This window comes from Magnolia sinica, chromosome 4 (genome assembly GCF_029962835.1).
Source record: "Magnolia sinica isolate HGM2019 chromosome 4, MsV1, whole genome shotgun sequence".
NCBI classification, from domain to species: domain Eukaryota; kingdom Viridiplantae; phylum Streptophyta; class Magnoliopsida; order Magnoliales; family Magnoliaceae; genus Magnolia; species Magnolia sinica.
Window position 1 is genome coordinate 115,679,052 of NC_080576.1, and position 71,764 is coordinate 115,750,815.

General features: G+C 39.6%; 5 protein-coding genes across 6 annotated transcripts in view; 2 read left to right on the forward strand and 3 right to left on the reverse strand.

The window, feature by feature from the left end:
- The first annotated feature begins 3,464 nt into the window (after positions 1 to 3,464).
- Positions 3,465 to 8,867, forward strand: LOC131244000 (non-specific phospholipase C1). Its single transcript, XM_058243664.1, has 3 exons — positions 3,465 to 4,667; positions 6,932 to 7,108; positions 8,171 to 8,867. The coding sequence occupies exons 1-3, from the start codon at positions 3,566 to 3,568 to the stop codon at positions 8,488 to 8,490; spliced, it is 1,599 nt and encodes a 532-aa protein (XP_058099647.1). The 5' UTR covers positions 3,465 to 3,565; the 3' UTR covers positions 8,491 to 8,867.
- A 2,494-nt stretch (positions 8,868 to 11,361) lies between these two features.
- On the forward strand, positions 11,362 to 21,924 carry LOC131244001 (arginyl-tRNA--protein transferase 2-like). Of its 2 annotated transcripts, XM_058243665.1 has the most exons (6): positions 11,362 to 11,875; positions 17,127 to 17,165; positions 17,511 to 17,661; positions 18,846 to 20,024; positions 20,923 to 21,253; positions 21,642 to 21,924. In XM_058243665.1, exons 1-6 carry the CDS (start codon positions 11,740 to 11,742, stop codon positions 21,765 to 21,767), a joined length of 1,962 nt encoding a protein of 653 aa, XP_058099648.1. In that variant the 5' UTR covers positions 11,362 to 11,739; the 3' UTR covers positions 21,768 to 21,924. The 2 variants fall into 2 exon arrangements, with proteins under 2 accessions (XP_058099648.1, XP_058099649.1); XM_058243666.1 differs by lacking the exon at positions 17,511 to 17,661 and having other exon boundaries at positions 11,778 to 11,875.
- A 2,051-nt stretch (positions 21,925 to 23,975) lies between these two features.
- LOC131244002 (protein yippee-like) lies at positions 23,976 to 33,721 on the reverse strand. The gene is made up of 5 exons (XM_058243667.1): positions 33,289 to 33,721; positions 26,005 to 26,048; positions 24,887 to 24,995; positions 24,747 to 24,802; positions 23,976 to 24,218 (listed from the first exon to the last, which is right to left on the reverse strand). Exons 1-5 carry the CDS (start codon positions 33,382 to 33,384, stop codon positions 24,134 to 24,136), a joined length of 390 nt encoding a protein of 129 aa, XP_058099650.1. The 5' UTR covers positions 33,385 to 33,721; the 3' UTR covers positions 23,976 to 24,133.
- A 2,689-nt stretch (positions 33,722 to 36,410) lies between these two features.
- LOC131244003 (uncharacterized) lies at positions 36,411 to 44,128 on the reverse strand. Its single transcript, XM_058243668.1, has 5 exons — positions 43,987 to 44,128; positions 39,488 to 39,704; positions 39,254 to 39,326; positions 38,868 to 39,033; positions 36,411 to 36,710 (listed from the first exon to the last, which is right to left on the reverse strand). The coding sequence occupies exons 2-5, from the start codon at positions 39,651 to 39,653 to the stop codon at positions 36,603 to 36,605; spliced, it is 513 nt and encodes a 170-aa protein (XP_058099651.1). The 5' UTR covers positions 39,654 to 39,704; positions 43,987 to 44,128; the 3' UTR covers positions 36,411 to 36,602.
- A 23,338-nt stretch (positions 44,129 to 67,466) lies between these two features.
- Positions 67,467 to 71,764, reverse strand: part of LOC131244004 (3beta,22alpha-dihydroxysteroid 3-dehydrogenase) — an 8,625-nt gene continuing 4,327 nt past the window's right edge. The window contains exons 4-8 of the mRNA XM_058243669.1: positions 70,136 to 70,222; positions 69,963 to 70,041; positions 69,774 to 69,880; positions 67,820 to 67,950; positions 67,467 to 67,708 (exon numbers count right to left, since the gene is read on the reverse strand). Coding sequence (XP_058099652.1) covers positions 67,612 to 67,708; positions 67,820 to 67,950; positions 69,774 to 69,880; positions 69,963 to 70,041; positions 70,136 to 70,222 — 501 coding nt within the window. The 3' untranslated portion in view covers positions 67,467 to 67,611. The remainder of the gene's footprint in view (positions 67,709 to 67,819; positions 67,951 to 69,773; positions 69,881 to 69,962; positions 70,042 to 70,135; positions 70,223 to 71,764) is intronic.

Genomic DNA, 71,764 nt, shown 5'->3' on the forward strand with positions numbered 1-71,764 from the left:
TTTAACTGTCAATAAATATCCACTTATCTATTAGTCAGATAATTAAATAAGCTTAATTTTTTGTTCACGATATTTCTACACTAGGCCCCATAATTTGGACAGCTTAATTTAACTACTTATTTGAAATTTCAAAGTAATTTCTAAGTGTAAATTTATCATTGATCACACCCTGCCAGAATACAAAAGTAGTTCATGAAAAAGAAAAAAACAGAAAAAGGAGAGGAGCGCAAAAGGTACACGTTGCCTGAAGGCTGGTTGTCCATATCAAATAACAATGGTTCATGCTGAAGTCATTTCATATAAAAAATATTCCATCTTCTGACACTTCGAACTTTTAGCCCAAATGATTATGACTTGATATCAAAGCCGAAATTCCGATTCTGATTGGATCATGTTGTGAGTATACCTCTATCCTTAATTAATATATTTCTATGCAGAGATTCACCCTGCATGTGCAAAGACTGTTAGGACCTGTTTGGCCGGCTGGATTAGATGGGCTTAGGTGGGATGGAATTGCATCTGTTCCTATGCCAATTCCACTCCATGTTTGGGAAGAGTGGAAAAGCTTGGAAGTTGGCTAGATGGAATCGTATCACGTGCTAATACCACTCAATGTTAGCAAGTTGTGTAGGTCCCACCATGATGTGTGGGCTATATCCACACCGTCCACCCATTTTTTGAGATCATTTTAGAGCATGGGCTAAAAAAGCAAGTAGATCTAAATCTCAAGTGGACCCTATCATAGAAAGCAATGGGGATTGAATACTTACCGTTGAAAATTTCTTTGGGGCCACATAAGTTTTAGATCTGTTTTATTTTTAGGCCTATGCCATAAAATGAGGTTACAAAACAAATGAACGGTTTAGATATAATACATGTATATTATTATCAATAGTTTTAAATGATAGTGAGTATCTCCATTCAATGTACCACCATATTACAAACCAAAAAGGGTATTAAGCTTATCCCATAGTATCAGGAAACATTCCCTGCCATGGGTAATAATGATGTTTTTTGAATCCCATCCCACCTAATACCTTGGGATCGGTCCGGCCAAACAGGCCCTTAAAGTTCCTCCGTATGCATTGATATGCAAACGGCTAGAACAGCTAAAAAAAATTGGGTCGGGCTTGAGATTTGTTGTGGCTAAGTGACCGAGACGCAAAAGCCACGCGATGGATAAACCATTCCTTTTACACCCTGATCCATAGCTCAGCTGGTAGGCTTAGTGGAGATGTCTCGTTTCAACACTTGAGGTCTTGGCATTGATCCCTAGTGGGGTGGCTAACAGTGCAGTGTGTATTGACAATGGGTGTGTACTAACAAGCTAACGCAAGAAAAAGGAGAAAAAAAAAAAAAGACTGAGGAGATGCCTATCAAGACCAACTCATCAGGCAGCATTGTCTGGCTTAGTAACTGGGTTGGACCTGGGTTCGTATCGTTTGTCAGTAAGCTGATCTGGACTGGGACTGGACGTGGGTATTCAGCTCAGGGAATGGGCCTCAACAACAGTAGGCGACCCATATATAATCAGTCCCAATTTGCTCAGCCACCACTCTAGCTAAACCCATCGATTCACGGGTAAGTTCATAATTTTTTTCCACTTTGAAAAGCAAATGATTCTAAAATAGCTAAAAAACTCTGCTACTCTGGCGGACCATGATGGTTAGCACACCATCACTAAGAAATTGTAGAAAAACCTTCATCTCTAAGCATTGAAATAGTTGGATTATAAACTAAAACTTTATTAATTTTTATTACTTAATTAGCCAATCTAGGTACACATTTTGGACAGTTTAAAATAGCTAAAAAACTCTGATACTCTTGCGGACCATGATTATTAGCACACCATCACTAAGAAATTGTAGAAAACCCTTCATCTCTAAGCATTGAAATAATTGGATTATAAACTAAAACTTTATTAATTTTTATTACTTAATTAGCCAATCTAGGTACACATTTTGGACAGTTTAAAATGAAAATTTCTTAACTCAGAAAACAACTGTTAAAGAATCAAAGGTTAGAATTGTTCAATCACTCTAATATTTTCTAGGCCCCATGACCTGGTCACTTTAACTTAAAGTTACCTCAGGAATTGTATACTGAATTTAGCATAGGGACTAAACTTAGTGGGGCCTGTCATAATTTCCATCCATGCTATTTATTTGTTTTGTCAGCTCATTTAAGGGCATGAGCCCGTAGTTAAAAGCATATCCGAAGCTCAAATAGATTGCATCCTAGCAAACTGTGTGAATTAAATACTTAGAAGTTGAAAAATATATACGAGTCATGAGAGTTTTGGATTTGGTTGGTATTTGCTCTTTTTTATTCATCTGTATTTATATGAGCTTATGAACAGTTCTAATGACAAATAAACATATTTGACGTCATTTTTCATGCAATTTTGTTCGATATGGTTGACTTGATCTATGGATACGCTTTAAATTTGGGCTCATGCCGTAAAATGATCTGAAAAAAGATGGACGGCTTAGATAAGATATATATACATCGATGCTAATGGTAGGCTACGTGGAGTTTATGTTTACGCAATCCGCTTCTGAGCGTTGGCGCATCGGCCATCGCACCCTTTCCTGAGTTCCTAATTACTCCACGTCAAAAGAAAGCATTCCACATTGGACGTGGATTGCGCCTTACGCCTTTTTCAAGCCACAGGCAGTTCTGCGGGTGGTCTAATAGTGATGTATCTATCTATCCAAGCCGTCCATCACGTTTCTTATATCATTTTGATATATGAGCACAAAAATGAGTCAGATCCAATGCTCAAGTACACCACATATGATTATTGCATTTAATGCTTTGTACATTTAATGCAACCAAGCTTATTATTTGGTGTGTTCTATTTGAGTATTAGATCTGCCTTATTTTTGTACAAATAACTTAAAATTATCTTATAGGAAGGATAGACGGCGTGGATAAAAAGATACATCACGGTGGGCCGTCCACATAACTGCACGTTCGTGGCTAGAGACGGGCAGGGGTAGGATGCAATCCGCGTCCTTCGACATCAGCTTCCACATCAGTTCACCAGCCCCCACTGCACTGTCAAGGTTCTTCTCTAAATTCCAGTTCTCGAGCCTACTCGCTGGCTTGACTTTGTGAAAGTAAAAGATCCACTCCGTTCATCAGATTTTTCACCATCGTAATACCCTGTCCAGAAATTCACACAACTGATCCATCGACGAAATTTTTAAGAGAAAAAAAGGACAGATAGAAAATGACCAACGGTCCGTATTAAACTGATATTATTGGACTCAATAATAAGTATAATTTTTTTTTAAAAATTTATAATACTAGATAATATACGATGAATGATTCAGATCTTGAAAAATATCTTCAAGTTGGCAAACGTGCCGCGAAGTTAGTCTCTAAGTCTCACGCGAGCGACTATACTTTGTAGTCCTTAAAAAAAGGAAAAAGAAAAGAATCTGGTATATGCCGCCACCAAGCGAACCTGTTGTCTACTTCGTAATTCGCGTCATAAAACTCGAAAATACCGCCAATCCCTTCCCCTCACACCGGTTTCTGGTTTCCCGATCACCAGAAGATGGCGGTTTTCCGTCGTCTCCTCCTCCTCCTCCTTCTCTCCCACCTCCTCGTCTCCTCCCAAACCCTGGATTTCCCCTTCCACAAGAAAAAGCACGAGATCAAAGGCCCCATCAAAACCCTAGTCATCCTCGTCATGGAGAACCGCTCTTTCGATCACATACTTGGATGGCTGAAATCCACCCGCCCCGACATGGACGGCCTGAATGGGTCCGAATCCAATCACATCAACGCCTCCGATCCCACCTCCCCCAGAATCCCCGTCTCCAACGACGCCATCTTCATCGACTCCGACCCCGGCCACTCCTTCCAAGCAATCCGTGAGCAGATCTTCGGATCGAGCGATACGTCTGCAGAATCCGCTCCGATGAACGGCTTCGCTCAGCAAGCAGAGTCCATGTCCCCAGACATGCCCAGGACAGTAATGAGCGGATTCGAGCCTTCGCTCCTCCCGGCCTATACGGCTCTCGCCAATGAGTTCGCCGTCTTCGATAGGTGGTTCGCCTCCGTGCCGTCCTCGACGCAGCCGAATCGGTTCTACGTGCACTCGGCCACGTCCCATGGTGCATCGAGCAATGTCCGGAAGGATCTCATCCGTGGATTTCCGCAGAAGACGATCTTTGACTCGCTGGACGAAAATAACCTTAGCTTCGGGATATACTACCAGAACATCCCGGCGGTGCTCTTCTTCAAGAGCTTGAGGAAGCTCAAGCACGTGTTTAAGTTCCATGATTATAAGCTGATGTTTAAATTGCACGCGAAATTGGGGAAGCTGCCGAATTATGCGGTGATTGAGCAACGTTACTTTGATGTGGCGCTGACCCCGGCTAATGATGACCATCCATCGCACGACGTCGCACGGGGGCAGAAGCTGGTGAAGGAGGTCTATGAGGCTTTGCGAGCCAGCCCGCAGTGGAACGAGACGGCGCTGCTGATTACATATGATGAGCATGGTGGATTTTACGATCATGTGCCGACGCCGGTGTCTGGTGTTCCAAACCCAGATGGGATTGTGGGGCCCGACCCATTCTACTTTAGGTTTGATAGGTTGGGTGTTCGGGTTCCGACGATCTTGGTCTCACCATGGATTGAGAAGGGAACAGGTGAAATGTTAACTCTTTTTTCCCCCTTCCTTGCATGCATCTTTGGACTGAATAATGTGAAATTGGGTTAGCTTGGTTTTGAATTCTGATTCTCTCTGTTCTTGGTTGGGATTTATGTGCATTTGTATGCCTAATTGAACTGGATTGTGACAATTCAATTCAATTCAATGTAGAAGAAATAACCAAAGTGAAGGTGGTGCCATTTTAATTCATAATGATGACAGACAAACAATTTACTAAACAGCAATTCCGTGTGTTTTGAGTTGGAGCTGAACTGATAATAATTTCAATTTGTGTCAAATCCCTCATTATGGATTGAGTGGGGCTAACCTACCTTTTCTCCTTCCCAGTTGATTAAATTGAATTTCGATCCCATTGAGCATTAAAAACAACACTACAATTCTTGAATTATAGATGCTAAGTTTACTTGGCATCATCGCAAATTGCATTTGGTAGATAAGTACATGGTGCAGTTGCTTTTGTTCTTCTTCTGTCATTGAATGCTCAGTTTCATCATTTCATGATTGTCAAATGAAGACATGCTGTTTTATTCTGTATGTTTTGTTTGCCTATGATTCATTGGAAGAAGCAGCAGTTTGCTTGTAGTTCTACCATGAACTAATATGGCGAGCTGTTGGTTTACTGTTCTTCTCTTAATTTCACTGAAAAATTTTAATCTCAGTGCAAAACTAAGTACATAGACTGGCTGTGGACAAGGTAATGATATCAGTTTTCTCCATACTGACCTAGAACTTCAACCAGAACTTTTGGGTTATCTGTAGGTTGAGCATTCTGGAGCAATTTTTTGTTTTTGCATTTGTTTGCTTTAGATGTTTAAGATAATTACGGTGGCAGGAAACTTTGGTTGCCTGCAGCTTTGAGACCTGAACATGTTCCTTGTATGAGCTAGCTGGAAGTAGCATATGGTACCCCCTCTGAACAAGTAAATGGCATACGAATTTAGTTCTACAATCATGTGATTCTTCTTCAAGTCTGGGGGGATTTAAGTTCCATCCCCTGCTGCGACTGATGGTGAGCTTAACACATCAGTTTGTGAGGTTTCCAATACCAAAAGCTGACTTCAGAAGAATAGTTCATTAGTTGTACTGTGCTTGTTGAGCTTTAGTGGGAGAAAGCTACTCTTGAATCATGCGCCATTTGTCTTGACAAATTTGTATTTCCACTCTTCCAGATTGGTCCAGATGATTGTGTTAGTGGAAGTCTAGACTTGGTGTCTTTGGTTAGTCATTCTCCTTGGAAATTTTCTTTGAAGCTATAGATTTACCTGATTAATGGTCCACAGGAGGAATGCAGATTCAGGGAGGAGTGACCGTGGGGCCCACTTTGATGTATATGTTGTACGTCCACGCTGTCCATCTGTTTTGCTAGCTCATTTTAGAGCATGAGCCCAAAAATGAAGTGGATCCAAATTGCAGGTGGACCACACCACATGGAAGAGTGGTGATTGAGTGCCCGCCATTAAAAACTTCCTAGGGCACACTGTAATGTTTATTTTCCATCCAACCTGTTGATAAGGTCACACAGACCTCGATGAAGGGAAACACAAATATCAGCTCGATCCGAAACTTTTGTAGTCCACTAGCATTCAATCTCCACTGTTTCCTGTGGTGTGGTCCACCTGAGATTTGGATCTAGTTCTTTTTTGGGCCCACACCTGAAAATGAGTTAGCAAAATGGATGGACGGCATGGATATACAACAATACATCAAGGTGGGTCCCACGGTCACGGCCTTACCGAATCGTTGTTCCCACAGGAGTTGATAGCAGAAATAGACAGGAGGTCTGCAGGAGATAATGGCAAGAAAGTGTTATAACTGATTAATGGCTTGGAAAATGAGTTTGATGTCTATCCCTGTTTAAATTTGTAATCTGAAGGGTTATGACATGGGAGAGTTGCCCAGAATATCTATTTGCTTAGACAGAAATGCTAAACTAGTATTTGGATCTGTGTTGCCCGGGTGAAAGGTAGGCATACTAAATGCATCAACAGCAGTGGAAACCAAAACTCAAATTTGGTGACTTGAACCCACAAGTGCCACAATGTATGAAATTAGATTCCAACTCCACTACCCATTGTCTTATATTTTTTTCAAAGCATGATTCATGAATCATGTTTATAGTTTCTATTGTAACGGTGCATATTGCAATTTCTGTGGATATGATAGTTCTTCTTGGGCTATATTACAAGTTTGCAACCTGAGTCCTGTTGAAGTGGTGTGCTGACTTCTAATTGTTTTGTACAGTGATCCATGAACCTGATGGACCGACTCCACATTCCCAGTACGAACATTCGTCTATTCCTGCGACGGTAAAGAAGCTTTTCAACCTCAACTCAAATTTTCTAACAAAGAGGGATGCATGGGCTGGGAGCTTTGAGAACTATTTCTTCCTCCGTGACAGTCCCCGTGGTGATTGTCCAGGTACGCATTAAAAAAACACAATCATGATGTTACTGATATCCTATCCGTTCCTCCACATATTAGGTTGCCAGTTATGATTGTTTCATCTTTTCATAGAAATGTCAAAAGGTAAGCTATATTCTATTCTCTGTATTATTAGAAATGATTGTAGCAAAGGTATCCACTATTTACCCCCAACATGTTGATGCAGACATCCTTCCTGTGTACAATTGGCAGCCACTAAAATACTAAGTCACGCAACCATACTAACAAAGGTAGAAATTAGAATGTTTCTACCGAACAGGTAGGTTATGATCATCTTCCCTAAAAGATGACTCGTTACTATGTTACTGGATCATATAATTGGTGGGATGGATCAAATTGAATCATTGAACTGGTTCGTAAATCAAAACTTTTTGTTTTTATGTTTTTAGAGACATAATAGATAGAGGATCCAGTGCTGTCAACAGTATCCAAGTTATCAAGCATATGGTATCCATTTATCACATTGATGTACTGGTTTCTCTCTTGCCGGAATTGACAATGTAAAGAAAAGAAGAAAGAACGAAAGAACTGGTCAAAAAGAAAAGCAGGGGAAATGGAAGAAGTTAGGGAAGCATACAACCAACTGGGCAAAAATCTCCCAATCCATGGTATTGATAATTCAATTTGTGTAATTTGCCTATCTGCTTGATCTTGTACATTGTACCTCATGCACGGGATTTAGTACTTGATAACTAACATAGACATTTGTGTTTAGCCTTTGATACTTACCTCAATTAATGAATGAAAATGCATTGGAAAAGTTAAGATGCGGTGAGGTCCACAATATTCTAACATCCCACGTCAAATTTTTTGCCAAATTTAAAACATTCCATGGCATTTTAATGTAATTTTAGAACATTTTTATCTCCCTACAATCCACAAGATGAACTCGTTTGAAGACAGCTAGATCTTACGTGTACATTTCTTTCGGGTAGTATTAAAAGTTGCATTGAGAACTATGAAATTCAACTCAAATTTTGGGATCTGAACTGTAAATTGAATGATCTTAGCAATGTTGAATTTTGATCTTTGTTGCAGAAAAACTCCCAGAAATCCTAAGATCACTGAGACCTCATGGACCAAAGGAAGATTTGGCCCTTTCAGAGTTTCAAGAGGAGCTTATTCAGCTAGCTTCCCAGCTCAATGGGGACCATGTCCTCAACACATACCCAGATATCGGTAAAAGCATGACTGTGGGTCAAGCTAACAAGTATGCGGAGGATGCGGTTGCAAGGTTCCTGGAAGCCGGAAGAGCCGCTCTTAGGGCAGGAGCAAATGAAACCGCAATTGTCACCATGCGACCTTCCCTCACAAGCAGGACATCAGGAACTTCGAACTCTTACTTGCAAAGCAGTTGATTCCGCTCCAGGTCTGCATTCACTTGTACACGTCACATCACCGAATACACTTATATTAAATTCTGTATTATATTGAACTCCTTTGAAGGTGACCATACTGTGGGCTCTGTTATATAAGCGGGCAATCACATCATCTCATCCTCCGTGTAGAGGATAGCAAGGGTCTTGCGCTCAACATCTCAACGATTTTTGGATGCTTTTGAGTCCTGAAATGGCCTATACGTTCAACCTCTTATGGCAGTTCAGATTTAATGTACAATTGTTATTTCGTTCTGCTTCTAGCAAGTCCTTGTACATCACATAAGCGTCCAGACCCTGTGTTTCTATTATACATTTCTCATACTAAAAATTTTTAAGTAAATCCTGTGTTTCTATTATTCATTTCTCATACTAAAAAATGTTTAGTAATAATAATAGCTGGTTGTATGCAGTTCATGAATCCTATGGGGACCTGTTCATCAAGTAGATGTAGCTTCGTTTTGCTGCTAATCAGGCCAGCCTGGAAACTGGATGGGCCACCGCATGTTTCCACCCCTGTACATTTACGGAGGATCTGGGACCTCTTTCTCTGGTGCGGCCCATCTGATGACTGGTCTGACCTTATCCTTCTGCGATGGTACTTGGGAGTGGTGCACTTGTCTCGGGGTCTCTTACATGCCGCACATTGGCAGTTGGAGCAAGTAGCCAATAGTATCTCTTCGTTACAAGTTCATTACTGACCTCTCGTATTTTCTCAAGCTGTTTTTTCTCCCTTCCTAGTAAGAGAATTTTGGTATAGCCTATCGTTGATAGGCAGGCAGTGAGAATTTGTACACCCCAAATCAAACCGTCCAATCGTGGGCCCTATTAACCAGTTATTGAACTAATTTGTTATTTCCAACCGGCCAGCTGGTGGACAGCTGGACATTCCATGGACCGTTGATGCAAAAAATAGTCAACGACGCAAATGCATGCGACCAACAAGTGTTGAACCAATATGATTTTAGGATGGTGATGATTCTTATCCTGCCACGTCACTAATCGGATCCTTATTGGCAGGTGGGGCCCACTAATCCAAGGGTGCCATTTGGGTGGCCTGGGATCTTTTCCTTTTTGATTGATCTTGGTCCATTGTTTTTGCCTTTATTCGGGTAAGGACTCCAATTTTAAGAGTCTGATTGGATGATGAAAGATTATTCTTTCCTAACAGAGCAGACGCCAATGTTTTTCACAGCTTACAAAATGGTGGTGGCTCATCTTTTATCACTTGTGGCACTGATTGACAGCTATCCAGATCACCCAAATTGTGGGTCACGTCATGAACAGAGCACATCTTTAAGATTATACTGATCAAGAAATCCTAAGCATCCAAGTAATGGGTATCAAATGAATGGTTAAAAGTAAATAGATAGTGGTCCAAATTCAAAGGAAAAGAGATCAGATGGTTGATATTATCTTTCAATGAGATTTTTGGGTTATATTCCATCTAAAGTTGGTTCAGCAATTTGGACGGTCTGAATTTCTGGACTACTATGCCTTATGTCCAGTTGAAGCATCTCCATCATTTTCTGAAATTGTGCCCAACTTACCAATGAGTCTGGCCCTTTGCCGAATACGCCCGCGAGGAATGGACAAGGAATATCCACGGAGGTTCTCTGAATGCGCTGAATGGTAAGGGTATGACAACCAGTATTTGACGGTTTCAAAGATGAGAAATGCTCCCATATGCTAACTTTCACATACAGCCCCTCTGTGACGTGCGACAAAGTCAAGGATTATCACGTGGACGGCTAGGATCTGAGTATATACACACACATATACACACAAAATTCAATTCAAGAGTCTAGCATTGACTATAACTTGTGAGTCACAGTCCTAAGCTTAAGCAATCTATGAACACACTTGGCTGCCAATACCAAAGTCAAGTGACCCAAATAGCTTTCTAAAGGTAGGACATTTAGGTGTTAATTTAAAATTTTAAGTGAAAAGTTACTATTTATACGAAATTACACTTTTTTTATAAAAAGGTACTTTAGAAGAGAAGTGAAATGAATTAAATTTAAGTCAGGAGACATCAGTTATTATTTAGGAAAAGTTATCAATTTAGGTGATGTAGAGCAGGTTGCAGATACTTTCATGTCGAATATGTATCGAGAGTATCATATAACCAGTGGTATATCCTTTGAACTAGTGGTAAATCCTTTGAACCTAACAAAGAATAACTGCAATTTGGAAGTAATTCAAGATGTGTCCACCAACCCTGTTCCTTGACCTATAAAAGTCGTTAGTCTTCCGTAGTTGCATGAGATCGGTGAGCAAGCTGTCACCCACGTGCCACGTGTGGTGTATCTGATCGGTTCATGAGGTGGGTTCCACCATAAAGGCTACCTGGCACAAAAAACAGGCTGGCGGGTTCATCAGGGCTGTGAGGGGGCTTCGGCGGGCGGGCCATTGAGAGCACTAGAATTCGCATGGATTTGTTACATCAGAGCATGGAAAGGTCTGAGCTTATTCCAACCGTCAAATCTCTTTTGTAGAATGTGGGATGCCAGATGAATGGACCTGCCTGCCTAACTAGTGCATGGTGTTCTTCATGGTAGGGCCCACCTTATGCATGCCTAGGACGTCTTATAGTATGTGATAATGTGAACATTAGATAGACCCCTGAGGAATCTGAGCTGTATAGATAGCAGAAAGGCACCCCCTCTCTTTTAATCCTTGGGAGCATTTCTGCAACCCCGGATGGCTTCAACCCACGCACCATCCGTTTTAACTTCCGCAATGGCCCAGATTCGGACCGGGCTTAGACCTATCGGCTTGGTAAAGTATGTCTGGACTGATCAATTTGGGCTTAAACCCATTAGCTTGGCATAGTCCGTATGGACTGATTCAATTTTGAGATGGGCTTGGGCTCAAGTCATTTTAGCAACCCATACGTGTTGAACGTAGGCTGTTTATTTCATTTCTTTAGGTGTCTATTTCTTTGTGCATGTGTGGCCCATTTGATCTACGGATAAATTAGTAACATTTAAGTGGAAAATAGGGATCTATATTATTTTTAGGGATGGGCCTGAGCCTACCTAAAATTTTCCTAGTAGAAGAGTCTTGCACCTTAAGTGTGGGGTTGGGCCAGGAACAAACATGGCTCAGTGCTGCGATTGTAATTTCATTACTCCGCAGAAGAAGAAGAAGAAGAAGAAGAACAAAAACAGAAAATAGATTCCTGAAATAGTAGAAGACTGGAATCAAAGGGTTTCCTTGCTTTGCGAAATGGCGGACAAGATGGAGAACGAAGCCAGCAGCAGCGGCGGTGGCAGCAGGGGCGAAAGCATCGTCATCGATCACGGCCGCTTCTTGAGTCCTTGTGGTTACTGCAATTCCGGAGGATTTACCAGTTGCTCTCACGGTCGGTGCTCTCGATTCACTCCCGTTGTTTCTAATGGAGGATTTTCTCTTTTCTTTATTTCCATCCATAAAATTGATGATTTATTGGATTTTAAATGATTGTTTCCTTTCTAGTCTAGCGCAGATCACATGATAATTTAGATACTAAAAGGGTGGATCCACCGCTGTTTCTGCCGTTTCTCTTCTCCAACCTTTTATTTAGGATGCGTTTGGTTGCCCCGGATATTACGAAATTTCATGATAGTTTGCACTGAATGAGACTGATTGATCATGAAATTTCATGATATTTGCTGCAACCAAACAAAGCCTTGGTCTTTGAGTTCTTAGATGTGATTAATTGTGTAATCATGTGGCTTTTTTGGTTGATTTTATCTCCATATTGAGTATTTTGATTGATAACTTTGATTTTTGTCGTTTACTTGATTTTTTGTTTTGTCACCTTTATAATCCTAATTCAATCTTTTGGGAAAGTTTTGGTTGAGAAGATGTTCTAAAATGGATGTTTACATTTGTGAGCTTCTAGCAGTAGTTCGTGGCATGATGGAGTTTCTTTATTTGACATTTCTAGTGTGAAAGTGATGCATGTGTTTTTTTTTTTTTTTATTACCTCTTATTTTTATTTTATTTTATTATTATTTTTTAAAAATTCTCGTAATCTTTTGAGTCGAGTAAGTGATGCATGTGCTTGCTTTAGGAAATTTGACCTAAATTAAAGTGGACGCTTGTTATTATGATTCTGATGTATCCGTGTGTTACTCAAAGGCACACAAAGTGACTGCCCTAGTTAATCAAACACAGTGTTGTACACACTAAACCAGCCGTTGAACGGAAAAAGTTTCTGATTTGGTTTTCTATGGTCCAGCCACTGGTCTGATTGGTGGAACCAGTTGACTTTTAAAATATTGAATAATGAAGAAAATAATGTGTTTTTAAAAATAACCACATAAAGGAAAATTTAGAAAAAGAAGTTCAAAATAATATAAAAACAAAAATTTAGTAAAAAATACTGTATCAAAAATATTTATTACTATGTAATACATAAACACAATGAATTTTAAGGCAAATATAAATTACCTATTTTTTTTTATATATATTTATTGGAGGATAACTGAAATTTCATTAAAGCAGGAGTAGGAAACAAAGGAAACAAAAGGGATGATGAGGAATCAGCCGGCTAATACAAGGGAGAAGAATTCCCCCCAGAACTCTCAAAAGCGTCAATCGGGCTCCCCATAAAATCTTTATCAGTCCCGGCCCATTCCATCGCTCACCATTTTCCTTGTGAAAAGCTTGATTCAGACTTGCAGCCTTGTCATTGAAGGATCACCCGTTGCTCTGTTACCAAATCAACCAAATTATAGATAGAAGGACCATCACCATATCGTTCTTTGCTTCCCTCCTTGGCAAAGTGCCACATTGAAAATAAATCCCCAAGCTAATGATGGGGCATGACTTAATGGACTTCTAGCAGGGCAAAAAGCTCTACTAAATTTTCCTAGTGATGGAGAAATGCATAAATATGTGATCCACATGTTCTGCATCATGTAAGCATAGGATGCATGTGTTGGGGATAATTATTTGCCCTTTTCCAGATTATCAATCGTGAGATTTATTTTTTTTCCCCTTTCCCACTAACCAACCAAAAATCACCACTCAAGGAGATCCTGGAGATTTTCAAATATGGCTAATTAGATCCTTGGATTGTGGCATGTAAGTATTTTGCATACTCTCATAACAGGATTTCACCATAAAGTACTGGCTTTATTTGCATTCCACAACCATCTGTCCCTTTTGAGAGATAAGTTGCCTTGATTATGAAGCAACTCCATACTGATCACCTCATCTAGAAGATCCCTTCTGAAACTAGGATTCCACACTGTTTGCTCCCCCAGCCTCGAAATGCAATGGGCAATGAAAGATTTCGTCTCCCTTGCCACCTTGTATAAATGTGGAAGATCCAAAATTGAAAGGCCTATTGCCGCAACATCTATCCTCCCAAAATGTGACGCGCATCCTGTCTCCTAGACAAAAAGAATATCTCTCTTTGAAAGACTTTGTCATTTTGAGAATACGTTCCAAATTCCTGAGGCCCTATAGGAGGATGAAGAAGCCGTAAACCACCACCCCCTATCTTTGCCATACTTACATGATAGCACCTTATTTCATAAACTGTCCATCTCCTCCCTTAATCTCCACAATCACTTGGCTAGGAGAACTAGATTAAAGAGCTTCAATGATCTCATGCCCAACCCCACTTTCTCCTTTGGTTTACAAACATCGACCCTGTTAGCTAGGTGGAATTTCTTTTTCCCTTTTGCACCTTCCCATAGAATCTCCCTTTGCATTCTTTCATCTAACATTTTGATCATACTAACAGGACAATGAAACAATGCCACGAAATATTATGACATGTTTGTGAGTGCCACTGTAATCAACATGATGCGGGCCATGCAGCCTCCAAAAGTTAAATGTTTGCTTTTCCATCCGGATAATTTCTGCTGAATTGTTTCCAATGCTATATCCCATAAATGCTTTGTGGGTTTCCAATTGCAAAGGGGCAAGTCATGATAAGACGAAGGGAGCTTTCCTTTCTTACACCTGATGTGCATACTCTTTGACATATTTTTAATTGCTAAGCTGCAGACCCAAGAGTTCACTTTTTTGTATATTGATTTTCTGACCTGACACATGCCGTTAAAAACTTCTTGGGGCCACAGAAGGTTTTGATCAAGCTAATATTTGTGTTTTCCCTTCATTCAGGTCTGTGCGACCTTATGAACATGTTAGATGGCAAATAAACCTTACGGTTGCCCCAGGAAGGTTTCAATGGCAACTCCTTCAATCCCCACTGCTTTCTGTGGTGTGGTCTACTTGACATTTGGACGTGCCTCATTTTTGGGCTCATGCTCTATAATGATATGGAAAAATTGATGGATGCTGTGGATCTCACACATAAATCATGGTAGGGCTCAGACAAGATCCACGCATTAGAAGTTATGTTTTGTAGCATGCAATCTATTTGGAAGAGAGAAAATCGGCATGTTTTGTGAGCTAGTGCCATTGGCAATGACGTGGACCAGTGAGAAGCAACAGATATCCCTATGCCTTTAAAGCAAACAATCCGCACCTGGAACCGGCAATGTGGGTGCGACCTTGACGGTATGGGCCACCTCGATGTATGCAACATATATCCACGCTGCCCATCTGTTTTTCGAGCTTATTTTAGGGCGTAATCCAAAAGGAAGAAGATACAAATTTCAGGGGGATCACATCATAGGAAACAGTGGTTGTTGATCGCCCACTATTAAAAACTTCCTAAGGTCACCATAATTACTTTTGACCATCCAACCTCTTGATAATGTCACACAGACTTGGATGAAAGGAAAAACAAAATATCAGCTTGATCCAAAACTTTCGTGGCTCACAAAAAGTTTTTAATGTCCAATAACCACTGTTTCATGTGGTGTGGTCCACCTGAAATTCGTATCTGCTTCATTTATTTTTGACGGCCTAAAATAAGCTAGAAAAACAGATGAACGGCGTGGAAACACATTTCATTGATCGAGTGTGGGCCCTGCCGTTAGGGTCACACCAACGTTGCTGGACCCGAACTTCTACAGCCCCTGCATGTTTTACACCTACTGTTGGAAACTTTACAAGGCCCACCCTGATGTTTATGAGGGCAAGCCAACCTGTTGATAAGGCCACACAGACATGGATGAAGGGGAGGCACAAAATCAGCTTGATCCGAACTTCTATGGCCCCAACCTGTTTTTAATGGTAGGCATTCCATTATCAGCGTTTCCAGTGGTAGGGTCCACCTGTGCTCTGGATCTGGCTCATTTTTAGGCTCATGATGTAAAATGAGATCGCAAAATGAATGGACGGCGTCAATCACACATACATAAAGGTGGGCCCCGTAGAATCTTCCACTCGCCTACCCCTTGCAATGAGGTATAACTGTAAAAAACAAAAGGGTGCAGGGACAAATCCGTCACTTAGACACCTTAACGGCACAATTCCGTCTCTCAGCATTAGTCAAGGTGCAAGGCAGTTTTTTCTCCTTATTTGCAAACCTTGGGCGTTTTGTTTTAAATATTTTGAAAGCATGCGTTTATTTAGGATAGCCTAAAAGGTAGGCGGTTATATGGGAAATCCCTTTTTTTAACACACCCTCACACCCACACACACCACATGGATGCTCAAACCCATGACCTTAGTGTTGAAACCCACGGGGTCTTCCATTACTAAGCTGTACGGTTTTAGCATAACCAGCTGAACTGGCTGGTTGGACTGGTTTTCATTGGTTTTTGACCAGTTTTGGATGGTTTTGACTGGCACTGAGCTCAGTGATGGTTTGGTATGAAACCGGACTCCCATAGGCCATTAGTTCCGGTCGAACCCAATAGGACAATCGATTTGGTTTGTTGTGGGTTGTACAAAATTGCTCACATGTCATTGCCCATTGGCATCAGCGTTCAAAACCTCACTGGACTCATGTATCTTTCTGTTCTCGGTAAATGGCCATCTTGCTTCTTTAGAGAGAAAATAAGACGTGAAATTGTTTTTCCTTTGTTTTAATTATTGTAATGTTGAAGTCTGAACTCTTAAGTAAACTCAATGTAGCCCATTTGCTTCTATTTAGGTGAAAAGGATTAGTAACATGCATTAGTTTTGGGGTTGAGCCCTTTCTTAATTGGAGAGTGCTCCATGTTGCAACTTTGAGGTTGTGGATTCGAACCAAGATTGGTTGCCCAGAAGGGACATGCATTGTCCTTGCCTTTAATTGATCAGTATGTCACAGGGAGGAATTGTGATAGATTCTTACAGCAGAAACATTTGTTACATGTGCATTTTCTTATTGAAAATATGGTGCCTTTTTTGCATTTTAGTCACACTCTTACTATAAACCATCTTTTGCTTTTAATCTTCATAATGCCTACCTATAAGTATTGATGGACATCTCGATTGTACAGTTTACCCATATATTCTGTTGAAGTACTCTTATTGAAAATTTGGTTTGCCATTGTATGAATTAATATTCAATTTGAAAGCATCTTTGATAAGGTTAGTTTTCATGAAGGGACTGTTTTCTCTTGTTTTGATTTGGTTTAAATGATCAAAGTCTTGGTTCTCCATCACACAATGAAACATTTACATCTATAAGGCTTTACGTATTATGTTGTTTTTTTAAAATTTATTTTAAATAAAATAAAATTAAATTAATTTTCGTGTTTGCACGACTCTTGCAGGTTTACAGGCTCACAGCATTACAGTTGATGACTACCAAGGTCTGTTTCTTGACATATTCACTGTATTACGAAAATGTGACTTCATGCCAATATTTTAAAAACTGAACTGGATGTTGAACCAGAAAGGTGTCTGGCTGACCAGTTTCAACTGTTGGTTCATTTTGGTCGAACCAGTGATGGTCCAGTTTAATGGGTGAAATCAAATGGTTATGATCCATTAAAAAAGAAGAATCAAATGGTTATGATTGCCTAATCAATCTATTTTATTTCTATGCCTTGTGTATTAATGTATGGTGGATGAATTGCTGCTTTTCTTTTGAATTCCCTTTTAGATTTTCTTTACAATACATATTTCTTAATCTTTTTTGTGCACATCTGGGGCAGAACTTCTTGACCGAGGCTGGAGGAGATCTGGGTCAATTCTTTACAAACCTGAGATGGAATTGACATGCTGCCCCTCATATACCATCCGTCTCAAGGCACGTGATTTTGTTCCCAATAAAGAGCAAATTCGTGTGTCGAGACGAATGCAAAGGTAATGCAAAGGCATGTTTGTTGAGTCTCTCCTTTTACCATTTGGATGATGCCTTCTCTTCGTCTAGGCTCTTTTTTTTTTTTCTTCGCCCCCCTCTGTCTAGGCTTTCTTCCTACTGTTCAAGATCCTAAACTTAAAAGGAATGCCCAGCTGTGTGGACAACAAATTAAATAATGTCTAGAGTTAAAAATTAGTAACATGGAGTTCTCTAAGGTAGTTTTATTTGAATCATCATCATCATTATAACCTTGTCCCAGCTACTTGGGGTGAGCCTCATGAATCCTTTATGATTTCTTATCAAAATTCAATGAATGGCTGCCTCCAAGTATAGCATCACCACCAAGTGGACTTTCCAAGGTTTACACAGACTTTCCAAGGTTTACACAAAAAAGGGACCATGTAACCAAGGTAGAGCATGTATATATAACAAAGGCATGTCATGAATACGGCTTATAAAATTTTGTATGTTGGATGTGTGTGCATCTGCTATGCCAATTTCAAAGATGTGTACCATAGCCACTAGACAACAAAGACACCCCCTCCATCATAGCAGGGAAAAAACAGTCATGACCAAAAACAAAATAAAAATAAAAATCCAATGCTATATAACTCTTGCCTCAGAGGACTTAGTTCTTAGGTGAAACAAGAATTGTGAGCCAAGCTTTAAAACTCCCATTCAGAGAGACAAATAAATGAATAAGAGTTATAATAATAATAAATAAATAATGAAAAAAATCAATTTGCCCAAGGGTGTTAAACCCATGACAAACATTTTTATGTGCGTGCACCCATGTGAATGCACACTGTCTGTAAAAATCTGTACACACATGCACACATCCTTTGTCTGTCTGTCTGTCTGTCTTCTTCTTCTTCTGTCTATACAAACTGGCAACAATCTCGTAGTAGTTGGCAGGTCCTCCATGATAAGTTGTGGTTTTCCCCAATCCTTAGACCCATTCTTGGTTGACCAGAAACTCAAAAGTAATAACACTTCCCAGATAATAATAACTAGTACTCCATGTACACACGCGCATCTTCAGGAGGTTTGCTAATCCCAAAAGTATGTATAGCTTGGTCCCTCCACACACCAGCACATGTGAAAATTTTGGCACCACTCGTGGTGCATATCCAATCCATCCATCGGGTGAGCCCCCACTAAATGTGCAAGTGAAAAATTTGTGCAGGTTTTTAGATGGCACACTCAATATGAAAAAGCCAGACAAGGTTGAGGATGAGCCCAACTCTTGTCGGGATCTAGGCAGCTTGGTCAGTAATGCATCTTCAAGCACAATGGTGTCAAAATCCATCGCAAAGGAATCCCCTGCTGGGGGTTGTGGAGAGAAACATAGGGCTGAAGAATATATTCAGTATTTATCCAGCAGAGTTGATAATGCTGTAAGGACATGTGTGGAAAGGGGTGAAATTCCTTCTTCTGTTCGACTCCCCAAGGCTATTGTTAAAAAAGTGACACCACTAGCCAAGAAGAAGCTAATTGAAATATGTGGAGATCTATTGTACACTAGCAACATTTCATTTCAGATTGCAGCAGTGCTGAGACGGTCTCAATCGGCAGAAAAGGATGCTAACCAATTAGGGTTATCAAAGAGCAATGTTACTGAAAGTGGGCAACTGCTGGAGGTTTCACCTAAACTTGTTGCAGAGATACTTGCATGCTTGTTAGATCAGCAGGGAGACCTCTCCAGCCTGTTAATCAAAGCTTGCAATGGGCACCTTAATTTTTATTCCAATACCACTGAAATCGGTTCACATGAAGCATCTGCCAATTTCAGCTCTTCTGCCCAATCTTCTGGAGGCAGTGGAGCTAAAGCCAAATGCAGTATTGTGATTGATAACCATGGCTTCTCTCAACATAAAAGGCGAAGACTTGACATTTGTTTGAAAAGGTCAAGTTTTGATCCTGAAGAATATGCTTTATATAGAAGATATCAAATTCGAGTGCATAACGATAAACCAGCTGAAGTCACGGAAATCTCATACAAAGAATTTTTGGTGGACACTCCCATAGTTTTTGTTCCACCATCTGGTGATGGGACTGTTCCACCTTGTGGTTTTGGTTCTTTCCATCAGCAGTATGTGATTGATGGGCAACTTGTTGCAGTTGGTGTGGTGGATATCCTTCCGAGATGTTTGTCAAGCAAATATTTGTTCTGGGACCCAGATCTTGCCTTCTTATCACTTGGGAATTATTCAGCTCTGCAAGAAATAAATTGGGTCAAGGAGACTCAAGCCCACTGTCCTAGTCTTCAGTACTATTATCTTGGTTATTATATTCATTCCTGCAGCAAGATGAGATACAAAGCCGCATACCGTCCATCTGAACTTCTATGCCCACTTCGTTACCAGTAAATTCCCATTCCTTCACTATCTATGGGCAAGCAAAGCTTTGTGTAACTTTGACATGGTTGCCATTATGCACATGTTTAAATATTTGATAAGTGTAGTGTTTTGGGTTTTTTACTGCAAAATTTCCAAGTAATCCCCATTTTTACTAAATAATGCCTCGACTAATCATTTACTTGTTATTCCTGGGAGTTGCTTTTGGCGACGTGAAATGACCAAAATGCCATTTTTTTCTTCTTTCTTTAGTAAGATGAGAACTGTTGGGCCCATGGTACGTGCATGACATCCAACCTGTCTAACAAATGCAACCTACCATGATGATCATACGAACTGAAAATCTAGATGATCTAATCATAAGGTGGGCCACACCATAAAAAAGCAATGTACACCCCGCAAAAGCATCCAGATTCATGTGTGGCCCGTTTGCTGATTTGATTGGCGAGATCCTTGTTTTGTCTAATCATCATGGTGGGGTTCATATGTTGGATGGGTTGGATGTCATACGCATACCGCGTGCCCCCCTTAGTTCTCAACTTCACCACTTTTCAAACAAAAAAAAGTCAAGGGTATATTTCATAATTTCTCCCCTCAAACAGTCCCTCGAATCTAGATTAACGGAGGCATTTTTTCTTAAAATGAAAACTAGGAAGGAAATTTGTGGTAAAAATCCCTGGATTTTGTGCAATTTTTTCTCAGGGTTTTATATAACCTTTGCCATACTCATTTTACACCTGTGTATCAAATCTGCATCATAGATATGGTTTTTATGTCACCCATCTTGTAGTAATAGTATAGACTATGATTTACATTAACTGATTACTTGCACCACAGCATATATGTCTCTTTCTGGCTGCAAATAATGGTTCTCTTTGTTTAAGAAATCTGTTGTGTATTCTGCAGGTGGGTTCCATTTGATACTGCAAAGCCATTACTGGATAAAAAATCATATGTTGTCCTATCTGATTTTGCAAACTTGGAGAATTGGGCATCTTCCCCACTCCAGGCTGCAGAAAATGCCATTGAACAAGCATGCATTCAGCCTTGTCAAGGGGACCAGATTGAGTCTCATAGAGAGGAAGAGTCTCCTAGTGAGGAAGACGAGGAAATGAATCCTGATTTTGAAGTTGACTTCGGCCCAGAAACCAGTGGCATGGAAGTTGTGCATGAATTGGAAGCTGACGACATTAGTAATATTGTTTTGGATTTGCATGGGGTTCGTCTGAAATACAAGGTAATGCAGCTAATTGTGTTTTCAGCAATATAGAAGACAAAAGGAGAGAGAGGAGGCATGAATTAGAAGAAATTCCTGTCTTGCTGCAACCTACAGGAAGCAGTAACAAGAATATAAAATTTAAGTTGTTTTAGGGCCCGGGGTATCCATGAATTACAAGATTCTGAAACTGGGGCAGCACTGATTTGTGCTCCTCCCTCCTCCCTGAAAGAGATAGAAGAGGTGTGCCATGGCTCAGTGGGAGACAGACTCTGTTTCAGCACTGAGATCATGGGATTGAGTGCCCATGTGGTGGGTGTGTGTGTGTGTGTGTGAGAGAGAGAGAGAGAGAGAGAGAGAGAGTCTCGATGTTGGGATTACATCTAACAACACTGCTTCTGTTTTCTAGGATTTACAACGAGCATTTCATCCCAGCGGCAAAAAGAGGAATATGGATTCGTTAGAACTGCAATTGCATAGATACATGAGAGCAGTGGGTGCTGGACTCTCCCGTTGCATGGTTTACTCCCTTTGATAACTTCCCACTAATTTATGAAATATGTGTGTCAATTGGGGACTGAAAATGCATCCATCCATAAGCTGAAGCTACAGCCCTAATGGAAGTTATTGGTTTCTGGGTATTGTTTTATTGGATCCATTTTGAATGGGTACAGATTCTTGTTCTGGTTTCATCTCTAGATTTGCATTGATGCTTCTTATTTAAGATGTGCCCTAGCTAATGTAGGGGCAAAGGTAGTTAACTTGTTTGCCAGGGACCTCCAAATTGTTGCGGGCCTGAACCTCCACCCCATGGGTGCCCACCCTTGGTGATCGGAACTGTTAATGTGGTGGGGTCTCACTGTAATGCGCTCAACGCAAAAGTCACTATTCAGAAGATCTGATGGGCTCTTCAAACTACCGGTTAAAATTAAGAAGGCATTATTATTTCTAACCATCCATTTGCCTGCCATGGTGAAGCCCACTGGTTTGTCCAATCGGTGGGATTTTTGCATGATGGCTAGTCATGGTGGTGCCAGCTGAACCTGTGGTCTTTATCACCAAGGGTGGGATCCATTTAACAATTTGACAATTGAGATGAGACGAGGTACAATTTGGAGAGGTAATGCAAGTTATTGAACTGATTCTTTTTTTTTTTTTTTTTTTAAATTTAATTTAATTTTATTTTTATTGGGGGATGTTGGGCAGTCACCAAACCAATCCTTTCAATTAGAATGAAGTTTGAATCAGCTGACTCGGCAAAGTTGTGCCCAGAATTAGATATCGATGGGAGAGGATGAATCAAGAGATTATTCAGTTTACTAGGTGGGGTCAGCCAATTCCCAGTTTGCTTGTCAGAAAATAGACACCACGTTTTCAATCTAGTGTCAACAGATCAGGATTGTGGTTGTTTCTGCACTAAATAATTTTCACGCAAGGGTTGGTGCTCCCCTTCCAGGTGAATGAATGCTGTTTAGTCCTTGTTTTGGCACTGGAACTCCCATACCTTTGTGTACGAGATAGCAATGTCTTGCACATTAAGAAATAGATGAGAAAGGAATGGTAACGAAATGTGGGGCAATAGTGCCGGCTGGTACAATGCTTTGAGGATGAAGTTTTCTTATCACTATTAAATCTTGATCAAATGATGGGATCATATTACTGATATTGAGGAATCAATAATCCTTGGTTAATTTAAATGTGAGCCAAGATATGGATCCACATCAGACCTGGGTATGACCCGAGAGACTACAAATGCAAGATCTAGAATGGATCCACATTGGTCCTCATCTGCCTGGCTGTTGGCTTAACCCAACCCTTTTGAGTGCTCACTCGCACGGATGCCATCATGCCATAAAGGCTGCTGCCATAAAAACAGGGCATGGTATGTGAGCTCGCAATCCAGTTCATCTCTCTATGCATACACGGATAGGCAGTGAAACATCTAAAACCCCCTCAAAAGTGCTCCAAAATAAACGCCTCACCAACTTGAAATAAATCAAATCGGTTAATCCAAAATCATAGTTTGGTTTAAAAACACAAACTCAACTCCCATTGGGGGGGGGGAGGGGAATGTAAGGTAAAATTTACAAGTCCATTTTCAGTACTGTGGTTAGGTGTAAGTAGGTTCCAGTTGAAGGTTCTAAGATCAAAAGGGGAAGGCCCAAAAATATATGGGCGAAGGTAGTACCAAAAGATATGAAACCTATAGGTCAGAGAGAGGAAGTGTGCGTAATCAGGGAAGAGAGTTCACTGGTAATGGGAGAGACAACATCCTTTCAGACATACACTTGAGCCTTCAAATGAAAGAGCTCCTCTCCAGCTTTTTTTTTTTTTTTTGGCGAAAGGTCTATGAAAAGAAGAATAAAGAAAATCATGGAAATAGGTTTAACAATTTGGCACATTTCTGGATATTCATTCATAAACCATCTCACCTAACAAATAACCCAAAACCAAATGTGCACTAATATTGAGGATACATCAAACAAGCCATAGGGTAACATTTTATGCACCTTCGGTATCTGGGTTTGTACCCTGCATATTCCATGATGGAAGAAAAATGTGTTTGGCCTAGCATTCTACTGGTGGGCAAATTGATAAATTCCAATCCGGGGATAAAACTATTGAAGTTGACATATGATCAGAAGCATGAAAAGAGCCTAGCTCATTGAGGGTTTAAGACATACAGAGTCGCATCCCTGAGGTGGCACACCACACAATAGGAAAGAATAGCAACTAACAACAATTAAGGAAATGAGAATCTATATTATTGGGACAGCTGACTAAGCTGTGAAGAAGAGAAGCAGCAATTTTCAGAATTCAACTAGTCCAATGAGAACACAAGTGGAGAGACTGTACAATAATTAACCAGTTGATGTTCATCTGATCTAAGAAAATGGCTAATCAAGCATCATCAGCATCACTTCCGCCAATCTGAGCTTCATCGCTGGCCCAGTAGTTGGTTCCACCAGGGCCTGACACTTTGAACCTACTCAACAACAAAAACTCAGTAACATGGAGGCACTACACAATCCTGGGTATCCAAAATATGATTTGGTTTTCAGCTCCTGTACAAGTGGCAAAAAAGACTAATTTTTTCCTTCTTTGTTCTACTTCTTTTTTTCCCTTTGGTAGGGATCCTCTTTATAGAAGATCAGACCATGAACATGATGGGCCTCATTGTGGATGCCTAAAAAATCTCCAAGATTAGAAGACCCAAGCAATCTAATCTTTGGCAGTTTTTCATTGTGGAGTGTTACTTTTTTATTTTATTTTTTTTCACCTCTCAATCCAGCAGGATATCAAAAGAAGGCTGGGAGCGTCCAATCAAGGAGACTTTTGAGACATTGCCAATTGACAGTGAGGTCCATCACACAAATGCTCTGTACACCTGAACCTAGGGCCCCACTTGTACAAGCTGAAAAATCAAGGACCCTATACTTCCTCTTGCATGTGTCACTCTTCAATGTCATAATCAACAGGAATTCACTGAAATCAGTCCAGCAGCTCAGTCTACCTCTCCAGGATGAACTTCCCTTCCTTGTACTTCTGGCTTTTCACATGTGCAGCCTCCTGAAAGCAAAATCATTAAGTAATCAACCATTGTTTTAATATATACATGGACCATAATGCTAAAGCCTTGCCCCCCAAGCTTACATATTTCCACCCCACGATCGACCCACAACCGACACAAAATATGTCAGCAACTGTGTGCATTCCTGTCATCATTAACCGGTCTTCTTTCACTCCCACTGAGACATTGACACTGCCGAACATCAAAAGAGAAGCAAGAAACAAATCATTGGGAGCCAAGGGAAGAGTAAAAGGAAGATGTCATTTCAACGAGTTTGGCAGGCATCTCTTGACAGAATGGCATTGCCCATATTTAATTGGATGCACACAGAGACACAGATGTGTTGATTGTCTGTCACTGAAATCTGCATACACTGCTAACAGAACTGTAATCATGATAGCTCTTCCTCGAGATGGACTAAAAACAGCCATGCAAGCACAAGCTATATGTAAACAAGGAAACTCTATTTAGGAGAAACTTTATCTTAGTACTGGTATAGTTTTTTTACCCAGATAAATTTATCTGTATATTGAGCTTTTATGAAAGAATATCGTAAATTTGTGCGCACGTGTGTTTCTGCGAACACGTGTGCGCGCACACACATATAAATACATACTCAGTTAATTGTATGGACATGTCAGCATGCATACAAAAATACGTACACAATTGGTTAACAGTATGGATGTGTCAGCATGTCAAGAGCTTCCACGGGTTGACACATGTGGCATGTCAATCTGACCCCATATATATGAGTCCATGTTAGTAGAGTGCATGGGTGTATATTCATATATCTGGATTGTTGAGTACTAGAACAGAGGCATATTCATATATCTGGATTGTTGAGTACTAGAACAGAGGCATATTCATATATCTGGATTGTTGAGTACTAGAACAGATACGTAACATATGATGGGTTCGCATGATTGAGTAGTTTATACAGTTGAAGCATGTTACTATTGTGAGTTCTAAACATGCAATAATTGTTCTCAAAAGATTAAGTAAGCATCTTTTCTCCATGAAGAAGAAAATGAAGGAACAGTTGACCGCATTAAAGAAAACAATGCACACAAAAGTAGCTGTAAACTTCTAGTTCTTTACAAGATAAAAATAAAGTCATTCATACATTGTAACAAAAAAAGAAAAAGAAAAAAAAAAGAAAACACTAGAAGTAGCTTAAAAAAGAGTACTGACAGTCACTTACACCTTACTGAAGAGATAAGCCTTCCCATGCTTGCAATGAAAAGACTGATGGAAGAACACAGATAAATCTCAGTCAGAATGATTGAATCTTTACAATTCATGCTATCCTGATTTGTAGATTTTGGAAACACTGAGAACCCAACAGAATTCCAGCATAAATTAGAGCCTTTCAACTAGAAAAAAAAATGTGATTTATAGCTTAGCTACGAATGGGACCATACCATGTGCTTATATAGACCATGAAACTTAAGCAACTTCTTTCATGTCAACTGCTTGATAGTTCAAGTAAAGTTTTTTTCTTCAGAATATAATCAAAAGGGTTTTCCGACTCATTGAACAATACTGCAGAAATGGTGATTCAAAGAAGTTGGCGAGGCATTTATTTTGGAGCACTTTGAGGTGGTTTTTCTTTAGAGCCTGTTTGTTTGGAGAGTAACCAAAAAGTAGAAATGGAAAACCCCTTGAATCCTCAAAACAGGGAAATGGAATGGAAAAGGAGGAAATTCTTTTCCATTTCCTATGTTTGTTTAGCAAGGTGAGTTTCTAGGGAAATGTATTTCCTTTTCCATTCCCATTGTTTGCTTTGCGATTTTGAAATGGGTAAATCTACCAAACTAAGGAAAAGAGCAATAATTAGAACTTTAAATGTAACATCAAGGGGTCAAAGCATTTTTCCATGGACAAAATCAGTGAAACAAGTTTTAGTCACTTTTAGAGGAATACATTAAGAAACGAAATAAATGTTTCCTCTTTTTTAGTTCTCAAACAGAGGAAACTGTCTCATCAAAGAAATTCATTTTCCATGGTTGACCATGGTTTTCTCTCTAAACAAACATGCCCTCGATTTCTCTCATGAAAAGGAATTACTCTTGCTCTGGTTATCGGCAAAAAAAAATAAAAAATCAGAGAAACATGGGTTATGTGCCACTCAGCATCCATCAATAGCTTGTATTAAATCCCAACAGAAAAATGTTGAAATACAGTCCACGGTCCACAGCGAAACAAACACATGAAGATAGACACTCGCATGATTACATAATCAAAATCTGACAGTCATTGGAAGAAGCTATGTAATTGCAAATGATGAAAACTATTAGGATCCCAAATTATCCGTTTCTATTTAAGCTTATTTAAAATCTAAAATTATTTAGTTTGTAGAGATAAGGTTAAGATACCTTGGATATCTTATATGTAAGGAGATCTTGTTAATTGGAAATGGGATGATGTTAGATAGTTACTAGAATATCTGCTTAGGTTTATCGTCTATATTTAGTGTCGCAACTTCTTGTGATGGAGGTTTGTCAAAAAAAAGAAAAAAGAAAAAAAAGGAACAAAATCATATAAATAAGAGTGGAGAAAGGACGAGGGAGAAAGAAGAATTTACCAGAGTATCTTGTATGGAGGTTTGTTCCCTTGAAGGGTTTGTTTTCTTTTTACTTTTTTTTTTTTAATAAATAAATTGGGTTCATATCATTTGGTAGTGGAGCAGTAACAACTGATTCAACAATCCGGCTGTCATGTGCGTTTACCTTATGGCAACAAAAATGATAATTAAATATCTTGGGCAAGAGTTTCAAACAATCAGGGAAGGCTCCAACAAAATTTGGGCATTATGGAGGAAATTAAAACCATACTTGTTAGCTTGAATCAAAAGTTTGATCGCATTATAGATGCTATAGCCAAAATTCAGAAAAAGCATGCAGTGAGAAATTGTCCGAGGATTATTTTGTTCCATGGTTTTGTCAACTGTTGCAACTAGTGGGGTGAAGGTGATAGGATCATGTGGTTCAAATCTTGCGTCAACAGAACAAAAGCCTCCTAGAAAAGAATCAAAAGAAGGCACAAGCAGGACCAATTTTTTTTTTTTCCCTGCATTCGTATCTTAAGGTCAACAAGTCAAGGATTAAAATTGATGACTACCACGCTTGGAAACATAGTCTGGCCAAGGGACATTGCAAATTTTTTTTTAAAGACTCGTTAGTTTTGTGTCAGTGATTGAAAGTAATTAACTATGCCCTTCAAATGGTTGATCTTGTAAAATTTACTAAAAAATTAATAATAGATGTTGCAAATTTGAACAAGTCACATCAATTCAGTAAGTAGTAGGATTAAAATGAAAGGCACAGAGATTTAGAAAATATTATGTGCGATACAGAGAGTTTGAACTTGGAAGCAACATCAAGGACGTGGATATTTTCATGGGAAGTGAAATGTTAGATACCAGATTATCCATTTTTTTAAAGGTTATTTGAAAATGTATCATTTTAGAATTTATTTAGTTGGTAAAGATGAGACATGGGATATGTTGGAGATCTTGCTAACTTAGAAGAAGAATAGTAATTAGAATATTTGATGAGGTTTTTCTCCCATGTTTAACATGACATTTTAAAAAAAAATATAAATAAGAGAAGTGAAAGGACTAGGGAAGCAGAAGAGCTTATAAAAGTATCTTGTATGAGGTTTACCTCCTCGGAGTGGCTAATCTATTGATAATATTTATTTGCTTTTTATCTTTTGAGAGATGCTCCTAGTTGCATTGGGTCAGTTAGACAGTCCAATCCATTGATCTAGACTGTTCATTAGGTTCAGCACATAGCTGCATATATAATGGGCTACCATGCAAACATCACACCACACTCACATATATGAACCATTTAATTAATGATCTTTAATATGGATGGTCAAGACCATTTACCCAACAATAGGTCCAATCAACTGTTTAATACATCTATTTTTTAGGGTCTATCATAGACTGCTTATGATTCTAAAGAATACCTTTTGTTAGGCAATTGTAAACATCCCATCCATGGCTTTCAAAACATATGATTGTAGAAAATAAGGCCAAATCAATGATGAATTGGATCCGCCATTCATTACAAATTTTGTAATGGTAGCCCATTACATGTGCTCTAGATTTAATGGACAGTTCAGATCGTTTGAATGGACTGTCCAAGTGGCGATGTATACGAGAGGAGTTTCTAGAGGCAATTTTCGCACTGGACACAATCTTGACAGCGATAGATCAGAGAGATTATCGGGAGCTCAGAGGTGAGGCAAAACATAGATCGCATAGTGCAAGTGAGAGAGAGCGTGATCTTCACTCCATTGCAGAGCAGCCGGGTCTAGGAGCTTTGGATCGAGGAAGGGGAGTAGGGCTTCGAGGATTCCTTCCTTTAGTAGGGAGCCTAACAGTAGATCGAAGGGTTACAGGGCTAGATCTCAGTCCAAAGGTAAGAGGCTGGTTTAACGTCAGTGATGAAGAGGCTGAAGGTTTGGATAGGGTTAGGGATGAAGACCAATGGACTGAAGTGGGTAAAAGCAGAAAGCACTATCAGCAAAACAACTCTATGGCATGAGGCAAGGCTCTTCAAGAGTTCCCGACACTCTTCGTCAATCGATTTCCAGAAGAATGGACGGATATAAACTTTTGCTGGGTATTTGGCCACTTAAGCTCAGTCAGGGGGGTTGAGATCCCTAGGGCAAAAGGCTCCTCTTCTAGCTGTGGCTTTGCCTTCATCCGGATGGAAAGCGAGGTGGAATTAGCAAAAGGTGATTGAGGGCGTTCATGGTAAGAGCTTCAATGTAAGGAAATTAGGGTGAAAAAACCTCACTTCATGCCATTGGTAATTAATCAAGAAGGGATAAGGGTAGATTTAGGAAGGTTACCCAAAAGAATGGAAGTTTGGTTGCCACCAATCCCTCCCCCTTTCAATGAGGAAGACCATAGAGGGTGGTTCCCAGGGAAGGACTCATGCATCTTTTAAGGAAGCTCTCATCGGAGAGTCTCCTGTTAGGGTAGAGTCACTCATCCAAGAGCAAGGTAAAGAGGATAACCCCTCTGACGTTCCCCTTCACTCTTCCCCTATCCCCCCCTTCGGGACCTCATCCCCCCAAACTCTTTTGTATGGCGATAAAATCCGCTTCATGTTATTGATAGTATGAGGTCTGTTCTCGGTTCCAGTCTTGTTGCGTCTATGCAAGTAGGTGCTTCCATCTCTGACCTAGACTCTTGTCTAGTCCATAGCGGCAATCTATTAGAAAATGACTTTCTTCTTCTTCAACTCTTGGAGTCTTATCTTTCGGGTATCTCTATGACCGTTGGAGAAAGTTAATAGGGTGGTCCTGGTTGGCTAAACCTTTACGTATCTTTTGGGTATCTCTTCTTCGCCCATCCTCTTCTTCTTCTTCTTTGACTTCGGGGGGAGGGCTCGGGTTCCCTTCAGGTCGAGGGCTCTAGATGTGGTTCCCATTCGGGTTGCCTTCTTTGTGGAAGACACAAGTATTCCCCCTAGTGATCTCTTCTCCTGAGACTTTGCAAGAATTGGTGGCAACCTTTAGAGGGAAGAGACGGGTTAAGGATGCTATTTGTCACATGGCTAGACTTCTTGGGGTTGTTTTTGGAGATCGAGATGAGGATTACATTGCACTCTCTCCTCATGAAGCAGAGAGATATTCATCTTGCCCCTAGGGTGCTCAGAAGAAAATCTCCAAGAACGGGAGTGGGTAACAAGGAACTGTTTAACCTAGGGATCGTTTAGGATGGGCATTCTGAGGTTGTCTCCCAAAGCGAGAGAAAAGGTGTGGGGTCAGAGTGGTGCCCCAATGAAGATTTTTTTTGGAATGTCTGTGGTTTAGGTTGTCCCCAGAAGCACATCCAAGTTAAATCTAATTGTAAGAAATCTAAAGCTAGTATCATAGTTCTTCAAGAGTCCAACATCAGTTTGTTTATTCTGGTCTTGTAAAGTCCATTTGGAGCTGCAGACTTGAAGGGGAAGGGTTCCATTCCCTAGTTAGGGATTGGTGTTTTTCCTTTGATGTTTGAAGGTCTTGCCGGCTTTAAGCTTCACAAGAAGCTCATGCTCTTGAAAGCAAAGCTCTCTGTCTGGAAAGAGGGAAGTGTTCGGTCTTAGGGATCTAGTCGACTCAATGCTGAATGACATTCAAGCTTTGGACATTGAAGGAGGAGAAGGTTTGCTTTCTGAGGCAGAGTGCAATTTGAGATAAGTCATCTTTTGATTATCAATCTAGGTTCTGCAAGGAAAAGATTGTGGTGCCAAAGGTCTAGGGTTGTTTGGCTCAAATAATGTGATAAAAACACCATACTTTTCCATGGTATAGCCAGGGATAACGGTATCTCCCCCTTGATGATTAGTAATGTTCGAGTTACAGAGAAAGAATCCATTTGCAAGAAAAATAGTTAATTTCTATAAGAACTTGAGATAACCTGCCTTTTGATTCCATTTCTCAGGAAGAAACCGTTGGTTTGGAAGCCCCCTTTCATCTTGAGAAAATTAAGGAAGCTGTCTGGGACTTGGGTAGGGACAAGACCCCAGGTCCTGAAGACTTCCCTTTGGCTTTCTGTAATCTTTCTAGGATCTAGTAAACTCCAATTTGTTGGCCTTCATTTGGGCCCACTGTAAATGTATACAGTTTACCAAATCAGTCCATCTATTTTTTTCATCTACATCCAGAGGTCGAGCCATAAACTTAAGCATATCCAAAGCTCAAGTGGACCATACCACAGGAAACAATGGAAATACTGATTTAGATTGTTGAAACCTTTCTAGTGCCCATAGTGATCTTTATTTGTCATCCAACATGTTCATGAGATCACAAACACCTGGATGAGGGGAAAAAAAATCAGCTTGATCCATAACTTCTGTAGCCCCCCAGGAATTTTCAACAGTATACACTCTTCACACTATTTCCTGTGGTGTGGTCCACTTGATCTTTGGATATAGCTAATTTTTAGGATCAAGATTTAAAATTAAGTATTAAAATGGATGGACGGTGTGGATCAAATACATATATCATGGTGGATCCCACAGAGTTTACGCATTACTCAACACTCAATCCCTTCCCACAGAATACTTAGCAGCGCACGAGTTGGCAAGAGTTCTCTTGAGAACTTTTTGAGAACTCATCATACGTGACTTGAGTAGAAAATCTGAACGGTCCACGTGATGCAGAACCCCATGAAACTCCTATGAACCAACTTTTACTTTGATCTAAAACATTGGTGGGCCATGACAAAAGAAAACATTTTCCTACCTTGATTTGCATCTCTTTTATATGGCCCACAATAGTTTTAAATCAGGGTGAAAATTGGTCCTTGATGGTTTCATGGGATGCTGCATCACATGGACTGTTCGGATTAGAGGTCCATGACACGTGTGAAAAAATGCGCACATGCGCAGGTGCGTATAAGTGAGCGTGCCTTATTGAGTAACGTCAAGCCACTACCGTTTTCAAAGAGAAAAAGGGGATGATGAAACCCTACCGTTCTAGGAGGAGAAGAGACGGAAGGTGGTAATTGCAGAGAGAGATTGCAGAGAGGGAGGGAGAGAGATTGCAGGGAGGGAGGGAGGGAGGGAGGGGGAGAGAGATTGCAGAGAGGGAGGGGGAGAGAGCTTGGGATGGAGAGGCGAAACCTTCAATCCCCATTGGTGCGTTTCTCCCTCTTCCACTCTTTTTAAAAATCTGACCGTTGAGCCTGTAAGTGACTTACAGGGAAGTGACTTCTCACCCCCACCCCCCTACAGTTTTTTGGTAGATTTGCCTGTAAGTGACTTACAGGTGATTTTTCTCCCCCAAACACCACCTGTAAGTGACTTCCCTGTAAGTTACTTCCCACTTACCCAACTTACAGGCATCCAAACAGGCCCTTAGTCTGTTTTTCTTTGTTTCTTGCTGGATTTTGGCCCTGATAAAATTCATCATATCTTTCATAAAAAAGTGAACCAATGCAACTAGGAGCGCTAAAACTTATAGTGCACTGAGAGCACCGGAGCAGTTCTCTTATCTTCTTACACTGGTTTCCTACCAAAAGCGAATCAATTGGCAACAAATTTATTAGAAAAGGACAAATTGCACAAATTAATCACTAAACCAAAAAAAAAGGGGGAGGGGCACCCTTTAATTACACGGGGTTCCACCAATTAGAACAAAAATAATTTTTTTTTTTATAAAAAAGCACAAAAACATCAGTTATAAGACATGACCAAAACATCCATCCAACAAGTATTCATTAGAAGGACAAAACCCAAATGGGTTTTAACTATTTCCCATTCCCTCAAAAGAGATCCCTCCAACTGCTAGCGAAATGCACGGAAAACATCAAATTCGAAATCCAAATGACATCAGCAACTTACGAAATAACAAAACCCCAATTGGGTTTTCTTCTAATCCAAGAAGAAAGACACAGAAAACATGTCAAAAGTTTCAATCGAAGAAGAAGAAAAAAAAAAGCACACTCAGAAGAAGATGATAATAGAGATAAGTATACCTTGGAGACGATGTCTTCGTAAAGCGCGAAATGGGTCTGGCAGTGCTTGCAACTGTAGATCTTACCTTCCAGATTGATCAAATAAAGCCTACCCATAGTAATTTAAAAAAATAAAAACACCTGACTCTCTCTCTCTCTCTCTCTCTCTCTCTCTCTCTCAAATACAATACAGGTCTATGTAAATTGACAAAAAAGAAAAAGACACAACAAAAGAAAAACAGATCAAAATTCAGCAAAGCAAGCGATTCAATACAGGCAAGGAATGAGTGGAGAGAAAGCCAACGCAAGGGAAAGTGCCGTTTGCAGATAGGAAAGTCTCCTGCAAGAAATCTGGGGTTGGACGTTTTAGCAATCTAATCTAATCTATTATAGGCATTCATGCATTGAAAGAAACCAGAGAGAGAGAGAGAGAGAGGCAGGCATCTAACGATATTAATACCAAGATGTCCGTATACGTGAAGATATCTCAATCCACACTGTCCAAATAATGGGACACTCTTTGCAATGGAACATTTATTCGACCAATCAGTCTTTAACTAGTGGATATTTATTTCATGAATATGGAACGTTGAATCCTCCATTTTAACTGCCCATCATTTGATGCCCACCGACTGGATGGCTTTCGATCATCATCGATTCGGTGTGATTTTTAGGATAGTGCACCATTTTAAATTGAAATACATGTATGCTTAAATACAGCCATAGCGTGCATGTCTACAGATCTTCATACTCTGCTGTAGCACCAAGTAATTAATCTTCATGTAATATAATAGAGTCGTTGAATTGCTAAAAGATTGATCATCACCACTCATCAAGGGTAATTTTTTACCATAGAGGCGACCTTCCATCTACCTTCCTTTTTCCTGTCCTAACAAAACCTGCTTACCAATCTAAACCTCTAACTATGTTATGAATAACCCGATGAAGATGAAAGCAAGGGGTATTTTGATCAGAATTCTCTTTTCGTACTTGAAAAATCCACCTTCATAATATTAGCTCTCAGCCATGGAAGCAAAAAACACATAAAAAACAAGTGTCCACCGGTGCTAAAAGCGGAGGAATTATAGAGTTGCCCAATGTCTGAACACTACCATTCGGATTTTCAGTTTGTTTAGGGGATCTCCATGGTTCAGTGATCAGAACCGTTGAAGTTATGCTCCCCACTGTGCATGGCCCAACTACCAAAATTTCCCACGTGCGAATTTTCTACGCCTTCAATGGGTGGGCAGGAAGAAGACGGTTGAGAAAGTAAAAAAATAAAAATGGACAAAGTGTCACACTCAATCAAATAAAAAGGACACATTTCAACTCATCCAGACCGTCCAAATCCTTGGCTGAGTAAAGCGTGGAAATCACCAGCTCCACCATTGGACTAAGTTTAAGACCCAGGATGGATTGACTTGGAAGCGTGATTTGCCAGCTTGATGATTTAATAACCTGTGGTAAACACACATCATAGTGACAGATGATCAGCGAGGGCAGCAAAGGGAAGAGAGTTGGGCGGCTGACGGTTGCCACACGAAAGTGGCCTCTGAAATTTTTAATCAGATGACAAAAACTCTGATACTCCGGCCGAGTGGGATGGTTTGTACGCATGCACTAGGCAAGTATTTTACCTGGCATTGATATAACAAAAAACCAAACGGTCCAGATCGTGTGGCCCGGTTCGGATTGCCCATTAGCCAATATTCACATTCAACTGACATCCTAGCTGGCAGATTGGTGGACATCCTATGCAGGTTTAAGTGTAAATTTTTTATTTTTTATTTTATTTTTAAAATTTTTAATTTTTAAGTGAACATTCCCAGTTCAATAAACAGATCTCCAGTAATTATAATTACAGGTGACAAACCTTCAATAGATCTCTGATTTGGGGATTATGAGCTGTTTGCGGTGGGTCCCATGATTGAGGGATATCCTATGGTAACAAGGCTATATGGACGAGTGGGGCCCACTATCACTCTGGTCGGAATTTGCATGGGAGCCAAATGATGGTGGAGCAGAATTGGTTGGGTAATGGAGAAGGTGAGATGGACTGAAAGGATACATAGATGCCTCTCTTTATTTAAATTGAATGGCCACTGTCTTGTATTGGTAACATAAAAATGTTTTTAACACCCGGTCAAGGGTTCGAGCATCCATAGGTGGTGAAATTCCACTAGTGTGAGTGTGTGGAGGTGTGTGTGCGTGTGTAAAAAATAAAAATTAAAAAAAAAAAAAAAACATAAAAATTTTTTCAACACAAGTTTACAAAGCGCCTAAGCCATCATTTCTTTCTTTCTTTTTTATATCTTTTCTTTGGCAAAACAATATCTATTTCAATTACAATCATGAGAGATGTAAAAAGAGTTGAAGAAATTAGGAGACGGAGGAGCTCTCTCTCTCTAAAAGGCATAGAAAATTGTCACTTCAATTAATTGTAGGACCCTCCCACAAGTTCTTTCTTTCTTGCCCCTTAAAAAAAAAAAAAAAAAAATTTTAAAAATTGGAAAAATAAAAATAAAATCATGAGAGATCTAATTGTGGGAGGATCCTTTGGGATTCAGTTCAGTTGTTGGCCCCCCTCATTAAGATATTCTTAGCCAATCTCAACAAGGACAGACAACTACTTTAATGGGTCGTGTTAATTGAACATGCCACTTTCCATGCATTACCCAATTGCACAGATGTGGTGAACGTGCTACATCCAACCTGTGCATCGGGTAGGTCATCTCACCATCTCCATTGTCTGGCCCAAAAATTAGGCTAGTTCAGTCATCAGGTTGATAGGAAGAAAGGGCAAGAGTGAAACCTTCCACGGTCCAGTGCATGGCCGTCTGATGAGCAGGCTCTCTCTCTCTCTCTCTCTCTCTCTCTAACCCACACACACCACAGCAGGATTTCACCACAATGGGTACTCGAACTTATGACTTCATGTTGAAACTCTTGTGAATCTACCGCCAAGGCATGAGTAAGGACCCTCTAATCTGGGGCAGGAAACATACATGGTGGGGCCACCTGTGATCCATACCTTGGATGCAGTGCACTCAAATGTGTGCCACGTCCCCAAGTGTACCCCATGGGTGAGAGGCATGTAGAATTAGCAAACCTCTTAACTCTAATCATAAAATGTAAAAACCATATTTCTCAATGTGATAACAGATTGCAAAATTTTCAAATAGAAAGAATATTTAGAACATACATTTCTCAAAGTGAAATAATTCAAATATTGCCTGCCATTTCTATCAAAGATCACTGATTAGACTCAACAATGACACAACCCCGATTAAAGAAAGGGTTTGCCATGGGTATGGAAAATCTGTGAATGAAATGAATCAATGGGATGAAATTCTCCCTGTTGGAAATTTTCTCTCCACTTCTCCAATCCTCTGTGGCGGCCAGATTACATGGGTCACCCTCCCTTGAACTAAAGCCAAAGGAATCTGCAACCAAAGCAAGTAAAAGTCATCTAAGGTTGACATTGAGATCATCAAATACCATTGAATTTCAGTTAAAGAGCACAAGCACATTCATCTCCACAGAATCGCAAAATTATTATTTTTTTTTTTCTTAAATGAAGTAAATAGCTCAAACCTGATTTATACTAGGAAATACAATTGAAATTTCTTTTTACCATTGCAAGTTGATTATGGTTTGTGAATTTTCATCAGATGTGGTGAACATATTCCAATTGCAAACAGATTTTCTTTCACAATTTCTTTTATCATTAGAACACGTCCGGGGCAGTTATAGGCAATTCGCTTCCACTTTTGGGGGGTGTTATTTGATACTCCAGCAGAGTATGGTGGACTGATGGTTGAGACAGACGGGCACTCAGAAGTTGAAGGCATGGCATACATGATCTCATATTAAACTGTAAAATTTGTGGGGACCACAGTAGATAGGTCATCAGTCCATGATTAGATTGTTTTAACTATCAAAACCTTTGATACACAGCCACTTTTTACTGAATTTGAGGTGTTGGACTTTTCCATCTCAGTTGCTGGATAAATGTCCTCTAATAACCTGGTTAAGAATAAAACTAGTGTAAGTTTTGGTCTATGATCCAACTAAAGTGGGGTTCGCCATGGTGGCAGTCTAGATTTAATTTGTGTATGTGTACAATTTCTTAGCGCCGGCATTTCAACCATTACACTCTGCCATAGTAACAAAGTTCTCTAACTTTTGTTTATGGTTTTTTTACTAATAAAAAAAGAAAAAGTAAAAGAAAAGAAACTATTAGTGCCATATTGTAATCAATTCATTAATTGTAATCAATCTATGTACTAGCTATTAGATATCGCTTCATTGCGATCAGCCTATGTAATAGTTAATCATATAGCACCTGTGGGAGTTACTCTCATTGCCAGTCCCAATGCCAGATAAAAGAGGGTTTTGTCTGGTCGGACAGCTGGCGTCAAACTTTTGTCATATGTTTGCCATAACTTTCATCATGAATATGGAAAATATGACATTCCAAACTCATGCTTGGGCATCTGACCTAAGGTCTAACTGAAGTTATGGTGGTCCTCGATAGAGTGGAATCGCAGAAAAAGATTCACGTACCTCACCCCAATTAGTTGGGAAAAAGGCTTTGATGATGGTGGTGGTGGCGGCGGCGGCGATGATGTACATGTCTGCCGTGTGTCCCCATGTAACGGGACATGCAATGAGCATATTCCACTTTAAAAGAACAGTGCCACGTAAATATCAAAACAACTGTCCGGAGAAAAGAGTTTGTCCCCATGGGACTAGTCTGATCTTGTACATGTCTGACGTGTGTTCCCATGGGAGCTCGTGTGCAATAAGATGGCCAGCAACTGGTTTGCAGTTAGTCCTGATATTTCTTTTGTTCAAGATTACAGTTAGGAAAATAATCCTAAATAAAACTATACTGTTCAATGTGATGATGAGCTGATAAAAAAAATAGGTATGCTTATAACCTTAACTTTTCTTTGTTTTTTATTTTTATGTTATTGTTTGTGCAGGTGCATGCTGACAGCCCAGAAGGACTCTTGAGGATTTCTCAACTTCCTTCCAAGGGTTCAAATCATTTTGATCGGCCTTGTATTGGGTCACCTTTTTCACAGAGTTTGTTCCTTACACAAATTATTTTCTTCTATTAAATTGCCATATTTGTTTCTTCACCGTTTAGCATTTTCATCCATTTATTAATGTGTATTTGCATGTGCATGCACACACGAGAGCTCTGTATGTTACTAACCATTGTTGAAATTGGATGGCAAATTTAGATGTCTGAATTGAATTGCCTGAAGTCAAAATTTCTATTGGTGATGGTCATTGGTGTTAATCTTGATCCATGGGTGGCCCAACAAATCCCCATTGTAAGCAGGTCTCATGTACATTGTTCTGAATTGTCAGCGGATGGGCCACAGTCAAAACAATGATCATAACCATATAGGCATTGCTTAGTGCATTGTATAACATGGATATAGTTTTACTCTAATTTATCATAAAACTACAATGGCTAGTCATCATATTAGGTTTGACAGGGTTGTGGCATTGGGTACCTTGTGCCGATGCCTGTGAAGCAAGCCCATACCCCAGTCATGTAGGCATGTGGCATTTGAGAAACTTACCGGGCCAAAAGATCTTGAATCCATGCTAAAAGCTGAGTTGTCACCCTCGACCCAGCAATGCCCTTCAGGGATCTTCAGTATCTCATATGATTCGGGGATTCTGATCCAGTCACCTGGTATGGCAATTAATCTCTTCACCAACGTCTCCTTGTGGTTCTTAGGGGACCTACAAATCAATAGAAGGGGAGCAGACAGCGCTAAAATCAGATGTCAAAGTATCCAGGTTACATTTCACGAGTTGTAGGATCCGAATCATCCACACCATCATATATCCATATGGGTGCCATTAAAAAAGTTAAAAAGAAAAACTATGGAGTTATTATTCTAAAAGACAGCTTAACTTGGTTAAGGAAGCAGCACATGAAGGCATTAGGAAGCAGAGTTACCTAAAGACTACCACATCTCCATGTGTAAACTTGTATTTTGTAAGGCAAAATTTATCCACCAGAACAAGGTCACCTGCAGCCAAACCACTAATCAGTGCGGTAACCATTACACCGTCAAGAAAAGGCCTGCTTGAATATTCTCAAGCTTAAGTGTCACCTAATTCAACTCAAACATAGTATGAGCCTAAACCCTAATGTTAGCCAACACAATAGATAATGAGATGAAAAGGTAACCTGTGAATGACCCAGAAAAGGTATTGCTGTTCGGATTGAATGTAGGATGCATGGAGATGCCCCGCACAGGAACAACACTGGCATACCGGTCTGAAATTGTGAGGCCTATTAGTGCACCTGTTACGGCCTTCTTTGTGATTAACCACAGAAAATTCAACGTTCCCATATTCGAATCTCCTCTTGGAAGAGTTGCGTGTCAAAGGAGAAATGTGTCCATCTGTACAACAATCACGACCATGAAGAACAACAGAAGGGAGGAAGTTTGGAGATTTAGCAACTGTGAAATCAACAACATCCAATTTCTTTGTCGACTAGGAAAAGACCACATGCACTGATACAAGAAATGCAACCTACGTAATTAATGTCTATGTTGCGTTAGACTAACAACAAACAATTCTAAAGTAACTTCTGAATATGAAAACAATGAACAAGACAACAAGAAAAGTTGACTGTTAAAAACTAGAATTTAATGTGATAATCCTAAATATGAATCTAATAACTATTCTGGCACATGCAAACCAGACTGAGAAGACAAAATCGTTAGAATAGGTAGGTTTCATTTAGGAAAGTGGTCATTCTCAGCTTGGTCACTTGTACAGGAAAAGCCACTTCCTCAAATCAAATCTTCCTACTCTTATCATTAAATAATTCTCCTCTGTAACATGGACGCAAGTTTGTTAGCATAAGACATGGAAAGTTCTAGAAGCCTGATATGTTGCCACGTGTGTATAAACAACCTAAAACACCAAGAATACGTTGCTGTCAGCTTGTCCAAGCTATTTGGAGCCAGTTTTATGGATTATGTTTTGCCAATAATTCACTTCTTAGGCCCTATACTCAGTCCTTGATCCAAGTCCTTTCAGGTCTCCTTTTAGATCCTTCAACCCAATCAAAGATTCTCTTTAGCCCTTACCAGGGTCACTCTGCACATAGCTAACCATCTTGATACGTTGGCCATCATTTTATCACATATTGAGGCTTACTCCTAGGCTGCATTTGATGATCATATTCTTGATTATATCCTTCCTAGCCATCGTACACATCAATCTCAACATCCTCATCTCTAAAATACTTATTTTTTGCTCACATTGTTTCCTAGTCACACTCTGCCCCATTTAGAATAGCTAGTTTAATGTCGGGTTTATAAGAAAAAATTACTTTGATGATGCGGACATCAGTGGTGCACCATTTAGAGTGTACTAGAGGAGGAGGCGTCGCCGACAGAGTACCGGAGTGGAGGAGTTGATGTGGATGGACGTTGGGTCCATCAGACCCATTTTCTGACGCGCAACGAGTGCAGGAGCGGCATGATTGCACTCTGACTATAGATCCATGGGTCGGATTTCACACCCTACCATACGAGTATTTTAATTTTAAGCGTTTTTTTGTTCTTTTCCTTATTTCAGGGGCTTTATTGCACTTCTTTACTTTTTATCTTTTTTTTTTGTTATTTTCTTATTTTCAGGGGCTTTAGTGTACTTTTACTTTTTTCCATAGCTTATATATACGTTGTGAGAAACCCTATTTTCATTTTTGTTGAATGAATAGAAATTCGTCTCTTTTTTCCTCTTTATTCAAGAGATTAGGGTTTCAGGATTGGCCCTTGGGTAGTTGAAGATTCTACCCCGATTTCAGGTTTCCCCCTTTCTAAGATCTTCGAGGTATAGGAAAAGGTAAGAATCATCCTCCTCCTTTTCTTTTGCCAACAAAAAGACCTATACCTTCTTCATCTTGAACCCCTTATCCTTCACTCCTTTCGTTCCTCTCTGGATATCTTCTTTTTAGTTCAAACGAAAAAGAGGGATGGTTAGTCAATAGAATCAGATTCAAGCTTAATTGTGGGTTGACTTATGCTAGATCTAAAATATCCTCATATCCCGAGGTCCTCTCTTTTTACTGTTTACGTAATCTTATGGTAAGGGGCATGATCCTGACAGAATAACCTCATCTTTGTGTTGAGATTTACCTAATTCCTTTGATTGGAAACGGTTAGTTAATTGGTATATTTATTTGAATATTCTTTAACCTGATTACACACGCATCTATAGTTAGGTCATCACATGTCCCTGCATCACTTGATTTCCTAGGAATGCAGCTACGATACAAAACTATAGAGGCACATCTCCACTTCATCCACCTAGCTCTAATTCTTGTGGAAAAATCTACATGATGGTTATGAACATAACAAATATAATAATAAAAAAATGCCTTAAATAATGGAGAAGAAGGATAGACAAAAAATTTGAAGATTCATAAAGATAGTGTCATGCCATCTCGTCTTCTAGCAAATTGACACTTTTCCATGTCAAATGCATCGCAACATTTGTTAAAAGCATAGACTTGTCCTTTTTACATTGTTTTCCTTATGTATGAAACTATAACTAATCAACAACCTCACTATACACAAGGTGCTGCAGGTATAAGAAAAAACAAATTATATGATATGTCGCCTGCATCTACGCACTACATACACAGGTTTTTAGTTCAGACAACTAGTGCACATGATTGTTAATCAAAACCATTGGTCTGTTGAGTCCCACCACTGATGGAGACTGAAAGACCATTAACAGGGCCTTTCTTAGTTGAATGAGGATAGCTGTGTGTTTCTCTTTTTAACCATCTATTTGTAGGCTACAAATCAAAAGGTTAAGATTGTCCTCTACAATCACAGGATCCTAGAGGCCTGGAAACTCATCTTCCTTACAAAATCAAGCTATGGATTCATGGCTGAAGTAAAATACTAGTATAGCAACCATGAACTATGGCAAGAAATCCAAGAATGACAAAATACAAAGACACATTAGTGATTTGTGATAAAATTACTAAAATTGGGAAGCTGTTGGGCCCTCAACCCTCACCATTTTGCAGCCACTCGCATGACCATTCAAGTTGTTTATAGTTTGGGACATGGACAGAAGATTTCGATAAATATCAAGAGCCATAACCCTTACAAGTGCCTTAAAGAAATGAACGGCTTGCAAACCTGAACATGTAACTAAAATGTGGAAGCCGTTAGGCCCGCATCTCTCACCATTTTGCACCCACCCACATGACCATTCAAGTTGTTTTAAGAAGATAATTCTTTCACTTATTTCCCTTCTTCTTCTTCTTTACCTTTTTTTTTTCTTTTTTGAATGACTAAGAAATTTTATTAACAAAACATAAGAAACAGACACTACAAGGGAGCAGAGATATGGATAATGAGAAATCATCCCAAACTCAGCCACAAAATACAAAACATCTTAGATCTCAGGCAAAACCAAAAATATCTTCCCAATTGCAATCCCTTGAACTGGTTGTTTCCGGAAGCCCAAAACACCCTTCTCCCTTTGCTATCTACAAGACCACCTTGGCCCTTTCTGGCTTGTTGCTGAAGGTCCTATTGTTAGGTTCCCTCCATATCGACTACAACACCAACATGAATATAATTGCCATAAAACTTTCATCCTTTTTCCCGGGAGACCCCAAACACAATCCTGAGATAGAGCCTCGACAGACCCCAGCATGGCCCACTGAATTTTGAAAAGAGTTATCATCATACTCTAGAGCATAGATGCAAATTTACAATGCATAAAGTGGTGGTTCACCAATTCTGCATCCTTAAGAAATAATGAGCATACATTCATGACAACCATATTCCTATCACGAAGATGATCAATGTTTAGAGCTTTGCTCTTCGTCACTACCCATCCGAACACCGCAACCCGTGGGGGCCAAGGAAATGCCATAAACAAGAGAGTTGGGGTGATATGCACCCCCACCAGTTTTGATCATCAGTACAAGGATTTTAATATGAAAGAACCCGAATTTTCCTCTTTCCATTGCCAGGAAAGAAAATAAAGATTTCAAACACAATCCTGATAACAAATTCCTCAAATCTCTTCATCAGATAGATTCCTACGGAATGTTGGAGACCAAGAGACCACTCCCCTTCTCACACTGAACCATTGAGAAAACAATTCTCGTTTGTTTATGACAATATTATAAAGCCTTCCAAAGTTGAGGTAAACTGGTCTGTCGTTAAGCCAAGTGTCTTCCCAAAACCTTACCCTCTCCTCATCACTTATCACAAATGTGATTCCTTGAACATGCACTTCTCCCATCACCGCCTTCCAAATGTCCGAGGCCTATATAGGAAGGCTAGGGTTCGGGTGTGAGCTTTCAGCTCTTGTATAGTTCCTTGGTTGTTTTCTTTTTTCCTCTTTTTGTTCTCTGGGCCGTTCAGCTTCTTTAATAAAATATTCATCTTTCAAAAAAATAAATAAATTTCCACAGATTTATGTCTTAGCACCATATCTCCATAGCGATTTTATTTTTCCAAATTTGCAGTAATAATCGATTAAAGAAATAGAAAGGGAAAGAAGAAGGAAGTTGGATGACTGAAACAGCTTCTGTTGAAGAAGAAAACGGTTATAATGAAGTAAAAGGGAAGGACTGAGATGGAAAAAATAATGATACAAGAGATACCTCATTCCCAATTGCAAAAACCCGATACGTACCGGAACGGAGATGCCTTTCTTCACAGGGACTTCCTTCCCAAGCCCTGTTGGTTTTTTTTCCCCCCTTCAAATAACCCCTCGTCCGTACTGTACGGCTGGGCTGGATTTTGTCGGGAAAATGAAAACGGAGAGCTCCGCCCCAGGGGTAACAATGCACGACCCCTCGGCTTTTCGGTGGGGAAGTGGATCGGGCGGGCGATCCCCAGCAGGGGATTGTTAGGGGCTGTGGGGCCCACCTTGATTAATTTTTTTTATATCCATGCCGTCCATCCGTTTTTCCAGCTCATTTTAGGCCATGAACCAAAAAATGATGTGGATCCAAAGTTCAAGTGGACCATATCACAGGAAACAGTGGGGATAATGACACCCACCGTTGAAACCTTCCTAGGGCCCACTGTGATGTTTATTTGCCATCCAATTTGTTGATAAGGTCACACGGACCTGGATGAAGGGGGAAAACACAAATATCATCTTGATTCAAAATTTTTTTTTTGGCCCCCGAGATGTTTTTAATGGTGGCCGTTCAATCACAACTATTTCATCTGGTGTGGCCCACTTGAGATTTTAATTTGCTTCATTTGTGGAGATCAGGAACAAAAATGAGCTTGCAAAATGGATGGATGATGTGGATAAAATACATACATCATGGTGGGCCCTACAGCTCCCAACACCACCCCATCCCCTTCTTATGGATGACGATGGATCGCCCATGCGGGCAAAACCCCACGTAGTTAGGATGATCCTAACCATTGAATATCTGTTCAACAACAAAAAGAGCAGAAATTACACATCAGGTGGGAGGGTATTAAGAGCAGAGCGATATCGATGAGGAGGCCCTTTATGTCGATGGTTTGGCTTGCCCAGTACCCACTCTCATAGCTTTGAAACTGTGGGAGAGCGTCATGTATGAGACGCAGGCGGTTAGAAAGTACTTACGTGGAATGCAAACAATCAACTTAAACCCTCAAAATTATGGTCACAGGTTAGATATTCTGAAAAAAAAATTACTCTTAGATGGGTGGACATTATTGGACGGTTAGAAATGAAAATATCTTAGTTCAGAAGATAAGTGTCCACAATCAGAGGTGAGAGTTTTTCAACCAAACTGATTTTTATACTTTTCACTCAACGACATTGGCTTCCACAATTTACTAGGTCTAATTTGTATCAATATATGACACCTGTATTATTCTAAGTTGCTGCCCCCTTAAAGAGATGTTGAGCCAGGCATCTCAGCCGTTGGACTAAAGGCCTGCCCAAGCCCAACCCATGTACTTGAAGATAGATACGGTTGTCATCGGAGGCAGGCCAAAATCTGTCCAAGCCTGACCCACATTTTTCAACATGGCCTGAGTCCAGCTCTTGCCTTGACGGGACAAATTATCCAGCCCAAATTTTCATATTGGGCCCGATTCCGAGGCCGAGTGTTTCTTTGACTGAGAGAGAGAGAGAGAGAGAGAGAGAGGGTTACGGGTGGGTCAAGATCTGTCCAAGCCCTACTTGCATTGTTCAACATACGCCCACATCCAGCTCGAGCCTGTGATGGGCCAAATAGTCCAGCCTGAAATTTTTTATGTTGGGCGCAAGCCCGAGACTGTGTTTCTTTGACTCCAAGAGAGAGACAGACAGGAGGCCTTGCCAAAAGGGTCTGGCCCACACCCAACCAATGTACTTGAAGTTAGGGGTGTCAATTAGCTGGGCCAAGATTAGTCCGAGCCTAGTCCACACTTTCAACATAGGCCTGTCTGGCCCGGGCCTATGATGGGACGAAGTTTTTTATCTCAGGTCCGACCATGAGCCCAAGTGTTTCTGAGAGAGAGAGAGAGAGAGGCTGACAAGAGGCCTGGCTCAAAAATAGTCGGGTCCAAGCCCGACCCCTGTAGAAGTCATGGGTGTTAACGGCCGGGTTAGGGCTGGCCAAGATTTGTTCAAACCTGGCAACTAAAATAGTCTAGCTCGAACTTAAATATGACTATGAGAGAGAGAGAGAGAGCTTTCACATCTGAAAGATGAGAGAAAAAGAGAAATGCGGAGAGAGTTGGAGGTTAGAAAATGAGAGATATAAATACACAAAAGCATACTAGTAATCGAGCCATGGCTCGGCAGGGCCCACAATAATATATTTGTGAAATCCACCCCCAACCATGAGGTGCATCACCCCATTTCAGGCTCAAATATCGGTGGCATCCATAATTTATGTCGTACCACACTAATAGAATTAGTTTATGGGGTGACACTCACCTTGTATACTATTTACCTTGTTGTGGCTCACCCGAATCACTAACAAGCCTATATTTTCAGCTGCATGTCAAAAGTTTGTTTTGATATCTAATGGCCAGAGTAGATTTCATATAATTATTACGGTGGTACCTATAAAAATCAAATGTGGATGTCACTCTTCTAATTATTTTCTTTTATGTGGCTACATGAACCACATGTTGGATCCAAATTCAAATGGGAGTCCGACCCTCTGCTCGCAATATGATGCTCCGTACGTGCATACATTGTAACCTTTCTACTCCAGCAGTATGATGTTTCGAACGTGCATACCTTGTACACGTGGCATACTTGTCCTTCAAATTAAATTGCCTGAAACGTGGGACCCAAAGTTACAATTGATTAAACCATCCCAACCACAGTTAGATTCATGTACCTGTGACTCGTTGAATTCCATTTGCATAAGGCGGTCAAAGTGATTTGGGACATCCGAACGGCCCACAAGGTGGGTTGTACCATAGATATCACCGGGCCCACAAAAAAAATCAGTGGACACTTGACCGTTAAAATAACTCTTGGGAACGGCAAATGGGTGTTTGGGACCAGCATGGTCCGGCTCTTTCTATTCGGTTTCTTCCTATTGTCGACCCATCATCAACCCGGCCTCCATCACTGCCAGACCCGGCCCAAACCTAGCTCGTTACCACAAATGTCTTCATATTTCTTTTCTTTTCTACCCTAATAATAGTATTATTGATATTCGCAATACAAGATGCATGTCATCGTTAGCATGCAATGCTTTCTTTCCTACCAACCCGTTATTAGTGTAGAAAATCCGAGCTGTGGGAATGGTAGGCAGCACCATAATGATCACTTATGTCTGAAATTGAGCAAATCCATCCATTCCATATAAGTAATCAGACCATTGGCTGTCCATTGATTTCAACGGTGTAACCTACCCCATGAGTGGACCATTCTGATTTTTTTTTTTTTTCACATTCAACCTCCATGGAACGGTCCACCATTTGCATGACTGTGATCTTGTAAACAAGTGACACGGTGGCGTCCAGTTGCTTGTGGGCATTTCTCATACTAAAAATTGCGAATGTTAGTGTCTCCCGATCACTACAATGTGTCATCTGATAAGGTCTACAAGGAGACATGATTGGATAATCAGAATCGTCTATCATCTACGCGACATCTCAAATTGCCCATGATCCAGTAATCAAGCTAAAAGGATCGTCCTGACCATCAATTTCCGGAATTGAACATTGACCATTCAAAATTTTCTTTTAAACGGTTCACATTTAGCTACATATAATCAGTGGCCAGAATCATCTGTCCAGTGTAATTTTCTAACTATGGGCCATCTAAGGCCTGAATGGTGCGAGAGATCAGACGCAAAAGGAACTGAATAGCGAAAAATCAAAAGAGGAGGTGGGCCATGCATGGTCGAGAATGTGACGTGGCAACAGTGTGGAGAAGATGACACGTGTAAGGGTGAGGAGATGTATAGAAAAGCGAGTGGCAGTTGGAGACGTGGGGGAAGGGACAGGGTGAGTTGGTGTCAAAAGACATGAATCTGAATAAACAGAGCTTTTACATTTCACCTTCCCATCCCACTCTCTCTGTGTTTTTTTTTTTAAATTTATTTATTTAAATTTTTTATAATTGTTTTCTCACTCTCTAATCATTATTTTAACTTAATCAGGGAGATTATCATTCTCTCTTGCAGTTCCACCAAATGCTTGCCTCTTCTCTTAATCAATATGCAAAACCGCTTTCTCACGTGTGAATGCTGGAATTTTTTTTTATTCTACTCACACGTGTACATGCCAAGGCTTGCATTGTGTCACGTGCGGGGCCTTTCTAATCTGTAGGATAAATCGTAAAATGTAGATAGAGGTTTTGACAGACGGAAGTCACGGGACCCTCCCATTTTGGGCTGAAGACAAATAAAGCCCTCCCATCTGTATTTTTCCAATTAATACTATCCTTTTATTCAAATATAGTAAGAGACAACCCTGCGGTTAATTTTTGGGATTTTTTCCTGCAAAGTTTCTCTGTAAATTAGATTTAACAAAATGGTGCCTCTACTAACTGATATTCTCTGGCAATGCTTTTTAAGAGGTTGCTTTTTCTTTATAACAATGTAGAAAATCAAAAGTTGCAGAGCCCACTTGGCATGTGTCTCACAGCCAATCCGTCCAACAGATGCATACCAACAATATTACTAGACTAACCAAGATCTAATAGTAAGGCGGACCAGTCCAAAAGAAAAGAAGAGCACACCATTCAAAATATCCCAATTGTAGCCCATTTGATGATCTTTACCTGATGTTTTGTTTGTGTTATCAAGATGGCATGGTGCATATATATGTTAATGGGTTAAATGCTATACCCATACTACTTGGGCTTGACAAGTCTTGAGTTCTTAAAGAAAAAAAAAAAGGTAAAAAAGTGCTTTTTTTTTTTTGGTGATTTCATCTCTCAAAACGCACGTCCATGTAATTTCTAGTCATGAAGGCCTTATTTGGTAAAATATGATTCGTCGGGAATTTTGCTGTAAAATTCTCATATCCTTTAGAACGAAAAAATTAACCATGATTAGGTTAACAACATCATTTTAAAAATAACAATCCTACACAGCTCCCTCAAGTCACTAGGCTCAGTTGAAGACAGACTTCTATTTTAGCACTAAGATTAGGGATCGTGTGATCATTTTAAAAATAACAATCCTACACTCTAAGTTGCTAGGCTCAATGGTAGATAGACTTCTGTTTCAACACGAAGACTAGGGATCGAGTGCTCATGTGGCATGTGTTAATGTTTGGCGTGTGTGTGTGCATGTGAAACAATGGTGAGTGGTAGACTCATGAGCTTCTACACCAGGTCAAGGGTTCAAGTACCCATGGGTGGTGAAATCCCACTACGGCCTGAGTCTGTGGGGTATGTGCGTGTGAAAAAAAAGAAAAAATTCCTAAAACCTCACCATCTCCTCTCTCCTCCCAAACCTTGACCCTAGCTTATATAAATGAATGGTAAAATATTCATTCTTCCATTCTCTACAATCATGGTGTCCGAGAAAATGCATGAGAGGGTGTCCTTTTATCTTTGGCCAAAAGGGAGGGTGCTATACATCAAAATCCCTATTAATTAATGGGCATGGCCAATCATCAATATAGGCCACCATCCATTTATACTATTGGGAGCAGTTCATGAAAATAATAATAATCAGGCAGATTAGATGAGCATACAAATATGAATATGACCATTTCATTGCCCGTGGTCTATTTTATTTGAGGATAAGATCATATGGTTTGTGTCATCAAGAATCATAAGCCATCTATTATGACACCTACTGAATAGAAGTTTCACAATAATGATTTCACCTATTTTTTCTTCACTTGATATTGATTGTTTATTTTCTATGTCATGCTTCGGATCTTGCTTTTATTATTATTATTTTTATCATGGCTTGCCTTCATTGTCATAGTTGAATACATCTCCAAATCAATGATGCAATGCCTCGTTTCAAAAAAGCAATGCAGACATTGCTAACATTGGGGAAGGTGAAGACATCAACATTTCCTATTATTAATATACTAAGATATCATTAATCCTAAATGAGGAGCCGAGGACTTTTTACCCATGCAATTAGTTTAGAAATGTAGTTTTTGAGATTCTACGGAACATTAAAGGAGATTTTTAATAAAGATTAGTGATAAGAATTTTGAAAATCTGCTTGCTTATAAACAAATAGATTGAGTTTTTAGTCTTGTTAATGGATGACTTGGATTTTAACTATTCTTTTTTTGTGTGTGCCAAAAGCCTGCCCCAACCTCTCTTTGCCTTCGGATGCATCCTACACGATGAGCTCATCCAACAAAGGCTACGTGAGGCCCTCATGATGATTGTGTAACATCCATTCATACATTTGTTGCACTACTTATGTTAAGTTGTTAACCCAAGTAAAATATAGAACATTTCAAGTGGGCCACGCATGCCATTGTCTACCTTCTTTTTTTCTCCATGAGTGTAACAATATCCTTAATTTGCCTCCTTTTCTTTTTTTCTTTCTTTCTTTCTGTTATTATCTACCCCATCTCTCTCTCTCTCTCTCTCTCTCTCTCTCTCTCTCTCTCTCATGCCGATTCCCCTGGCATAAAATAAAAAGGAGGCGATATTAGTTATATAGTCTCTACCATTATCCAAGACGGATTGTGCTGTAATATTTAATAAAATATCACAAAGAATAATATCTCTTAGTTTAAGAAAATGGGGTGCCAATATGCACACTACCATCACCATGTGTGCAAAATTGAGATATTATTGAATTTTACAGGTGTCGCAAAAATGCGTGACATATATCCCAGTACTGATATGATGCAATCCAAGGTGCCTTTCATGAATTCTTTTCTTCTTCCAACCAAGATGCGATCCTCTTCCCACATATAATCAGTATATTCTGTGCTTAAAGAGAAGGCATCATAGTACCTCTGATATGGTTGAAATGATTGTACGGCTGCATGTGTTCCACATCATTCTTGAAATTAGCAAAGGTGTGGGTATCAAAACTAGGAAATATCATTTTCTTTTTGGGTGAAAACCAACCATGGCTACTTAGCTTAACCATGCTTCTATATTACCAAAATCTTGTCTATCTAAGACTGCTAAAACCCATTGCTCATTTTCTGAGAAAACTCCAAAAGAAAATAAATAACAACAAACAAACAGTGTGCCATCACTTAAGAATGGGCGAATGGTAAACGGAGGATGACACTCCTCTACAAATCGTTCTCTTGTAAATTGGGCCTGTTTGGATAGACAAACTTATTTGATATCAATTTTTTTGAAAAAGGTAAAATCAAGCAAGTTGTTCTTCACTCGGATGTAGCAACTCATGTACTCATATGCTTGCATGCCACTACGGATTGACTTAATCATAGCTCTCAATGTCAATAGAACATGGCCCTAAATCACACTCATCCAGACAATCCTGACCATAATTCGTGACAGTCAGACCATATTGAGAAGAAATTAATTAGGAATCCAAATCTAACTTTCAAAATCATGACAGATATGATGGTTTAATAATTATGATTTTAAGCCTATGCTCCATCAATAACGGACAGCACAATCTCCATGGTCCAAAATTCGCATGCCTCTCCAATGTCTAAAAGATTTTTTTTAAAAAACCTTCCATTGTCCAGGTATGTTTTCCAAAGCTGATTTGGGATTATTGTCTATTATGGGATGACTCATTTGCACAAAATTATTATATATATACCAATGGGTGGTCGGTCCAACTAATGCTGCGTTCTGGACTGTTTGGTCTCGTTATGCATCTTGAGTGTATGTCTTGGTTATGGTGTCTTGAACTGACTATTCTGTTTGCTGTTTGTCAAATTCTTTTGATAGGACGTGGAGCTTAAGATGGCTGATGACATAAGTATTGTACATGACACACATGCAAACACTTAAAAATAGATCTGTACATGTGATAAATTTGGCACATGTGATACATGTGTATAGAATATTTTAATTTTGCATGCATCAAATGAGTAGTAAGGCTTTTCTCATTTTTACTCCACCTCATTAAGAGAAATTCTCATTGCTTAATCTTACACATGAGAAAAGATTATTTCTATCTTTCTCAAATGTTATATATAAATATAAATGGGTTTTAGATAGATTATTGGCAACTTGTCTACTATTAAAAGCCTAGGTTACTTTTCTTGCATCCAAATGGCCCTTGAGCTAGTGATACATCATTGACACATATGATACTAATAAAAAAATAAAAATCAAATTTCATGATACCCATTCATTCAAATAATAAATGATAGGTCGAAAAACATAGATTCCTCAATATAGAAACCGCACCAAGCGCTTGCATATAAATCTCAATTTGAGCACAGCTAAATAGATCCATCACCATCCATCTATTTAAAAGACACGTCCGGTCTGGAAGATGTTCCTCTGAATCCATCTGAGTGGACCCCACTCACAGGACTTCCCTTACCGAAAAAAAAACCAACTTTATATAATTTGGTAGGTTTGTCTTCCTTTTAGAGGCAATCAACAACAAAGCATCCTTACTTGGTGAACAGATTAGAGCGGTAACACGGGATTATGCTTTTTTGCTTTTCATCCTATTTCCCAATGAAAATTTATTAGGTTTGCTAGGCCCACATGCACCTCTCTATATATGGCCAAACACACACCTCCTGACATGTGTAGAACATCCAAGCCATGCATCAGGTGTGCCACACAACTTACATAGTCTAGCCAGAAAAAAAAAACCAAACAAACAAACAGACAATCACCCAAAAACCTCTAAATTCACAATGGTGACCTAAGTAATTGCTGGATTGGCATGATTTTTGGGGCATCCTATTTTCATCACGGAAAGACCCTGTTAGATTAGCTGAATGATATACATGGATTGTGATGGAGCCCATATCAGAACTAGCTGCATTTACAGCTAGTCAGAGCTGAGACCTTTCAATGCAGACAATGCGCATACCAACAGAGAACTCTCACATCCAACTGGTTAGACAATGAGTTACTATTCACCTACTCAATAACTTCTAACCTATTAATATATTGTTCACGCAATACTAAACACTAAACCCTGCATTAGGTTGGCCCCACCATGAGGATGGCCATCTGCAAAAGTAAGCCCATCCACTCATCAAGAAGACCCAGACTCTTATTTTATTATTTATGGGCCTAATGAGTGGACGTGGCCATGGGCCAGCTTATTGGGTGAGTTAGGAAGTTTGGTGCACATGATATGTTGAAAGACATTATTGATTAAGTGAACAATTACTTATAATCCAACTGGTGGGATAAGAGCATTTCTCTCTTTGTATATGTGCATGTGTGTTTGTCTATCAAAGGGAGGTGTATGGGTGAGGGTGAGAGGTAATTCGATTAGAAAATGATTGATGACTGGTAAGAAGGCGAAGATGAAGGAGGTGATGGCCCTTCTCATAAAAAGTGCCTCTTCCACATGTGAAAGGAAAGAGATATGAAATGTAAGGACACAAAAGCATGTCTAAAGTCAGCATGTCGAGTGAACATCATCATTAGAGACAAAATAAAATGCAAATGCCTAAGATTCAAAGCCAATTTGGCCGGCATTTTAATCAAATCAATCAATCAGTTCACCGCGTAAATATGGTCCAACTGATTGTACCGCTAATCTATCATCCAACCAGTGGACAGTTCATATGGTGTCATGAGTATGTGCGGCATCAAGTCGACAGAAAAGCTTCTTTCCATTGTGAGGATCATTTTGTGAAAACATCAGTATAATCCACCCATTAAGTGAGCCATACTTGTGTTTTTATTTTTTAACTGTTTTGTATATTCTGGCCCTCCTAATGAATGAATGGACCTAATTCTTTCACTAGGTAATCTTTGTGATGGGGCCAACCTATTTGATTGGTTGGATGTCATGTAGACATTACAAGTTAGAACTTTTCCGCTGGTTGAACAGTCACTTGTGGTCCAACCCATTTGACATGGGTATCTCTCTGTCTCCCTCTCACACTTACACAAAATAATAGTGGTTTTCAACCTTGAATATATATTTTTAAAAAATGATCTTCGGGAAAAAGGTGAAATTGCTTAGTGGTTTGTGAGTACTTTTCAAGCCAGTATGCTCATCAAGTGAGAAAGACATGCATGTTGAATATAAACCATTGGTTATCTTCTTGGTTATTTAATACTCACATTGAGGGACCACTATATAAATGGTTTACATCTTTGCATATATATGCTGCATTGTCATTCACGGAAATGTTTGCCATTTTTCCTGGATGATTTGACGTTTGTAAATAGCATTTCTCCCCAGCAATCTCTGAGTCTAAGTTGGGCAACAACACTTTCATTTTCTTCTTACCGGCACCAACGTGACACTTAGAACATTATACAAATCTCACCCTGTAAATCTCTTGTTAGGATGGATGTGTAGACTGAATATTGATCATTTTTCTTTTGACTTGCGACTAATTAACCAACCATCTTTTTAATTTTTATAGTACATGTGGACTACTTACGGACTAGATCGACCAACCTATTTTTAAACCAGTCTTGCATGGTGGGAAGAAGCATGATGAGGACTTTGAGTTCACATGTTTGGGCAATAACAAAACTATGTACTTGCTCAAGTTCTCTTAGGAGTTGTTTTAATGGTGCTGCTTCTCAATCCCATGGGATGTGGGAATTCCTGATAGGCCAAACTTTTATGTGGCCTTTGAAGAGACATAGTGGGGAATCTTGAAATTTCAAAATTTGTTGCCGGGGTGGACTTCCAAGGAGTACTCAAGTGCACAGAATAATAAACAATTTTTATTTTTATTTTTTTTAAAAGAAAAACGAAAACACTTTACTTACTGCGGTTACTTTCACTAACATATTGCTAACATAGGAGAAACAACTTAATGTGTATGAAATCCACACCATCCATCATGTACTCCATGTTAGGATATATGGACCATGATCATCAAAGGTGTTGTTTATCTAACCAGCACTGATGGGGACATCTTGCACACATGCACAACCCCTACGCACGTATGCAAGAAGGAGAGCCCCAACATCAATCTGAATTGATGACGACGTACAAGGAGGGTTTCCTAATTAGAGGGTTGCGTTTTGGTTCGTTTGAGCGGACCTGATAGTCATGTGAATCCCACCATGGGTTCTCATGATCGTAACCCACTATTCTAATCAATCTAGTACTTTGAGTTTTGCTTATTATTGTTATTAGGAGTATCATTGACGATTTAGATTGCTTTGATTAGTTGTTATTCTTGATTAATTCGTTGCCATGTACTAGGTTGCGCACATAGAATAACTTTTGCGGTATAGGGTTTTATTATAAATAGGTACCTTTGTAGTCTTTTTTATTCATTGAAGATTAATAAAATTTATGCGTTTTTCTTCTCCTCTAAATTTCTGAGTCGTGGAGATTCAATTGGGTGTGAAACCCTTCTTTCTTCGAAGTGCTGATCATCCATATTTATCTTCTCCTACAACCATCTACGCTTGAAATTCATCCTTTATTGCAGCAGTTTTTCTCTTTATGGCAGAATTCCAGAATCTGGCCATATAGGAGGGCTGAAAATTTGGCGGAGCACCACGCACAAACCGTATATCAGATCAAGCTGATATTTGGGGGTTTTGGAATTCACTCGTGGCCAACCAGAGCGAAGCTGACTTTTTTCTGAATAGTGGGCCCCACACACGTGTGGCCGGGATCACACGCACATGCATCTAAACCATTGTTGTTGTCCACACGTGCGATATTTCTCTGGTTCGTCTCTCTCCTCTCTTTCACTCAATTTTTACCCAAAATCTCTAAACTTAACCCTAAGTTATTTAAATCTCCAATTTTATGCCCTTTCTTTAACCATAGGGTTCTCGGAATTGAAATCTATAAACCCCTTCGATTGGAAAATTATTTCTGTGCATGTGTGGATGAATTTACCCTCATTTGATTATTATTTGGTCTATAATTTTGATTGATCCAACCCTAGCTTGTGTAGGCCTGGACCTGTATAGATTTTCCTTGATTGAATGCTTGAACTTTTGTGTGGGATATGGAATTTTGTGTAATTGTTTCTGAACTATCGTGATCTAAGCCTAAAATCTTTCACATCATATTTGAATTTTATGTCCTGCATTAATTTAAACCGCACATCAAATTTTCAGACAATTCTAGATCATGAGCCACATCCAAAGCTCAAGTGGATCACACTACAATGAGGAATTGAACAAACTACCTTTGAAACTTTCCTAGAGGCAACCACGAGGCTTATTTTATATATGACCTGTTAGTAAGATCACACATACCTATATAAAGTTCAAATACAAATTTAAGCTTGATGAGAGACTTATATGGCCCCAAGAAGTTGTCAAATAAAACATCAATTCTTATTGTATTTAGTGGAGTGGTCAACTTTAGTTTTGGATCTTCTTTCTTTTTTTCTTTTTTTTTTGGTTGTATTCGTATTGTAGGATGATCTTAAAAAATGTATGAACAGTATGGATTTAAGAAATACATCATCATGGGCCCACGTAAATGTCACACCTCAAGTAGGTGAGACCTCGATCTCACCCAAGACGGTGCATCCCTTACCATGGGGCCCACCTTGATGTGTGTATTTTGTATCCACTCTGTCTATCCATTTTCCCATACTATTTTCGAGCATGATATCAAAAATTAAGAAGATAAAATTATCAGGTGGACCATACTTCAGGAACAGTGGTGATTGAACACCCTACCATTAAAAACTTCCTAGGGCTCACCTTAATGATTCCTCAGTTTTTATTTGCTATCTAATCTGTTGATAAGTTCACATAATCCTCGATGAAAGAAAAAAAAAAACAAATATAAGCTTGATCCAAAAATTTTCTGGCCCATTAATGGTCAATCAACACCATTTCCTATGGTATGGTCCACTTGATAATTGGATCTGCTTCATTTTGTAAATAATACCCTAAAATCATATGAAAACATGGATGGATCGGATGAATATAGAATCCACATGTCAAGGTGGGTACCATGGTAAGGGCAGAACCGTCTTGGTTGAGGTGCAGTCTCACCTAATCGGCTCCCATGGTGCAGCATATTTCATGTGAGAGAAGAAAACAAACATGTGGAACTTCCATGTGCCTTATTATTTGGTATGTATCAAATCCACACTATCCATTCATTTTTCCATACCATCATATGGAATGAGACAAAAAATGTGGTAGATCTAATGCTCAAGTGGGCCACACTACATAAACAGTGAAAATTGGACGCTTACCGTTGAAAACTTCTTAGGGCCACTGAAGGCTTTGATCAAGCTGAAATTCATATTTTCCCTTCATTCAAGGCTGTGTGACCTTATGAAAAAGTTAGATGAAAAATAAACCTCACGTGGATCCTAGGAAGGTTTCAATGTTAGTTGTTGAATCCTTGCTGCTTTATGTAGTGGTCCACTTGAGCTTTGGATGTGCCTCATATTTAGACTCAGGAAAGTGTAGATCTAAAATATAAACCATTGTGAGGTGTAAAAAGTTTTGCACTTTAAAAGTCATGTTGTGTAGCACAACATTCGATCTGGAGAGAGAAATCATGCATATCTTGTTACCCGTAGTAATGCGATGACATGGAAATTTTATTTTATTTTATTACACATGCACACAAACCACCACACGCTCACACCGTAGTGGAATTTCACCACCTATGGGTACTCAAACCCTTGACCAGGTGTTGAAACTCCCGGGAGTCTACCACTGGAGCAAGAGTAAGGACCCGCGCTGTCATGGACATGAGAAGCTATGGTTTTAAATTTTCCTAATGTTGTGTTATACACGTTCGATTTGAAATCCGGCATGTCTTGTTAGCTAGAGACATCATGGATGACATGGACCAATGATAAGCGACGACATTGAATTTTCATGTGCCTTCAACATGATCCGTTCCATTAATTTGTGGTGTGGTTCACTTGAGCTTTGGATTTACATCATGTTCGGGTTCCATGCTTTAGAATAACCCATAAAAATTGATGGACGTGTGGATCTAAAACATATATCATTTTGGGCCAGAGAAATTTCAGACGATAAAAGTTATAGCAAACATTCGATTTGGCAGAGAGAAATCCAGCGTATCTTGTTAACTGGAATCATCGGCAATGACGTGGACCAATGAGCGGGCATTGAATTTTCTTGTGCATTCAATATAGAGGATCCTCACTCTTCAAAGGAAGGTGATGACCCAGTTCGGTAGCCTTGGTACGTCTCACGTCATGAGTGGAGTTATGAAAACCACGTTGTGAATCGTGGCTATTCTTGGACGTCTCACGTCAATATTAAAATGTTCCATCCTTGTGATGAACTAAAACAAAAAATCAAGTTGGTCCACTCAACTGGCACATTGAATGTGGACTGCTGGCTATTGTTTTTAAGGGCCTGTTTGGCCAGTGGTATTAAGTTGTATTAAATGGGATTGCATTGCTAATCCCCCCTTGAAATTGGGAATGATATGTTTGGAAGGAGTGTGGGATGGGATTAAAATTAATTTTATAGGCTTTAGAAAAAGAGCCTTGTGTTGGAAAGTTTGAGTTGGGGTTTCCAAATCTCATAGATGATGAATTTTTCCTTTACCCAAGTGTAATTGGAAAGGAAATTTCGGAATTTACTTTTAATTGCATACATTCCAAACATGATATTAGAAAATATGGGATACACCCAATCTAGGGACAATAGCTTACACATACATTTATCGTTACTTTTACAATTCTATCCACCTTAATCCTACCTAATGCAGTTGGCCAAACGGGCCCTAAACCTCATATATTCTTTTAAATTTCCGTACGAGACTAGCCCCATGTGGCGAGTGGATTGGCCTATTTTGTTTTTTAATCCTCCTTGTTCTGAAAACTTGTGTCCAAATGAGCTGGACAGTGGGAGGCCACCTCATGTAATGATAGAATATCTTTGACACGTGAGCAAAATACAGGAGACAAGGTTCACACTCAGAGTCATTGGGAATCTCTGGTTCCGACGGAGATTGGATGGTGGCCCATTAAGGGCGGTTTTGGAATGTGGCCTTATTTAATTGGGTCAGGTGCCACCGTTAGAGATGAAGCCTTTGCAAAGTAAGCTTTGTTGTTAAGTCAGTAGTACGGCATACCTTTCCAACATAAGCACATGACCCAATTAAATCCCACCACATCTCAACACTACCCAATTGTATAGTACTCAGCTCACCACACAATCCAGTCTCTCTAATTGTCTTATAGTAGAGAATAACCATTGATTATAAGATCCACGAGGGAGAAATGCTCCCTCGGTGAATGTGATGGTACTACTGAATTTAGAGAAAAATCTTTAATAATGTGATGGATAAAATGCAGGCCCTTAAAAATGAAAAATTTTATGGATGGAATATAAGTAGTTTTAAATTAAACCATCCATAATATGAGTCCTAGTTTAGATGTATGATCAACCAAAAGTTATGCTTATTTGTTTTTTTTACTATCACATTAGCAGATATTTATTGAACGGTTAAAATGAAAGATATCCAATGGTCCTATCTCAATAAATAATTATTCACAAATCATATGCTAAGATCATTAAACCAACCTGATTTTGGAATTGTGACTTGGATATGATGAATCCTGCAATTTAATCACTGATTTATTTTATTCATATTTCAATAAACAAATATCCCCATATACTACTGCCTTTGCCAATATTTAAATCAAGTATGTCCTTACATTAAATCACTAATTTATTTTATTCATATTTTTTAATATTATTAATTTCAATAATAATAATTTTTAAGTGCTTGTGTATCGTCTATTGGGTTTCATAGTTGTATCAAAGCTTTATTGTCATCATTCTATTTTATCACCGTTAAATTGAACCCAGAAATCATCAATCATATACAAATGTACTGAGAGGATAAGTAAAGCAATTGTTGATCATTGTAATTTTTCATAGCATTATCATAAAAGTTTTTAATTCAAATAGTAAAAATTATATAATTTAGTGATGAATTAACATTGAAGTAATATAAAAATATGATAATTATAAATTCATAGTTGATAAACCAAATATGAGAATAGACCGTCAAATACATATGTTGTTGAGAGGCATGTAAATTATAATTTCATATTTCCTTTGTAGTACTAATGTAATTAGGGAAACAAGCCTGCCCTTGATTTGTATTGCTACCATCCTTTCTACTTCTACATCGCTTGAAATAGAAAGGGTGACTGCTTTTATTGATTTTTGTGGTTTTAAGAGTGACCAAAGGTAGAAAGGTGAGTTGCATTGTTCATTTTTTATTTTTTATTTTTCTCTCAAAAAATAAAATAACATGTGGTATACCAAGCACGCATATGCAGCCCAGAGTTTTCAAGACATGGACAAATCGTTCACTATTCTTGAACAAGATAGCTATCTGATCGGAAATGAATGGTTGAGTTGAAAATTAGCTGTTGGTGCTGTTCGACGGTCAAAATTGAAGCGTTAAGATGGTGAGAAGGAATGTACATTCAGGTAAGTCCCTCTAAAATTTCGTATAACTCATTAATTCACGTCACGTCACGAGAAATTACAAGATACTCCGGCTGCCCATCATGCTTGATACACACGCCCTAAAAAATTAACACAAATAAAACCCATTAGATCGTGCATCGTACCGTGGCCTGAGTTACAATCGAGTATCATATTATTGGTTGAATAATTGTTGGTGGAGGGAATTAAAGTGTTGGATATTTTTCATTCCTAAACATCCAATAAATGACCACCAATCCGTGGGTTGTCCATGTCTTAATTCTCTATTCGTCATGCATCTGCCCTTGGTACCGTAATCTGGGCGGTTTGATTTAACTACTTTCATGCCAGGTGTTTAATTTTTAAATAATTTCTTAACTGCATTTGCATCATCTATCTCACTCTGCCAGAGTATTGAAGTTTTACGAGTGCGACTCAGCTGCGACCCGGAATCTGCGATGTGGGTGGGACCTTGAACATAGGGCCCACTTAGATGTATTCATTGTATATCCATGCCGTCCATCTTCTTCTCCAATTTATTTTAAGGACGTTGTTCAAAAAATGAAATAGATTCAAATTTCAGGTGGAATACACCACAGGAAACGGTGGTTATAGATCATTACAAATCTTCTTGTAGGCTGCAAAAGTTTTGAATCAAGCTGATATTCTTTTACCCTTTCATCCGGCTTTGTTGTTACTTTATTAAAAGAATGGATAGTCAACAAAAATTATTATGGACCTTTGAAATTTATATCCACTTCAGTTTTGACAAAATGACATAAAATTAACCGTAAAAACAGATGTACGGCATGAATATGCAGTGAACACATCAAGGTGGGTCACATCGTTAGTTGCTTGATCGCAGTCAAGTGGCGCTCAGCATTTATAGATGATACTTAAATAGGAGCGACACGTGTATTGCAAGAAGAGGGAAGGTATTTTGTCAAAGAAGAATGGGGGAGTAGTCAACGATATCAGCCTGCTACTGCTGCTGTGGTTCGAAAGAATCGATGGAATCGTCGGACTGCCCTTGTACCACGTGTTATCAGTTTAAATAAATAAATAAAAGGACAGAGAGGGTAACTCACACGGACGCGGATCAACTACTAACAGGTTGAATGGCCACGCTTGCTACTGAAGTGACGTCACCAAGTTACGTGGCCCCACTATAATATATGTTTTGTATCCACACGGTCAATATATTTTGAATATATTTTGAGAGATCATTTTAAGACAGGATATAAAGAATGAGGCAAATACGACGCTAGAGTAAACTCACCAAAGAAAACAGTGGAGAGAGTGACGCCCACCGTTTAAACCTTACGGAGGTCCACCATGGTGCTTATTTGAAATTAAACCTGTTTATATGTTAAAGAAGACATGATAGAAGGGAAAACACAGATATAAGCTTGATTGAAAACTCTTGTAGCCCTTAGAACCTTTTAATGGTGGGCATCATTCTCCCCGCTCTTTTCTGTGGTGCGATCCACTCAAATTTAGATCTAACTTATTCTTTGGATTATGCCTTAATATGATCTCTCCAAATGAATGGATGGTGTGGATACAAAACATACATCATGATGGGTCCATAGAAGTTGGTTACGTCACCTCAGTAGCAAGTCTCGCTACACAACTTGCCAGTATCTAATCCGCTTTCAACACACATGTGGTAGAGATGCGCTCTTAACCGTACGTGCCCCCTTGGGAATTCTGAGTGCCTTTGCGATTGTGACTTAAATACCTTTTTCTGACAACCGCACGCGCGTCTCCTTTGGAAGATGTGCTCCCTTTTGATTGTACACGCTATCTTAAAATTGACTGGACACATGCACATGTGTGCATAATGCCTCGTGTATCATGGAAGACTTCCTTATCCTTGTTTCAATCGGCCATGTCCTCTTCCCTGCCTCATAGTCAGATAGCGAGTAAATGACGGGCATGCCCCCCTTTCACTCCTCTATGGACGGTCCCCTTCAATACACAGTCGGTAGATGAGGATTTGTTTGTCCTTTATAGAGTAGGTCTCATACCTAACATGTAGTCTGATGCCTTTACAATAACAGCGAGCCTACGTTTTGACGGTATAAATTATATTAGAGGGAAAGATGGCACCGCATGGTAAGCTGTTGTGCTGTTGTCAGTAGCTGATTACTTCTCTTCGATTATAGCAACAAACACATGCACATGCGTGCCACACCCCACGTGAAGTATGGGAAAATGGGAATGTATGTTCTCTAAAGATAAAATGATAGATTTGTGGGGACCCAAGGCCTCCGTGGGGTTGCAACTTTGGTTTGGATCAATCTTAACCTAACTGACTCAACCAAAATGGGTTTAAATTGAGCACTACCTATCAGGTAAATTATTTTGATTGGTTGGATTAGATTAAAGTCAGGTCTATTGCGGTTGAGCATGTTCACATTGGACTTGGACCTTAAAATCCAACCCACATGGGATTTGAAGAGATTTATTATAAGGGTATTCTGATTTCATTTGTCATTTGTACTTAGGGTTGATTAGAGGATATTTTTAAATCCTCACTTTTACTTGGACTACTAACCATTTTCTGTTTTTTATTTTTATTTTTACTCATTTCTAAAGATAGGAAAGTTGCATGCGTAACATGTGTTACTACTAATTTATTACATGAGTAATCCACTAATGATATCCCAAAATAATTAGATTATCAATTGCATCACAAAAATTATATCAATAGAATTATTTGAGCAATCCCAACATTGACAATGTAAATCAATGGTTATAAATGTTGGATAGTAGCTTAGTTGTAATCCTATGCTTGAAATTTCATAATTTTTTTCTCGAATTATGTATTTCAACAGGCTTGCTAGAGTCATTGTATCAAACATCATATACCTAAACTAACTAGGAATGTTAAAGTTGATTTCATATTTAAATTCAAACTCATGTAAATATACTACATAATTTAAGTGCATCCACATTGTCAAATGATGCCTTAGTCCTCACAACACCTGCTGTATAAAACATTCTCCTTGTTCATGGAATGTCTTCTAATTTTCGCCGCACATGGAAAAAAATCATCAAAGTTCAAAGCACATGTGGGCCACGACACATGAAATAGGTATAGAAACCACACTTGCTGCCTAAGTTTTATATCTAGTCTAAATTTGAAACTTTGTGCTCATCCCAATGAGCCTCGCCTAATAAAGTAACTACAGCATTTTTATTTGGGATGTGCATCAGATGTCCAGAGCCTTTAGTCTTATGGCTGTTAGATTGACAGTAGATGTGAATAAGGAGAAAAACATCAGTATTATAGGAGAGTGATTGGTGCACACACCCACTTATAAATTGCAAACTAGGCATAGATTTATTTTTATTTTTATTTTATCTTTTATCACCTCCCAATTAGATTCGTGGACACTGAATGGTTAAAATTGCAAGTGTCCAATGGTCCTAATTTAACAAGTAAGTTTCCACTATCGGCAGTAAATATTGGTCATCCCATTGTAACAGTGAGTTTTAGAATTTAGTCGAGCACAATTTGATTTAACGCATGTCACCTTTACAATTTCGGAGTGCCTGCACTCTGCCAAAGAATCAAATAACTCCCAATGCAAGAGGATGATCAAGTTGAATGGACGTAGTTGCCTTCAGCTAGGAAGATTCCCACCAACCCCACTAAGCTATGGGGTTAGCGCGATGTCTTAGGGTCGTTTGACACAGTAGATTTGAGGAAGTTCGAGGGGATTTCAAATCCTCTCAATACATAGTTTGAAATTGACGCAGGGATGAACGTGATGAGGTCGATCACCGTCTTCCTCAAGGATAACTACTCCGAATCCACGGAGCTTCTCTGGACTCCTCACAGAGACTTCTCGAATCCACGAGGAAAGAAAACAAGAAAATAGAAATAAATTCTAATAAAATTCGAAATTGATTAATTGATGAATAAAAATGAGTTCACAACCCTTTAAATAGGGGTACCAAGCAATGAGAAAGAAATCAGAATCAAACTATAACTCAAACTCCTAAAATCCACGACTTACTATAAATAGTAAACTTACTATTTATAGACGGTCGTGATGTCTACTAGTACGCAAGGTTTTTGGCCAAAAATAGTAAGTGTCCTATTTGGCTTCACCAAACCGTTCTCGTAATTATTCTAAGCTCTTTTCACGTTGGGCGCAACTCCTAAAGCCCGACGGATGAAGAGTTATTATCAAACTAAAACTTACTATTTATAGTAAAAATGAAATTAAAACAGGGAAATGACCGTCGATCCAGGGGTTTTTCGCAATTCCGGGCTGCGCAACCCGGCATAGCAGGGTTGGTTGGCTAAAGTAGCTCGTTCTACCTCAAAATCATATATTTTACGTCAGGTAACTCATTCCGGATTGCGAGATACGCCTGATCTAAGGTCCGACGGTCCGGATCACTTCTGTCGTCGACCGGGCCTTTTCTGATCCATATTGGCCATGAAACTGTCCGCGACCCGCTCTACATCAAAAATCAAGGTGAAAGCTTGGATTACATCCAAAATTCTTTCAAAAAATGCATGTATAACATGTCTTTAGACTATTAATTTATTGAGCACGTGACTCACTAATGATATTTCAAAATAATTAGATTATCAATTGCATTACTATAATTACTTTAATACAATGATTTGTGCCATCCAAACATTGTCCATGTAAATCAATGGTTAAAAATTATTAGTCAGTCACTCAGATGTGATCTTGTGCTTGTGGCCCTTCGGATACTTGAAATTTCATCATTTTCGGGTAAAGCATTTATTTCAACAAGCTTATTACAACAATTGTGTCAAATATTACATACATACATTAATTGAATTTAAACCTCTGTAAATATATTAAGCAAAGCTACTTTTGGATCATAGGGGATTCTGAATCTAGGGTGCCAAACACAACAAGAGGATTTCAAATCTAGGGAGTTCCTAATCCACGCTCCCAAATAAACCCTTATATTTATGTGGTTTCAACTATTTCGGGTGCTTATTTTAGGGCATGAAACCAAACATGAGGGAGATACAAAGTGCACCACCATATGGAACTAGTGAGAAAAATGGTACCTAGTGTTGAACCCTTTCTATGGCTCATCAAGATGTTTATTTTTCATTTAACCCATTCTTAAGGTTATTTCATAAAGGAAAAACATAAGTATTAGCTTGATTCAAAACTTTTAAGGTCTTGAAAAAGTTTTTAATAGTGGGTGTACAATCCCCACTTTTTACCATTGCGTGGTTCACTTGAAATTTCGATACATAGTGTGATCCTCTTGAAATTTTAATCTAAATGCCACATTTGGATACTCGTAATTAGAATACAATGGAATCTTAATTATATAATAAATGGAATCGATATGAATTGGAATCCTCAATGATATTTGGACAGCTATCATTTGAGTACATGAAATCCAAAATTTGTGATCGGATGTCTAAAACTTAAATGCATTAAGTAAATTAGTTTAAATATTATAAATTAATATATGTGACATTTGACATAACAATTATAATAAATATATTGAAATATATACTTTGGTTAAAATTATGGAAATCTTGAGCTTGAGGTGAGCCATAAGAAGTGAAGTGAGCCCACATTACAAAATTCGACCATTTCCAATATTTGCATCCGATTCTAATTCACACAATTTTGTTGCATTTAATTTCACATTGATTCCAATTAGGAATATTTTCCATCAACCAAAGGAACTTTTTTGTTGATGTGCATTGTTGATGTAAGAATCTGGACCACCCTCTTCAAACCTCTGAACACCTGCCCAGGAGGAAAACAAAGGAGACCCTAGCTAGTGTAGGGGACTCTCCGATGCCAAAGTCAGGCTAAGAATCCGAGTCTGATCATGGTGAAGGTTTTGGTCGAGAGATTTTGCGTACATTTTTGTGTAGACGGATCCTTGATTTATAGTGTGGGTAGGATAGGGTAGCCCATGATCTTAGGCACGATCTCAGCCCTTACGCGATGCATGCGCAAGTGATGAATGTTGACTGTTACCCTAAAATCATGCCGCAGACGGTTATGCGGGAATGATGGGTGTTGACAATTACCCAAGAATCATGCAGCGAACGGTTATGCACGAGTGATGGGCGTCGACGGTTATCCTAGAATCGTGCGTATCAAAGGAAGGATGGCTGCCTGACTAAGAAGGTAGGTAGGCACGACTCAAATCAATGTATCATAGGTTGACACGACTCAGATTTGAGCTCGACACAACTTAGATCATCCCATACGTCTGTCATGCTGGCATCTCCTTAGCTCGACCACCATGGGCAATTGGAACCGACCCGCACTAAGTCATTGGTTGTTTATGCCAGAGTCGAGCTAAGCCAGTTGGTCGGTTGGTCAGGGATTTCTACAAGCAGCTTAGAACTTTTGCACTGGTCAGTACTAGCCGAGCCCTCGTTCGCATGGGTTGTTGGTTTTTCCGAGTAGAGGGGTGTATCTGTCTTCCTAACGGTTCCTTCCATCCTTGACAAGCTCTCCTCAACTTCGCCGAGCTAATCCAGCCCCCGAGTCTATTATGATCGGGCACTTCAAGACAACCCTTGTGAGACACATAAATGAGAGATCGGGAATGCATACCGCTGGGTACCATGCTTGGGGGTGCGAAATCTAGCCTCCCTGAGTGAGATGGTAGCCTAAGCTGACCTTGAAGGTGGTCGGACCATATTTATCCACAACATGTATCACCCAAATGACTCCTGAAACCTGGCCCAGTGGCAGACAGAATGTGTTGACAGAGGTTACGGGTCGAGTGCACATGTGGGGGTGCGTTAAAAATAAAATGAAAAAAATAAAATAAAATCAGCCCTGTGAAGCCTGGGGCAGCAGGAAATCCCCATCGAGAGATGAACGCCCAATGTGAACGTGGCATACATATGCTGTTCAAATCAGGCCAATCCAATTCCCACCAACCACCTGCTATAAGAGAAATACATCATGTGACGCACCCAATAAACGAACCAGCCTGCTTTGATCAGGACAAACCATGTTCCTTGTTGGGCCCCACCTGGTGCACGGCTAGAATTTCGCGCGTTTGCCGCAACTCACTTAATTTAATATCCATTTCCTTCTCTCTCTCAGTAGAAATGCGGAGGAAAGAGATGATAGGGATGTAGCGGTTTAGGGGCTCGAGGAAGGGACAAAAGGGATAAGCAATACGGTATACCACGACCGTCCACATCATTAGAAGATGAGATTTAAAGATATTATTATATTTCTAATATTAATAAAAATTACAAAGAGCTTACACCTACACTAACATTAATTCCTTTTTATTATTTCCTCTTTCTTTCTTTCTTTTTTTTTTCAAACCAAGGCAAAATCCTCAGGGCATTTTCCGGCGCCGGACCTGGATCGGATACCGCTTGAGAGTCCTGGTTGTGGGGAAGAAAACGAGCCTGTCTTTTTCAGCAGGAAACCAGCTACAAAACAGAAAAACCATTCCACTAATCAGCCTTTCTCAGTAAGAGAAACCAGCAGCCCAGGAAAAGTGAAAGTGCCTTTTTCTTTCCAATTATATATTTTCTTTTTACCTGAACCCAGTGACCAGGTGGTGGAGGAAGACGGATATCTCGACTCTAGCTAGCTCGTACCCCGGACAGAGACGTGGGCCCCCTCCAAATGGTGTGTAGATGTTACCTGGGCTCGACGGTGGAGGATTGTTCTGTAATTATCAACCATCAGTGGCGGCATTTATAATTATAATCGACCCAAACAAAATGAAAAAAATAAAAATAAATAAATAAATAAAGGCCCCGACCGAGTCGGAATCAATGAGGATCATATATCTGAGTCACCTCCTCGGAACACTGCCAGGAGTCTTGGATAAGCTTATATTCGCGTTCTCCTAAGTGTGACGTTATGAACAGGGTGGGGGTGGATGACAAATAAACAACACACTCCATTTCAGTAGTGAACATGGTACTAGTAGGGGCTGTGGGGTCCTCCATGATACATGTGTTTTAACCATGCTGTCTAGTCATTTTGCTAGCTCATTTTAAGTAATAGCCAAAAAATGAGGATCCTGATCTCAGGTGAACAGCGCTACAAGAAACTGTGATGATTGCACGTCCACCATTAAAAACTTCTTGTGGGCCGCAAGTGTTGTGTCAAGCTAATATTTGTGCTTTCCCTTGGTAGACCTAATCAATAGGCGAAATGGCATATAAACGTTACGGTGGCCCCACAGAAATTTTAACAGTGGGCGTTCAATCACCACATTTTCATCTTTAGTTGTTCTTGGAACCCCTTATTTTTTAGCTCATGCCCTAAAAAAAATAAAAATAAATAAAAGCTGGAAAATGGATGAACAACATTGATAACACATACGTCATGGTTAGCCCTATAGAACCCACTACTACTGACATTTTGGTAATGGAGTGATGGCCACCGAATCCAAGTGAGTCTAAGAAGGTTTCAACATTAGACATCATTTGAGCTCGTGATCTGGACGCAGATTGCGTACTACCCCTGGCCCGTCCCTAGCTCCGAACGGGCAGGTCTGTGGGCGGGCCCACCATGATGTATCTGTACATCTAAGCCGTCAATCCCTTTTCTCAGATTATTTAAAGGCATCAAAACAAAAATGAGGTAGATCTAACGATCAAGTGGACCACACCAAATAATAAGCTTGGTTGCATTAAAATGCACAAAGCATCAATTGCATTAAATGCAAGAGTAATCTGTAGTGTGGTCTATTTGATCGTTGGATCTGCCTCATTTTTGTTTTGATGCCTTAAAATAATCTGAGAAAAGGGATAAACGACTTAGATGTACAGATACATTATGGTGGGCCCCCCCACTGAGCTGCCAGTTCAGTGCTACGGGCGGGGGTAGTACGCAATCCGCATCCTGATGATCTAAAATGAACTGGCAAAACAGACAGATAAAACACACACATGGGTGGACGGTGGGCCCTAGAGAGTCGGTTGACTTCGCAATCCGCGTCCATCACCAGGCAATGCGCGTCCTTGCACCACCGACTAAATGGCCCCACTCGCATACTTGGCACGTGAAATTAGACTATTGCTCATACATATTAGTGGAGAAAAACTATTACACTCCGGCGGCATGAGAAGGCTGGTACGCAGGCATTGAGATGCTGTACCCATGGTGTGTAATTACATGAAAACCAAACTGTCCAAAATGTGGTTCCTAGACGGATCATTAATATAAAAAAAAAAAGTCAGATTCATATCTTGATTATCTGACTATTGGATCGGCTCGCCTGTACATTCAGTGTACGGCTAACTTCCCAACTTCCAAGATTTTTTACCTTTTCCCAAGGATCAACGGTAAAGATGCTTTAACCAATTACTGCATCAGCATGATGAGCCAAACTTTGGACGGTCAGATTTGCGCAAATTCAAGCCACGGGTACAATTACAAAGTGCATGTACATGCGGGTTAAAACAAGTATATGAGGGCCTCTCCAAGTCCCCTCAGGAAAAAAAAAGAAAAATAGAAAAGGGAAAGGGTGCACAAGACCTGCCATCTCCAAGGATTAAAGGTACGGGCGTCTTTGTACAAGTCCTGGTCTAGATGCACTGCTCGAAAGGAAGCGAAAACTTTCCATCCCTTTGGAATGGTGTAACCTACCACAAAATACAATACAAACATGAGAAAACCCGACTGGGAACGATCAATGGCGGATGATGGATGGGGTGGATTACTGACCTTTGATATGCACGTCACTCACAGCTCTCCTGAAAACGCCGCTTATGATGTTGGCTACTCGCAGCGTCTCGTTTATCACCTGAATTTTCATTAAAAAAAACACTATATGGTTTTAATAAATTAATAAATAAATAGATTTTTTAAAAAAACAAAGGGGGAAAAAGTAGACTGACGCATTGAGTGAAAGGCATGGACTTGTAATCGCTCCAGTCCAAGGCATCCGACTCCTTTTTCTTGGCCCTGATTCCTTCGTGCTCTTCCTGTAAAAAAACACCGTACAAACCGTCAGATGATCCAACCAAAAGGCCTCTTTCGCGCGTGCTGGGGGTAACTCGGTAATTTGATGTGTCCTCGGGAAGGTTCACATGGGAGACATGGGGAAGGGGCTTTCTCTGTCTGATGACTCGGAATTACAATCCAATTCCAGCCATCTAATCATATGCTATTTCCCGAGCCAGTTTTATTATTATTTTTATTATAGTAAGACAGAAATGGGGGTAAAGAGGTTCAAAGAATAGATCAATACTCCAAAGAACAAAGAGTCCCAATAACTAGTCTTTCCTCAAATTCTCAATTACACATTGGTGTGACTTCCTCTGTAACGCCTGTTGTATGCAGGACAGGGGAACAAATAACAGCCAACGATCTATGATCGTTCCGGACATTAGGCGCGCTTAACAATCAGACCGATCCTGACTCAGGTGGGCCACACCACAAGAATATGGGAGTGAGCCATCATGCCGTGTAGATTTTATCTCTACCTCCAATAAGTTTAACGAGTGTACCCATGGGATGACACATAAAATGGAGCGGAGGCGGGGATGGTGAGGACGACGCGGATTTCCTGCTTAAGCATTTCCAAGGAAGTTCCCACCGTTGTGTTTATGAGAAATCAACCCCCTCCATCCGTATTTTGCCCGATCATTTTATTTGACCAAAAATCTTATGAGACCATGCAAATGATAAAACTGTAGAAAGAAATGTGTCTAGGTTCAAACCTTCTTAAGGTCTACTTTGATGTTTAGGTTATAAGGTCATTTCCACTTGAATGAACCAAAAACACAAATAATAATAATAATAATAATAATAATAACCATTGTTTCCTCTCGCATGGCCTACTTGAGTTTTGGACAAGGCTAAGTTTTGAACGCATGTCTTAAAATGGACAGATGAGGTTAATTTCTCACAAACATCACGGTGAATCAAGCGCATGAACTTACTGCGAAAGCCTTTCCCAGGAAATCGGCATCTACATGATGGTTCCACGTAGAAGTTGCTCCACAGTGGCCCACATCCAACGGAACCTACGTTACAAATATCCGGCGCGGATTGGGTACTATCCTCACAAATAGCTACAGGTGGACAGTCAGTCGGGGGGCCTCTGTGGGCCAACTGTGATTTGTATGTTTTATGTAAGCCTTCCATCCATTCTGATAGCTCATCCTTTGGGCATGAGCCAAAAAATAAGGCAAATCAAGGTTCAAGCAGAGCCAAAAAATTAAGGCAAATCAAGGTTCAAGCAGACCACAACACAGGAAACAGTGGAGATTAAGTGCCTACCATTGAAAATTTCTTGGGGGCTACAAAGGTTTCAGCTGTGAGCATCACTGTCTCCTGTGCTTACTGTGGCATGGTTCATTTGGGCCTTATATCTGCCTACATTTTGGGCTTATATCCTAAAACTAGTGGGCAAAATGAATGTACGGCTATGATAAAACACATACATCACGGTGGGATCCACGGAGCTCGGAACAGGAGCATCCATGTCTAGCTACGTCCCGGTGGTGGTAGTAGTCAATCCG

Bases quoted from the DNA above. Each gene is read 5' to 3' on its own strand.
- LOC131244003 (XM_058243668.1), bottom strand. From the start codon at position 39,653: ATGGGAACGTTGAATTTTCTGTGGTTAATCACAAAGAAGGCCGTAACA. The intron at 39,327-39,487 runs GTTACCTTTTCA...GTTTGGCTGCAG, and splicing joins CTTTTCTGGGTCATTCACAG to GTGACCTTGTTCTGGTGGAT. The intron at 39,034-39,253 runs GTAACTCTGCTT...ATTGATTTGTAG, and splicing joins GGAGATGTGGTAGTCTTTAG to GTCCCCTAAGAACCACAAGG.
- LOC131244000 (XM_058243664.1), top strand. From the start codon at position 3,566: ATGGCGGTTTTCCGTCGTCTCCTCCTCCTCCTCCTTCTCTCCCACCTC. The intron at 4,668-6,931 runs GTGAAATGTTAA...TGTTTTGTACAG, and splicing joins ATGGATTGAGAAGGGAACAG to TGATCCATGAACCTGATGGA. The intron at 7,109-8,170 runs GTACGCATTAAA...TCTTTGTTGCAG, and splicing joins TCCCCGTGGTGATTGTCCAG to AAAAACTCCCAGAAATCCTA.
- LOC131244002 (XM_058243667.1), bottom strand. From the start codon at position 33,384: ATGGGTAGGCTTTATTTGATCAATCTGGAAGGTAAGATCTACAGTTGC. The intron at 24,803-24,886 runs GTAAGCTTGGGG...TTTTGCTTTCAG, and splicing joins CGATCGTGGGGTGGAAATAT to GAGGCTGCACATGTGAAAAG. The intron at 24,219-24,746 runs GTAGACTGAGCT...GTTGTTGAGTAG, and splicing joins GGGAAGTTCATCCTGGAGAG to GTTCAAAGTGTCAGGCCCTG.
- LOC131244001 (XM_058243665.1), top strand. From the start codon at position 11,740: ATGGCGGACAAGATGGAGAACGAAGCCAGCAGCAGCGGCGGTGGCAGC. The intron at 17,662-18,845 runs GTAATGCAAAGG...AAATTTGTGCAG, and splicing joins GTGTCGAGACGAATGCAAAG to GTTTTTAGATGGCACACTCA. The intron at 20,025-20,922 runs GTAAATTCCCAT...TGTATTCTGCAG, and splicing joins CTATGCCCACTTCGTTACCA to GTGGGTTCCATTTGATACTG.